Here is a 72,089-nt window from a genome sequence, read left to right on the forward strand (position 1 = left end):
CTTTAGATAAAGTAGTCAAAGCAGGTTTCCCCATGAGGTGACAATTAAGCTAAGTCTTAAAGGATAAGGCGTGCTCTTGGTTGAGTGAATAAATGAATGAAGCAGTGTGACTTTGGGTTAATTACTTCCCCTCACCCGAAAAAGCTGGAGACTGGTCTCAATTCCTTTTAAGAACCATGATATTATCAGGGCTCATCATGATGGAGGCAGAAAATGGGGAAACCAGGGCCATGGTCAAGGGGAAGTGAGGGAGGAGCTAAGGTGGGAGAAGGAGAGGAGGGAATGTGGCAGACAGCTGGTCAGGCAAGAGTTGTAAACATTTCTAGAAGGCGTTCACAGGCACAGTAAGAGAGGACCCGCCTCCGCTAGTTACTGGTACGAGAGACAACCCCAAAGCAGGGCCTGAGTCACCCCTGCATGTTTCTCCTTGGGAACCATCGGGGAGAGACTATCTCCCACTCCAGGACTCTTGCTCTGGAGAAAGACTTTGTCTTTCCGGCCCCGTTCTTGCCTGAAAAGAGTAGGAGGAGATGGTGTTTGTTAGCAGCCGGCAGAGATCGAATGAAAATAAAACCCAGATGACTCAAATAGAACCAGGCAGGCAGGAACATTGATTAGACACATGTGACAGTACAGGACCCAGGTGCCTCCAGTTCTAGACCTTAGAAAATTAGGGTTCGATGCACAACCATTCTGGGACTCCAACTGCAGCTGCTGGTCTTCCATCAAATCAGAGGTTTGTGCAGGAGTAAAAAGACCTTTATTTCTTCACCAAATCCCCAAATTCCTTTGGAGGCAACACACATCCTCTAATCAAATTAGCCAGGTTTGAGTGGAAATTGTTTTAATAACTCTTTGTGCTTTGTTTTCTCCACAACCACATTCCTTTCTGCTACCTCCCAAACAGAATTTTGAAAAAAATTATGATTATTCTATTACAGTTTTGAATACTTATGAGGTATTGTCCAGTAGAATGTGGACTCCATAGGATGGAGATTTTTATTTGCTTCATTTCCCAGTGCCTTTCACAGTGCCTGGCACATACTCAATAGTTCTCGATCGATTAAATTAATTCATGTGTGAGGCTCTATGCTAAGAACTTCATATGCATTTTCTTTCATTCGGATTCCTATTTTACAGATGAGGAAACTGAGGATCCGAAAAGTTGAATTTGCTCAAGGTCATACTCAAAAAACTGTAATATTTTGAAGGGCAGAGCTCAGAAAATAGCAGGCATTGCTTATTGCTATAGAGAGCTTATTCATACAGAGCCATTTCTCATTCCTCTTCCCTTCAGGATGGTGACAAGCTGCCCCTCTGTATCCAGAGCCCAGGCAGGGTGCCAGAGCTGAGATGTACTTTCCTTTCAGAAAAGAAGGTACATTTCACATTGAGGAAAGCTCAGCTCAGGAACTTGGGGCCTATGAGCACCTGGGGAGAGAATAGCTCAGACATCGAAGGCCTCCTGCCCACATACGCTGCCCAGGGACATCTACAGTACTGGGGTAATTCAGATGGGGAGTTTACTCAGCAGCTCCATCCAACATATATCCCACCCCCAGCCCTGGTTCCCGAAAGCTTCTAGCTCAGAGGGAAAATGGCAGAAGTGCAGAAGATGGTTCAAACCCCAATGGCGAGGAACGTTGACTTCATTCGTCCCCGAATGGAGAGTCTGACAGTTGCCAAAGGTTAACAATGGACCTCATAATAGAATCAAGACAAAATGGCTTTGCTACTTAATTACAAAACTTCATCCAGGGCTCTCTGTGCTTCACCACAAACTAAACTTTGAGAGCAGAGACCCATTTGCTGCTCCTACCACAGGGCTATGCAACAGCCCAATGGGACAAGCAGAACCTATGAAATCAGCACTGCTTGCTAGCCCACATGACTTGGGGCAAGGTTCTTAGCCTCTCTGGGCTTATTTCCTTATCTGTAAAATGGGACTAAAATGATGCCTTTGTTATAGAGGGGATCACTTTTATTACTAGTAATCTACCTAAGATGCTTATTACTAGCCTGACATCTGCATAAAATGGACACCATATGATGATTATTGACTAATCCTGTTCCCAACCCTCCAATTAACCCAAGGTTAAGAGACTAGCCTGAAGACACCCAGCAAATGAGAAGCAGAACAGTAGGAGCCCAAGTCTTCTGAAGCCCTGCTGTTCCCAAGTTCCTGGATGCTCTGCCCTTCAAAGGCTGATGCCATTCCAGAAACTCCCTGTACTGACATGTCATTAGTTCAACAAATATTTATTGAAGGTCTACAATACGTCAGATGCCGCTCCAGTTTGGGGATATAGCAATAAATAAGACAGCCAAAGGCACTGCATTAGGGAGCTTACGTTATAGTTGGGAAAACTGGCAAAAAAATCACTAAGCAACAAACTTAAACTTTTAAATAGTCTTCTGAAGGAAATAGATGCATATTATAAATATGTACATGGGCCCTTGTATTTATATTGCTAAGATGCTGAAAGCATCAGTATAGGGCAAACATGAGAAAGCTTGGATTTTGCTATCTGTCAGACCTGGGTTTGAATTCAAGCTCCATGTGACCTTGGTCTGGTGTCAATCTTTCTGCCCCTCCTAACTTCAGCAGTAAACAGGAATTGTGACTTTTCAAGTTGCTGAGAATCTATATAATAAAAACCTAAGCGGCCATTAAGGCAGAACATCCAGAACAACTGGTCGCTATGATGCACATTGACCACCAGGGGGCAGATGCTCAGTGCAGGAGTTGCCCCCTGGTGGTCAGTGTGCTCCCACAGCACCAGAAGCGGGGCTCATGGCTGGCAAGGCAGCAGTGGTGGCGGGAGCCTCTCCCGCCTCCACAGCAGCACCAAAGGAGCAGCGAGCAAAACAGTAAGGAGCAGCAAGTAGGAGGGCAGTAAGGAGCGAGGAGTCCCAGACTGCGAAAGGGATGTCCGACTGCCAGCTTAGGCCTGATCCCTGCGGGGAGCGGGCCTAAGCCAGCAGGTGACATCCCCTGAGGCGTCCTGGACTGTGAGAGAAATATCTGACTGCTGGAGGGGGGAAGGAGGGATCAGACCTAAGCTGGCAGGCAGACATCCTCCAAGGGGCAAGTCAGGCTGAGGGGACCCCCCCTGCACAATTTTGTGCAGCAGGCCTCTAGTTAAGATATAATAGAACAGCCCTGACTGGTGTGATCATCATCCCATGCACCAGTCACCAGTTCGATTCCTGGTCAGAGCATGTACACAGGTTGTGGGTTTGAACCCTGGTCAAGGTGCATATGGGAGGCAACCAAGGTTCCTCTCTCTCCCTAAAATCAATTTAAATAAAAGCTATAATGGAACATACAAAATCTCAATGTTTACTATTTTTCACTTCAGGCTGGAAGCCTTACTAAGGCCAGGTGGAACTGTAACCTTGTTCTGTGTTCTTTTTGAGTGTTTGCTGGGAAGCAGGTATATGGGAATGAGGAGTTATCTGGAGAAATTTTGAAAAGGAAAAAAACAAATTTAGCAGGGAAAGCAAATCTCTCCCTGCCATTTGATAATCAATTGATGTAATTTTTTTCCTCTCAGTACACCTTTACTGGAGAAATGTCCTTGGTCAATTACCATCACTCAGGATTTAATGCAGTCTGATTAGAATTACAAGTTACCTCTATAACCAAGTAATCTCCAAAACTGGACATAAAAATATTAGAACTTTTGTTTATATTTACTTTTTGATCAATTGCTCTTTAATTCTATTCTTGTTATGATTACACAATATATGGATACAGTAGTACAGGTATAGAATTTATAAACAGTTGGGAGTAGGCATGATCAAAATTTGACAAGTGTGTGCATCTATAAAAGGTACAAGGCCACATGGAGGCTAAGGAAGGAGAATTAGGGTTAGCCCTCAATGTATTTGCCTAATGTAAACTAAATGAGTGGGTATTTTAGCAGGTGCCACTATGCTAAGCAGCAGGGTGAAGGAAAGGACCTAGTTCCTAAATCCCAAGTTAGTGTTCATTTCTCTACAAGTTTCTGGGGCAAAAGTGGAAGTAGAAATTAAATACATATTGCAACCTAAAAAGCCAACCTTTGTGGTGAGCCTTTAAGCAGCCCATATCATTAACCTGAAAAATATGCACGAGGCCAATCTTTAGCAGCTTCACCCTCTCCGAACAGGACACCTCCTCCGTGTAGTGCCTTTGCACTCCCTCACTTGTGGGGAATGTTTTTATTTCCCACTACATTACATACAGTCCATTCTTAAGACAGATGTGTCTGTCCTTCCTCTCCCCAACTCACACACATCACCACCACACGTTCCAGCTTCTTTCAAACCACTCATTTCACCTCCAAGGTGACACCATCTGGAACCAAAAATGAAGCGGCAAAATGTTGAAAATAAAAATAAAGCGGACTTTATTTAGAAGATAAAGGTGGTGGTATCAGTTTTGGTTAATAAAGTTGGGCTCAAGTGTTTTAACAGGTCTTCAATGCCATCACAGACTGGCATGCCAAGGGCATTCTAAATGCCAATTACAGATTGAAGTTGTTTCGAAAACCAAGATGCTATCAAAAGCTGATGGAGTTTGGATTTCTCTTAAAGTCAGACTAACACACTTCTTAAATATGAGTGACTAGATTACTTGGTTCTGAAAGTGAAACACTACACTGAGCAATTCCCCTCCCTTTCTCCGCAAGTCCCTAAGGCAGCATCACAGTTGCCTCTTGACAGCCAACATTTCAACAGAGGGGAGCTGAGGGGAACTGGAAAAATGAAAAGCAAAATTAATAAATGTAATTGTAATTGATATAGGCAGCTGCCACTGTGGCAAACCAAAGCCTAGTCCGATGTCCATTTTCTTCACATTTGCACTGACATCTTCCCAAGCAGACGGTAACTACATTCTTGAAGGAATGTGCCAAGACGAGGGAGGGGGAGGCCCAGACAAGAGTGGATAGAATGTATTTTGCATCCAGTTGCCTTAGGTGGTACAATCGATTAAGGACAAATACCCAGACTATGGAATACCCACTAGCCAAAGGTAACTAGATTAAATGCATAACCAGTGCAGAGTAACTGCGAGGCACCAAGACCACAATCCAACCAGCCCATTTTCCTCCTCCCCATCACTGAATGGATCTGGGAGAAAGCTTTAATAACAGCACTTGCCAACTGCTTCCCTGGGACAAAATGACAAAACACACCAAGGCTTCGTTTTCATTATGGTTCTGGGTGTACTTTATTCTCCTGCTGTCTAGCTAAGCAGCCCACACAGGACAGAAATGGGTAGCACTGAGGAATGATCATTTTTTTCTCCCCAATATTCCTGCCGCATCCCTAAGCCTTGACCAAACCCTGTCTACCAGGAATGGTTAGTATACCCTCTCCCTCAAGGAACAACTAAAATTTACACAAGGCATTAGAGGGCCAGGTCTCTTCTTAGGGCTTAAGAGCTGGTGCACTCTATTCACAATGGAGCGTCTTTTCTTCAAATACCTGGATTTATTTTTTGTACACTGGTTCATAGATCGGCACTTGACTTTGAACCTGGCACCAAAAGGCACAATATCTGATACCCTGTACAAGAGCTATTAGAGATGCTGCCATATGGATGGGCAAAACCGAGCCAAACCCACATATGAACGAAAGGCTTGGACAGGAAGGGGAAAATGTCAGAGAAATACATAAGCCCCTATTTTTTGCTAGAATGAAAATGGAAGTGGGGATTTAAGGTCTTGTTTTTCAATCCTCCAAATACTAGGAAGCATTTAAAAATCTTCCTTGGTCTTTTTGAAAGCAGCATATTCGAAATGCCGGCAAAAACTCCTCTAATAACTGCAAAACCAGAAGAGGATCAAAGCTCACCCACATCCCTTATTGCTGAAAGATTCTAAAACCCAAATTCAGGGTGCCCTGTTCCCTGTGTAAAGGGAACATAATTAAGTCTGATTTATGGTTATCACAGCACATCACACTTTTAAAAAAATATTAAAGCGTGTGACCAGGGGAATGTTTGACACCATTTTATTAATCTTCAACTTCAGTGGAAAAATATAACCTTTTTCAAGTGCCACTTTCATCACAAGAGTTCTAGTCTAAGTATATGTATATATATACTTATATATTCTTTTGTTGTTGTTGGTTAGTTGGTTTTGAAGTGCAGCAAGAGACCAATACCGCATTGCAGTCAATCAAATAAGAGAACAGAAGGCCAAGCAGTTTCCAAATGGTTATTTTATCAGATTGTTTGAACATTAAATTTATCCTTGTTTGCAATCCAAAATAGTTACCTGAAGTTTGCTATGTGTGTGTGTGTGTTTACTTTATTGTGTATTTGTTTTCTAAACTCTTTGGCACAATTTTCTGGGGGCGTTCAGACTGCCTTGATACACGTCAGAAGAGAACATTCTTTTGTGCTGCCAATCTGAGCATTTAAATTTTGTTTTTTTGGGGGGTTGTGGCTTTCTTTTGTTTTTGAAGTCTGCATTCTTTATTTGTAACAATTGTATTTTTATTTTTTCTATATCATCTAACTCCAGAGTTTTCTTTTTCTCCCCCCTCCCCCCAATTCTACATTCACAGTTGAACCATATTATTAGGAAAGGCGCCTTGATGAGATAGATCAGAATGGGAGCTCTGAACATTCGTCAGTGTTTTCCCTAGAAGATAATTAAAAAACAAAACAAAACAAAAAATGAAACCTAAAGAGCATCCCCTCCCCCCCTTTTTTTACATCTCTTGTGCTGCATCAGTAGACAGAACTTGTTAGTTTTATGAAATGCAATGTCTAACCCCTTTTTTTCCGGGAAAAAGAAACTGCAATGACTTGAAGTTGAGAATGTGGATACCGCCTCACTCACACACACTCATTCTCAGACTGTAAAGAATCCCTCGCCCTCCTTTTAGCCGGCACATACTGTACCGTATGGCAAAGGTACACCAAAGGTGGGCTCGAGACCCAGGCTCCATCTTTCTTATCAGTAGCAAAGGCCAGACTGCCTTTTACAACAAAGCACCACAGCTGAACCCAGTTTCTCCTCCTCCACCTCCTCCTCCTCCTCTCGCAAACTAGTCATTCCACTCACTCAACACCGGCCAAAATACAGAAAAGCTAGTTCTAGCCTCTCCTGGGAAGAGACAGCTTTCTTTGTAAGTAAGTAAATCCATCGGTTATTCTCTCTTCCAAGATGGCCGACGTTATGGTTTTCTACGAAGTCAGTGCTTACTTAGCTCACTAACAGCACTGCTGTTGGTGGCTGCGGCTGCTGCTGTGGCAGGATTTTCAATGTGGTGTGTTTTCAAGCCTCACTCACTCATCCTTTCATTCCCAAACATTCAGCATCCGTGCACACTCCTCACTTCCGGGTTTTTCAAAAGATTGGAGATTTCCAGTGGGGGTCTCAGGTTATCATCCCAATGGTAACAAGATCTAAAAATAGATGGAAAAAAGGTCAATCTTTGAGATCACATACAGCTGGTAGAGCCAAACACCTCTGATTCCTACAATTAAGTGCTCAGAGGCCAGAATGGAATTTGTCAACTTTTTAAGGACTATTTTTCTTGCCTTCCTATGTGCCATTTATTGGCACATCCGAAGGTGGAAGGGAAAGTAAAAAGATAAAATTCAAAATAGCCAATTTAACTGAGATCTGTAAAGTAAAATAACTGAGTATGTGAGAGAAAAATAAATTAAAACTACATTGCCAAGCAGGGGTCAGACAACTCTGACTTGGATATCTTCTATAGAGCTAAGCGCTAAGCAATGTCTAAAAGCACAGCAGCCAAGAAAGAAAAGGGCATAGGGAAGGGAATAGAGCGTAGAAAAAAGAATTAGGGGAAGTGCCATTATTGAGGACTTCATTACGGCCAAAATGTGGGCACTTCAGTGAATTCTAGTTATAAAAGTTCTGTTCTTCATCACCATGAGGAATCAAATATTTGGCTCAAGGAAAGATTGAGGTTGTCTGACCCTTCCACTAGTACAAAGCTTAGGAACAAAGGCCCAGCTCAGACGCGCTTATATGGGAAACAGTACAAAACAAAATACCAAATGAAAGGAAGTCTTTGTCAGAACAATCTAAATAAACGCTCCTCCTCCCCAAGAAAGTACAAGAAAGAGGGCAGTAAAGACAAGCTCTTACCAAGCTTGGTTCTTCAGTTTCCTCAGTTCTTTTGTTGCCCATGTAGCAAGGGTTTTTGCTTTGTTAGTCTTCGATCTCCGTCCTTCAGTTAACAGTTCATGGATCATTGGCCTAGCTTCTACTAATTTCAGGACATCCTTCCCAAATGCTGTACATAAGTCCCTATGCAAAATAAACACACCGGAAAATGAGCTCCTGGCCTGATGTATTGAGCTCAGTAATTATTTGTTGAGCCTCCGAAACCAGTGCTAAGGTAGCTATGGGTTTCTTCTATCATTTACTTTTTTAAACTGAAAGAAATCTTATAAATAGGTAAGTCTAACATCTGTCCTCAAAAGATGAAAAAATGAGGTCTAAAGAGGTAGAATGACTTACCAAAGTCAATCATCCCACCGCTATTTCATGGTAAAATCAGAACTAGAACCCAAGTCTTTGAGCTTCTCAAAACCAATGTTCTTTCTTTAAATGATGGTTCAGAAACCCTCAATTTGTTGACGATCAGAATATGGGATGGACAAAGATCTAATGCTGCTTTTATACCTAGTTCACTTCATAAGGAGTTTAGTGGGAAGAAATGAGAAATCTGGAGGCTCTGAAATGAAGCTAGTAGAGCTAATGTCTTAAATGAATTACTACTTGTGAGAACTCAAAACATGACACCATGGGTTCTATGAAAGAAATCTCCTCTGTACCAAAGTGGATAATTACCCTCTAGTCTACCCGCCTCCCCCAATTTTTTTTTAACATGTCCTCTCACTTTCCACCAGAAGCTAAACTCAGCTATTAGAAGCCAGGTATAACCTACCCTATCAGTCCAGCAGCACAAGCTACTACTCCGTCTGTGTGATCCTCATCCCCAGCAATGTGGTCAATGAAAGACAGAATAAATTCTACTCTGGGTTGTACGAGCATCACATCCGCTATAAAAGAAAGAGATGGTCTGATGAACTTGTCCCATATCTGGCAGGGCTATACCCCATTTCAAAATTTCCAAATACTCTAATAACCCCATCAGGCAGGTGTCAGGCTAGAGAACTAGTTGAATATAATTATACCAAATTATTCTTTCTCAGATTAACATGCCATTTCTCAAGTCAACAGAAAAAGCAGATATTCCTCTTCTATTAAGCTGATATAATACAGCAAAAACAAAGCCCATGATATCGAAGGGGTAAAAGACAAAAATCCCCCAATCACTCAATTCAGTTGCACAAGGAGGGTGTGTGTATCAACAACTGCCACTCAGGTTGGTGCAGATGCAATAGCCTTGCTGTATCCCATCCCTTGCAACGCTCAAGGAATGAGATAATGTAGCAAAGAAGGAGCAAAATAATAAAAGTCTGTATCTCCCCGCCGCCCCCCTCACCAAAGCTCCTCTCTTTATAAGGGCACTGTTCCTCCTTCTCCCCTTCCTTAAGCAATAGGTACTAGTCTACAAGTAAGCTACAGAATGAAAGACACAGCCCATCTGACTAAGTGCACCCTGGACTGTGTAAGTTTGGTTGTATACTCAACGGTGAACGTTCTCCTGGTCTCCCTTTAATCCCTGGACAATTCCGGTATAGGCTTCCAAGCAGCTTTCCCTTAGTTCATTCAAATAATCCACCATGTCATAGTCTGACTGTAAGACACAAAGGAAAGAATTTCCATCATCTTGATCATTTTTAGTTATAGTATGTTTGTCAAAGTTCTACTCCTCTAATCAGGGCTGGACTGAAAGATAGCTTTAAGCTTACCTTGTCCACCTGGGCCTGGGAAGCCTGCTGAAGAGTATTCAATACAACCTCTAGGTATTTCTTAAACTCTCCACCAATAGCAAGGGCAATATCACCAAACACTGACAGAATCTGTGGCTTCACAGACCTGTGGACATTTTCATTCTGACAAGGAAAAATAACCAGAAAAAGCAAATTATTAAAAGTCACAATTTGTTCTACCCAAGACAAAAACTCTAAAAAAAAAAAAAAGAAGCAACTTAATATGCTGGGTGTATACACACAACTTAACAATGGTTAGCTCTGGATAAAGGGATTCTATATTTACTTTTCCTTGGCGTTGTACTGGTTTTCCTCCCCAAGTTCCATGCTTTCCTTTAATTTTATAATCTGACTTTAGAATTGTCTTGTGAAAATGAGTAATTCCCTTCTTCATTAGCCCACAGGCACACTTTAGGGCCTGGCGGACAGCTGTGTGTGGCAGCTCACTCACTCACCCCCAAGTTTTCCAGCAGCAGCTGCATCACCTCATCGCAGAAGGGCAGGATGCTGGACTGCAGCGCACGGCACAGGTCTCCCACCAAGCCCACTGCTGCCAAGCAAACCTGCAGAGGAGCAAGGAAATGATTTCCCAACAGAAAAGACTGCCTGCAGGGAGGAGTAAAGCACTGTTTACCTAGCTGCTGGGCCTTTAACACTTGAACCTAGAGTCAAAGAAAAAAACATCCCCCCTCTCTGAGATTTATTCATTTTAATGAATATGGCAGGAAGAGAACTAAGACTATCAGAGATATCACTAAGAAAAGACAATATTCACCAGGGATGGTGATGGTGGAGGCAGCTGGCTTGGAAAAAAAAAAAAAAAGTACTGCTATTAGAGTACTACTCTATTTTAGGCAGCTAATACCCTGCTTCTCACTAACTACTTTTGTTCAGACACTCAGAGCAACAAATAAAATAGCTCAATACTTGGGTCGATACACAGGGAAGAACTACCTGCGCTACAGGAAACCGAGTTTGTACCAGAATGACTATTAGGTATAAATGAGAATATAAATGTATTATAACTGATCTTTGAATGATGTGGAGGTTGGGGTTCCAACCCAGGTACAGCCCAAAATCCACATATAACTTTTTCACAACACTGGAGCGTGCTGCAATGGCAACAGAAGGTGGCTATGAAGTAATTACAGTAATAGTTCTGTTGTAGTTAATGTCATACAATTATGATTTAACACTGCCTCTTTATTTCTGTTTACATTTCTCTTGACTGTCGCCATGTATGTTTGTGTATATAACTTTTGATAAAGTTTAACTCTTTATATTTATAACAGACATAATTTTGTGATAGTAAATGATAAAATAAACTAGTATCTACATGTATTTTATGCATTCATGACACAACTAATTTTCTTTTAATTTTTCAACATTTCTAGGATATGTGATCCATGTCTGCAAGTTTTTTCAAACTGTTGCAAATCTCCAAAAAAAAATTTCCAACGTATTAAAATGTCTGCATACAAGTAGGCCTGAGCAGTGCAAAGGTCAACTATATTTTAAAATGTATAGCCTACCTGGTACTCAGCATAGTTTTTCAATCCAATGCCCAGGAAGGGTTTAAAGGCCTCCATGTACTTTAGGAATTCACCACCCAACACTGTAAAGAAACAAACTATTACCACCACAGGGTATCACGGAAGTGAGCAAAAATAACCATGCTAGCAGTCCCAAACTCACCAGGTTGGGTGAGTTCATTACCGACTATCATTAAGACATTAAGGCTGCCTCAGACAAACCAAATTTTAACTGCTAGAAGGGCCTAACTCCATGCCACATGGCCAGAGTAGGATTTCACTCTGGCTCAAACAACCAAGTGGTAGGGCCTCCTAGGAATGTCAAGGTTAATTTGAATTGGCTAAGCTAGCAATACTGCCTCTTGTCTGCCTCTTCATCTGATTATAACATGTCCTCTTGGAAGCCAGCTTACAACTGGGTCCCTATGCAATTCCATTAAGGACTTACTTAAGCCAGTCAGGACAAGCGGACTGGGATGCATATCCAAATCAGCCACTCCAGGAGCCAAAATGAACCGCTGTGCTCCGTTAGAGTGGTCCCATGATGCCAGACCAGCTAGACACATGCTCTTTAAGCTAGAAATAGTTCTGGTTCTCAGGGGAGTGGTTCTCAGGTATAGGCATCGCCGGAAGAAGCATTCCAGGTTTCTAAACTGCTCTTTAATGTATTTTTAATGACCATTCAAAGAGTCTTAAGTCTGATGTGGCGTCTCCTAAGTCATGTAACAATCAGAAATTCCAAGAATTCACTCATTGTTTTGTTCCCTCCCATACCAGGCACTATGATGTGTCAACCCGAGTCCAAAGCATTACAACCCAAACCAAGAGGTAACAAGTTCCAGGAAAGAAAATAGAAACCTTTGCTTCCTCTATCCTTGATAGGAGCCAAACCTCAATAATCAAATAGACTTTCAGGGAGAAAAGAAACCCGACACACATTAGGTAGATAACAGTCCCCCCCCCCCCCCCCCCCAGGTTGCCAATCTGATTTGCAAACTGGCTCCCCATTTACTTCAAGGAGATTAAGTGGCAAGGCAGTCATGCACAATTTTACAATCACATTCAATTTAACTTGAACTGACTCATGCCGCAGTAAATGAGAAAACAGAGCTATGCTTTCCACAGTAAAAAATTCTTCCTGGCATCGTAGCTCTTGCATTCTAAAAACATTCCCTGCCTGATGTCTGCTCACTGACCTTCCACTAGTGTGCTAACTGCCATTAGGGCATCCTCTTGAACTCCCCCTGACCCAGCCGTGCTTTGGAACATCCTTAACAGGGAAGCCATGACGACATCAGAGATCTGCAAAGCATCTTGATGTTGCACTTTCCGGAGAACATTCTGTGAAATGAACAAGAGTTCAGGATCTGTTGATTCCAAACCCTCCAATCAGAACACTATACTTAAAAAAAAGAAACACAATTAAGTCCCTTGAAATTTTTTCTTAAAAAAGCCAAATATACTGCCCTAGCTGGCATGGTTCAATAGTTAGAGCGTCAGCCTGCATACCAGAGGGTTGTAGGTTCACTCCCTGCCCATAGGTGGGGCACGTGTGGGAGACAGCCAGTCAAATATGTAGATGTGTTCCCACCCCCCACCCCCCCCCCTTTCTTCCCACTCTCTCTGAAAAAGCAATGTAAAAAATATCCTCTGGTCAGGATAAATATAAAAGGCCAAATACACCTTTTATGCTCAAATGTTTTGACAGTGCAAATCACTTGCAAAGTACATTCTAATATCCCTTCTATTTCCCAATTCAGAACACACACAATGATCTTCCATGGTGCATAAAACCAACTCTTTATGTCTGACAAACCCATCAGCAGCTTCCATATTCCAGTCTTATTACTTCTGCTTTAAAGAACATATCATATATACTGAGTGGCCAGATTATTATGACCGGCCAGATTATTATGAACACCCCATCAGTACAATGAAGTGAATTAGTTATGCAAATAATAATAATAATAAAACCTTGAGAGTATTTGCTTAGGAAGTTTTTAATATTCAGTATTTTTGGAAGTGTCAAATGAAGTACTGATGGGGTGGTCATAATAATCTGGCCAGTTGTAATAATCTGGCCACTCAGTGTAGTTCTTATTCATAAAACAACAACCCTTCATAGATCCTAATGGTCAAGATAAGGTCAAGAAACAGTCTTGATAAAATGAAGCCAACCTGCCTTTTCCTAATTTAATATTCCGTCAACTTCCCACCTTAACCTTTAATTTGTTTCAACTAATGTTACTAAATAGTTCCTGTGCTTGTCTGATGAATAAGGAAACGCCTCTTAACAGTCATGCTTTAAGTCTGGCCCAGCCAGCGTGGCTCAGTGATTGAGCATCAACCTATGAACCAGGTCACGGTTCGATTACCAGTCAGGGCACAGGCCTGGGTTACAGGCTCAAACCCCAGTGCGGGGCATACAGGAAGCAGCCGATCAGTGGAGTAAGAGAGGTAAGGTTACCTAGTAAGCATCACTCAGTACTAAAATCTAGTGCCCATCTAAGCACTGGGCAGGTTCCAGGGTTTTCCTGTTCTTTAGTAAAAAAACCTCAGCCACTGCATGACTTGTCATGAGGAGTGACATTTGAATTATCCCGGCTTTTCAGAAAACGGCTACTGTCAACACTAAGTATTAACTCAAGGTCTGATGGTAGAGAATCAAGGCTTTATTTTTAGCTGGGTGAATTACAGCTGGGAACCAAATCTACCGGGCTACACTGGGACAACCAATGAAAACCAAAGACTAAAAGTTGCCTTGACGCTAAACAGCTGTAAAGAAGCATTCTTATCAGTCTGTTGAGATTTTTGCTTTCAGGTATATCCTGTTCAACTCAAATAAACTCAAATTCAAACAAATAAGAAACGCTGTATAGCAGGGAGGACCATCATAGACGGAGCAGTTTTCTTCCCGACAGTGTGCAGAAGACAAATGCCTTCTTGATGGGGACAGACAAGAAAATGAAAAACTTTTCTGCCAATCCTTCAGAGAAGTTTCCCATAAGCATCACCTGTACCATTTCAGAGTTCAGGGTGCACATAACCCTGTCATCCTGGGATATAATTCTCTTCCCTGGAGAGTGTAATACGGCACCATCATACCTGAAGAGTTGCGCAGAGTAAAGACTGAAGGTCATTGAACTGGATCCTATCCGATGTGCTCTGGATATGTGACTACAAGGAAAAGAAGATCATCACGCTCAGAATAGACACTTTTTAAAGAAGCTCTAAAGTCCCTCAATGTTTCCATTTTTGCTGGGTTTGCCAGGATCATTAACTAAGCTTTACTGATGCTAATGTAGGAAAGTAAATAAAATGTAACCCATGTGCCCTGGGGTCAGTAACTCAGTTGTTTAAAGCAGCTGTCTCCAACCGGTGGTCGGCGGAAAAGGTTGGCAACTGCTGAGTTAGAGCATTCTCCCGATACTCCAAGGTTGTGGGATTGATTCCAGGTCAGGGCACTTAGAAGAAGGAACCAATGAATACATAAGTGGAACAATAATTTGATGTTTCTTTCTCTCTCCCACAAATCAATCAATAAAAACAAACAAACAACAAAAAACACCCCACACACATTTATGAGTAAACTGTGACAAGCAATGCAAACTTTAAATTCCAGCACTTCTTTGCATAAGCATTATATCTTTCTGAGAAAATATATACTTAACCCCGAAAGAAAGAACAGCCTTGAAAGCAAAGCTGTGTTAGAAGTACTGCACCCTTTCTGCCAACAGCCAGGAACGCCCTAAGTCTCACCTCCATCTGAAGTACTTGTTGAAGTCGCTCCATGATGACTAGAGTAGTTTTCTGAACTGCAGGGTAACAATCCTTGGCACTGTTTTTCACAATTTCCATCAGAGATTCATATGCAGAACTCCTCAGATTATTCTGGTGTCCATCAGGTCTGCAAGCAAAAACCAGCAAAAATCGTAAAGTCCCAATTGAGAAAGAACAGAGAAATTGGTATAAGGTAAACATTGTTTCATCAAAAATAAGAAATCAGGCCCTGGCTGCTGTGGCCCAGACGGTTGAGCGTCCTCCAGTGTACCAAAAGGTCACCGGTTCAATTCCCAGTCAGGGCACATACCTAGGTTACGGGTTCGATTCCTAGTCAGGGTGCGTGTGGGAGGTGGCCAATCAATGTTTCTCACACAGATGTTTGTTACTCTCTCTCCTTTCCCTCTCTAAAATCAGTAAAAATATATCTAAAAAATTAATAACATTTTGTTGTATTTCAACTATTAAAGAACTCAGAAACTGATATGGTGGCATACCTATTTGAGTGTGGCAACAAAATACAGCCAGGAAATAAATTTTCAACCTTTGAGCCAATGACTGTGTTCATTATGGTCTCCAGACCTGGTTAAACTATTGAATGGCCTTTTGGGAAATAGGCTATAATTATAAGAAAAAGTTAGATAAAAATGATGAAGAACCTATGTGGACAATTAAAGGGGTTGCCTGAGTAGCTAAGAAAAAGGCATCTAAAATTTCCTCATTAATCTATGAGATGCCTTTATATATAATTTTGAACAGAGAAGTGGAAATAAACAAGGTAAGCCTGAAGAACTTATACATAGCCCACTTCCTTAATGGTTTCTTTTCCTTTTTATTCTCTCTCTTATTTAAACAAATAATCTACTATAGGATTCTTCTAATTCCTCCTATTATTATGTTTCTATGATGAGGTCAGACAACCCCCCACACAGAAGGCAGGGGTTGAATGCAAAGACACCTAATAAGAAGTTACCTGTCCGTGGTCTCCAGGAGCTTCTGAACTATTAGTTCAAAAGAAGAAGACAAGCAATAGGTAGCTGGTTCTTCCTGATCATCGGCTACGTCTGCAGCTTCATAAGCAGCTTCAGCCAGACTAGAGAAAGCCTTCAAACCAAAGAGAGTTAATACTGGTCCTGAAAAGAACCCTACCCCAGAATCACCTCATTTTCCCTTAAGATACTTTGGGCAGTGTTCCTCTCCAACTATCTTAGAATATATCAATGCTAGTGAATTCTCAACTCTTTCAGTCAAGGTCATCTCAAAACGATGTTTTATAGGGATCCTTAAAATTAAATGTTTACTTATTTATATCTGTTTGTGCGGCCCAAAACTCTAAGCAGCAGAGTACTTTCATCTACCACAAATGCCTGCCACTTCTACTTCTAATCATAGAAAGGCTTTTAGCACCCCCATTTCCTTATTTGAACTTCCTCCCCCACACCCCCAAATGTCCCTAGTGAACTACATTCAGCCCATATTGACTCAGCACTTACACCGCCTACCTTCCTTTCCTCTTGTCCCCTTCTCAGCAATTGTACTTTTCGTAGCTAGCAACTCTCTACTTTAATCTAAATTTCTTCTCCCCAAGCAACTGAAGAAAGAAAATGGAGTCCAGATAGTTTTCCCACTGGGTTAGCATGACTGTTTTAAATGGTTGAGGAACTGAACCAGTCACCATGAGTCAACAGCTCCTACTGGCTAATGCAGTTGACATCTCCCCCACATTTAATTGAAGAAATTAGAAAGGAGATGCTATTCAGAAAAAGCCTTCCAGGGAGGCAGACCCATTTCTCTCCCACACCTCGTATTTCCTTGCCAATGGTTTAGCCAAGACCCTTATCTCACCAGGAAAAATCCCCTTACCCAGCACACATTCGAAGCCACTCTGGGTTCAGCACTGAGGCCCTCGATCAGACACTGCAGCAGGGGAGTCAAGTAGACGTCATTGATGGCAGCTTCAGGGAGCAGTTCACAAATTCTGCCCACAGTCCACGCTGTTGTATCTCGAACAACTACACTGGGGTCTTTCATTAATTCTATTAGGGTGGGCATAGCCTGAAAATACAATAGTTATTAGCAAGGCAAAACAAAGATTAAAACTCATGTTGACTAATACCTCAGAAGAGGAAATTCTAATGGTTAGGTTTTAACTCAAAGCATCAAGATGGTTTTGTCATTTTAAAGACACGCTTGTCAAATATCCATAATATAATAAATAAAAGTAAGTAAAGGGAAAAGTCCTCCTCTCTACACCAAATTCCAGTATACAGTTTTCTTCAGGGTTTGGTGTGACTTTTCAGCAACAGTCCTTACTAAATTACTTAGGTTGAGATCCTAGGAAGCAGCTATGATGGCTATATTTGACTATATACTGAAAGGTTCAGTTCTCTACATATTAAACTCAATTATAATGGACTTCTATCATCTTAAATAGCAAAGTAAGTACAATATTTCCCTAAGAATTTTCATTACATAAATGTCATTTTGTCCCAGGGACAAAATAGTCACATCATTAAAAATTACAAAGAAATGTTTATGATACAGTATTAAGAGAAAAAAACAAGTTAAAAGATTATTTGCACAGTAAGATCTCCATCCTGTTGCACATATTATATTCATACTGAAAATAAATATCAGGAGTTAGAATGTTATCCCTAGGCAAGGGAATTAGAGATGACTTGTTCATTTTGGCCTTTTCTGCATTTTTCAAGTCATGTCTTTTGTAAAAAAAAAAAAAAAAAAAAAAGTTAAATATATTTTTTGAACATTCACAAAGAAATATGTTTTACCCTTCATTGGCAGCAAATAGCTATCTAGAAATAACTTTTGTGGGTGACTATTTACAGCTTTGTTTTTTAAAATAAAGCCACACTTTCAAGCAAATAATTTAAACAAATAATAAACATCTCATTTCCCACCCCAAAACTTCCTCAGCTTCACCTGTATAACTAGTGGTTTGAGCTGATTGGGCTCTGGTCCTTCCAAGATACAGCCAAAAGCCATCACTGCTGCATCCCGGTACCGCCAATCAGGGTTCTTGATGTGTTCTTTAATGAAGGGGAGGACGTGGGGGACAATGTCATCTTCACAGCAGGTGGCCAGAAGCATTATGCACACCCCCGCTGCTTTGCAGGGATTCCAGTCGTCGTCATCATCATTTTCATCCTGGAGAAAGAATGTAGCACTAGTTAAGGTTTTGCTTTAAAAAAAAAAAAAAAAGAGGAAAGAAAATCACTTTCATTCACAAGGTACTCTGGCTATTCCCAAATGTCATTAGAACTTAAGCTACGTGGATGAAAATAAAACAAAACCTTTATATTTTACTAAAGGCCTGGTGCACAGATTCATGCACTGGTGGGGTCCCTAGGCCTGGCGTGTGGGATCAGGCCGAAACTGGCTCTCCAACATCCCCCGAAGAGTCCTGGATTGCGAGAGGGTGGTTCTCGGGTGCCGCATCCTGGAATCGTGCTCCCTCTTCTCTGGTTCCTGATGTATCACCTGAGAATCTCAGCTGCCAAGTCACTGCAGCTCAGCAGCTCCTGTGTTGAGCATCTGACCCCTGGTGGTCAGTGTGTGTCATAGCTACCGGTCAGCCAGTCACTTAGGCTTTTGTATATATACTAGAGGCCCGGTGCACAAAAATTTATGCACTCGGGGAGGAGGGGGGTCCCTCAGCCCGGCCTGTGCCCTCTCGCAGTCTGGGACCCCTCGGGAGATAACCACCTGCTGGCTTAGGCCTGCTCCCGGGTGGGAGAGGGCAGGCCCAATCCCTAGGTGCAGCCCCTGGTCGGGCTCAGAGCAGGGCTGATTGGGGAGTTGGGGCGCCGCCCCCGTCATGCACAGAGCAGGGCAGATCGGGAGGTTTCGATGCCACCCTCAGTCACGCTCAGGGTAGGGCCGATTGGGGGGTTGCGGCACCACCCACTGTCATGCACAGAGCAGGGCTGATCAGGGGGTTGAGGAGCTCCCCCCGTCACTCACAGAGTAGGGCCGATAGGGGAGTTGGGGGACCGCCCCCTGTCACACACAGAGCAGGACGGATCAGGGGGTTGGGGCGCTGCACCCTGACACACTCAGGGCAGGGCCGATGGGGAGGTTATGGCTCTACCCCGTCACACACAGAGCAGGGCCCGTGGGGGGGGGGGGGGGTTGGGGCGCCGCCACTGTCACACTCAGGGCAGGGCCGATGGGGAGGTTATGGCTCTACCCCGTCACACACAGAGCAGGGCCCGTGGGAGGGGGATGGGGTGTTGGTATGCCGCCCTCTATCACCCACAGAGCAGGGCCCGTGGGGATGGGGGGATGGAGGTTGGGGAGTTCCCCCCCTATCAGGCACAGAGCAGGGCTGATCAGGGGGTTGGGGCGCCTTCCCCTGTCGTGAACAGAGCAGGGCGGATAGGGAGGTTGTGGCCCTGCCCCGTCACACACAGAGCCGCAGGGCGATCAGGGGGTTTGGGCGTTGCCCCCTGTCATGCTGATCCCGGTGCTGGGAGGCAAATTACCCTTTTACTATATAGGATAGAGGCCTGGTGCACGGGTGGGGGCTGGCTGGTTTGCCCTGAAGGGTGTCCTGGATCAGGGTGGGGGTCCCCACTGGGGTGCCTGGCCAGCCTGGATGAGGGGATGATGGCTGTTTGCAGCTGGTCACACACCCTTCAGGGTGTGGGTCCCCATTGGGGTGCCTGGCCAGTCTGGGTGAGGGGCTGAGGGCTGTTTTCAGGCTGGCGGGTGACTGACGCTCCCAACCGCTCCTTTTTTTCTTTTTCTTTTTTATTCTGGGCCAGCTTTAGCTCTGAAGCTTGGCTCCAGCTCTTAGGCCTCGGCTGCTGAAAGCAGGTAGCTGATTTGTTTGGGTTCTATAATCGAAACACTGTTTCAACTCCAGCTCTGAGATCCTGGCTGGCTGAAAGCAGGTTTCTGGGGTTTTGTTTAGCTTCTATATTTGTAACAATGTTTCAAACTGCAAGCTCAGAGGCTGGCAACGGCAGGCGGAAACGTTGGAGTCCTCCGTCACTGAAGCAAGCAAGCCTCATGTTCGCTTCAAGCTGCCTGGCTGCCAGCCGCCATCTTGGCTGGCAGTTAATTTGCATACCACCCTGATTAGCCAATGGGAAGGGTAGCGGACATACAGCTAATTACCATGTTTCTCTTTTATTAGACAGGACTAGAGGCCTGGTGCACGAAAATCGTGCACAGGCAGGGTCCCTAGGCTTGACTGGCGATCAGGGCCAATCTGAGGGGCAACCGGTGGGGTGATCAGGGGGCCCCTGCTGGCACCCACCTTGGCTGGCCTGGCACTGCCTGCTCACTGCAACGGCCCCCCCCCCCGCCTCAGCCCCCTGACACCTGCCTTGGCTGGCCTGGGGGACTGCGGGCAGCTCCTGTGTTGAGCATCTGTCCCCTGGTGGTTAGCACACATTATAGTGACCAATTGTTCTGTTTGGTCGATTTGCATATTAGGCTTTTATTATATAGGATATATAGCTGCCCCCTGGTGGTCAGTGTGTGTCATAGCTACCGGTCAGCCAGTCGCTTAGGCTTTTATATATATAGATTCTTTTTCACAAAGATTCATCACAGCACCGTCTTTGTGAAATAAGATCCAGGTGGAGGGAAGAGCCACTGGAGTATTACAGAATGAGATGGACAAACTTCAACTACATGTAACAAGAAGAATGATCTCAGACTTACAGAGTAAAAGGCAGAACAAAAATGTATATGATTCTAGTTATATACATATTTTAAGGTGCCTATGCAGTTTCAGATAATTACATACCTAAATAATGATTTGTTCCCAAACCATAAAAGTACAACCAAAATATACAAAAGCAAAAATACTAAGGTCAAAAGATAAAAAACAGCAACTGTAAAACTGAGAGATGAGATAAAGTTTTAAGGGAACACCTAGTCCATTTCAAACCAGACACTTTTCTACATATCTTTTGAGATTGAAAGAGTCATGTACTTCCCCAAAACAAATTATATTCTTGTGTACAAAGACATTTTGCTGGAAGTTATAGCACTGCTGCCTCAGAGAACTAGCACTGCCAGCTCTTTGGTAACATTTTACATGCACCAGCAGAGATGAGGCAATAGAAACAATTTTTCCAAACACCTCACCAAGGAAAACTATAAGGCATAAATTCAAAAGGGAATGATTGCAACCAAGATACACTTCATATAAAAAAATTTCTATATTTACTCAGATCCATTTCTTCATGAAGTCTTTTTTTTTTATTGCTTAAAGTATTACAAAGGGTATTACATATGTGTCCATCCCCCCCCCCCCCGCCCTAGACAGTCCCCTAGCCTCCCCTACATGAAGTCTTATTACTTGTATTTGAGTGGCTTAAAACTTGCACCTCTATCTTCCCAACCTTTCTTTACCATAACATTTGTAGCTCAAGTCTCTTCTGCTAGTTTGAACAACGTAGCACTCAGGAAATCAGAGCAGTATGTGGTTCATTCCTGCTCAAAACTGCAAAGTTCTCCTTTACAAACAACTCAGAGCCTAAAGGATCTTATAGATCCAGCTCAGCAGTTCCCGAGTCATCTATATCAGAATATCAACTAGTTGAAGAGTTGCTGAATTCTTTCTTGGAAACTGTTCCACAGCAAACCAACCCATAACAAGGTTTCATCACTTACCTGGCTAGAATTGGAAGGTAACTCACCTGTTTAGTTAGTGTCTGTGTGAGGATTGGAACCAGGTACTGTAGTGCTCCCTTGGCATAAAACTTGCTGGTGTGCTCAGGGGGCCGTCCTTGTTCTGCTGCCTGAGAACAAACATAGAGCAAATTCTGGATGGCAACAAACAAGCTATGATACTAAGGCATACAATGAGCACTGCCCAGGGATCTGTACAGAAATACATGGAACAAATGGTAACATTTGTTCTGATCTTTGAAGGCATTTATTTTTTGGTCTACTTTAATGAGATTCTTTTAGGCCTTAAAGGACCAAGGCAATCTTAAGAATTATGCTCTTGCCCTAACCTGTTTGGCTCAGTGGATAGAGCGTCGGCCTGCAGACTGAAGGGTCCCAGGTTCGATTCCGGCCAAAGGCATGTACCTTGGTTGCGGGCACATACCCAGTGGGAAGTGTGCAGGAGACAGCTGATCGATGTTTCCCTCTCTCATCGATGTTTCTAACTCTCTATCCCTCTCCCTTCCTCTCTGTAAAAAATCAATAAAATATATATATATTTTAAAAAAGATGGGAAACAAAGATTCCAAGTGCAGAACTAACCCCTTTTTCCGTATCTAATTTCTTCATTGAAGTTAATAAACTATTGATTTCTACATCCCATACTTGGATTAGGACTTCCAAAAGGAAGTACTTTAGCACCAGATGTCACTTTGCTGAACTGTGATTGCCTGCTGCCCCCTTGTGGTCACAGTACTAAAATGAGTATTTATAATAAATCATGCCAGGCTGATTGGGAAAAACATGAGATGCCACATGATTGATCCGTCTCCCTCATAAGCGGCTTTGGCTAGCAGAAAGACAGTTGTACAAATGGAGATACCCACTAAGTCCAGTCAGAATAAAGCTTTCCCAGAGGAGAACAATCATATCCACAAAGGAGATAAATCCCCAAAGCCCAGTCAGAGTAACATCTCTCCCCTCTAAACCAACTGTCTTGTCTCCCAGGCTCACCTCTGAAGCCTCAATGGCCAAATCCATTTCCTCATCACAGACATTGGACCAGAATTCTATCCCTTGTAGGGCCACTTCATCAATATCACTTTTCATTGCTTCAATTGTGATCTTAAGAGAAAAAACATGGCAACGCAGGCCCCACATAAGTGCTGGTTCAAGTTAGACCCCCTCCTCTAACCACACAGACATTCAAGTTTCAAAAATGTAGATTTATAAAAGCTGTCTGAAGTGAAAGGTAGAAAAAGAACAGATTTTTAAAAATATACTTTTTACCAGCAGAAACAGCCAAGCTTTCTTGGCACACTACTAATGAACATAAACATAACACTGGAACTCAAGAAATTTGCTTGATTTAATAATTGCAAGTAAAAAATTATAGAAATGCCAAAAAAAACCCCCAAAAAACAACCAAATAAGAACGATGGGCTCTGCAATTAGCTACATGCTCAAACACATAAAATAGAAATACTTACTGCAAAAAGAGCAGGACCCATGTATGTCTCCATGTACTGATAATACAAGGACATTATTTTCACCAGATTCTGTAAGGCAGCCACTCGAACCTTTTACAAAGAGCAGATTAAATGGTTTACCATTTAGTTTAGTTAAAAAGGCAATTAGACAAAAGTAACTACTTCACTCAAATGGGTCAATAACCTAAAGGGTCAAGCTAGGTACATTTGGGTTATCATTCCTCCATGTAAGCCGTATCAGGACAAAACTCACAAATACCACTTAGACTAGATCAGTGGTTCTCAACCTTCTGGCCCTTTAAATACAGTTCCTCATGTTGTGACCCAACCATAAAATTATTTTCGTTGCTACTTCATAACTGTAATGTTGCTACTGTTATGAATCATAATGTAAATATCTGATATGCAGGATGGTCTTAAGGCGACCCCTGTGAAAGGGTCATTTGACTGCCAAAGGGGTCGCGACCCACAGGTTGAGAACCGCTGGACTAGATGTTACTTCAAGGGTCAAGATTAGGTTACAGAAATAGCAAAGCTGTTTCAATGGCTACACTGGAAAACAATCAATTAAAAAATTACTGCAATTAAGCAGCAAGGCGGATCAAAAACTGTTTCTCCCCTAAACCCTTTTCAAGATGTCAGCTTCTAATATGTTAACTTTCCAAGTCCTATTCTTTCCTTTTCTTTAATGTTGAAGAAAAATTCTTATTGGTCAAACCTTATTTCTGAAGTCACCTGATTCTCAACATTTCAAACTACAATGCTAGAGTTGGCATTTACTAGGAAAGAAGACAAGACAGATAATTCAATGACCACATACTTACCCTCGTATCTGGACACTGTGTGGCTTCACAAACCACCTGCATAATAAAGTGCCTTTCGGACTGCAGAAATAAAAGGGAGTTAGAAGAGTATAAACCATATATATGAAAATTGATAGGCTATTATTTCAAGAAAAACCTTACTCCCTCCGGACCCCACACAATCCTGGACCAATCAAGCAGCTTTACCTTGACACAGTAATAGCACTGTGAAGGCTATAGAGTTTGCTCCCAGTGTCTACTATATGACCTCCCTCAAAGGAAGTCCCACCCTAGCTGGTTTGGCTCAGTGGTTGGAAGGGTTTCTGGTTCGATTCCTGGTCAAGGGCATTTACCTGGATTGCAGGTTCGATCCATGATGTGTGCAGGAGGCAACCATTGATCTCGCATTGATGTTACCCCCACCCCCTCCATTCCACCCTCTAAAAAAAATTCCTTGGGCCGAAACCGGTTTGGCTCAGTGGATAGAGCGTTGGCCTGCGGACTGAAAGGTCCCAGGTTCGATTCCGGTCAGGGGCATGTACCTGGGTTGCGGGCACATCCCCAGTGGAAGATGTGCAGGAGGCAGCTGATCGATGTTTCTCTCTCGTCGATGTTCCTGACTCTCTATCTCTCTCCCTTCCTCTCTGTAGAAAATCAATAAAATATATTTTAAAAAAAAATTTCTTGGGTGAGGATTAATAAAAACAAATAACGCAGCTACAGTAGGAAAATCTGTTTCTTTTTATTTAAAAATTAAGAGAATTCAAAACATCTGCTTTATTTCAGAGACAAAACTGGTTTCCTGAAAGGTGGCAAATCCACATCAAATGTGGCAACATATAGGAGAATAGAATAATGAACTTTGCTATTGTCCTAAACCTTCTGAAATCTAAAAGGAAAATCCCTATTTTCTAAGCAATTAGAATTTCAGTTTGCTTTGGCCTTCTTTAGACCTCCCTTCTTTGTCCACTATAAGGCCAAGTAATGGCAAAAAGCCCAGCTAAAAGTGCCAAAATATATACAAAAATACTTTTAGACCATATGATCTAGCAATTCCACTTCTGGATGTACATATAAAAGAACTGAAAGCAGGGTCTCAGAGATATATATACACATACACCCATGTTGAGAGCAGCATTATTCTCCATAGAAGGTGGAAGAAAGCAACCCAAATGTCTAGTGACAGATAAATGGATAAACAAAATGTGGTATACATACAATGGAATATTTCTTTGTTTTTATTGATTTTTAGAAAGGAAAGGAGAGGGAGAACAGACAGCTAGAAACATCGATGTGATGTTGAGAGCAGAAATCAATTGGCTGCCTCCTGCAGGCCCCTACTGAGGATCGAGCCAGAAACCCAGGCATGTGCCCTGACTGGGAATCAAACCAGCGACCTCTTGGTTCATGGGTCAACACTTCTGACACATGCTACACCATGCATGAACCCAAGACATTATACTAAGTGAAATAAAAGTCACAAAAAGACAAATCAAATACTATATGACCCACTTATATAAGCTATCTAGAATAATCACAAAAACAGAAAGTAGAAAGTTAAGTAATCATAGAAACAGAAAGTAGAAAGAGTGTTGCCAGGAATGGGGAAGGGGAAAACAGGCGTTGTTTAACGGATATAGTTTCAATTGCAAGATGAAAAAGTTCTGGAAATTGGTTGCAAAACAATGTGAATATACTTAACACTACTGAATTGTACACTTAAATATGGGTAAGATGGTAAATGTTATGTTATTGTCTATTTTAACACAATTAAAAATAAGTAAATAATGAAAAAATACTTTCAGGCAAAATAAACTTTGTTTATATATTAAATTTCAAAAGCACCTTCCTCAGGAGGTATGAAACGGCCCAATTTATTTTCTTTTTTAATCTTCACCCAAGGATGTTTTTTAAAAATTGATTTTATAGAGAAGAAGGGAAGGAGAGAAACACCAATGAGAAACATCGACTGCATCACACACTAAGTGCCCCAACCTGGAACTGAACCCACCACCTTTTTGGTGCACAGGAGGATGCTCCAACCAAGCCACAGTGGTCAGAACCGAAAAGCCCTAATTAAGGGGGGTGAGGGTGGGGATTCCCGGGTACACTTTGTACTGAAAAAAAGGAAAAACCTAAGCTTAGAAATCCTTTAGGTCACATTATTCCCAAAGCCTGATGAAAAATGGCAAACACCTATTCCATGGCCACCTCTCACAAATGTTAACTAGAAATGAATGCCTCTATCAACCCTAGACCTGGGAATCAACCTTGGAACCATTCTCATTCAAGAACTGCCTATTGTCATGTAAAAATTAACAACCTTGTTGCCCAAACAGTGGAGTCCCACCCCAGCCTACTACTTCCCCATGTAATCCTTGTCCTACCCCATATTAGGAGCTGTTTATGGGGGGCTACAGAGCAGATTTTTGTGGATGACCTGCTGCTTTCCCATACTGCCGGCAGTACTGGAATAAACACTCATATATGATTTTAAAAACAAAACAGTTCTTTCTAAATCATAAACTTAAAAAACTTTCATTTAACTCTCTCCCTTCTCACCCGTTGAACTTACCTCTTTGTCAAAGTTAGCTTTGGTGAACTCCAATGAGTTCAGGAGTGCGTTAGTAGCTGCTAGCTTCACATTATTACTAGGCTCTTCTTTCCTCATCCCCTGAATTATGGCAGTCAGAATCTCATTGGATTTATCTTGTAGCTGCTCTGGGTCCTGAAACGAGGAGAAGCACAGTAAATATAATAATGAACTCATAACTAATCTGCCGACTTTTTAAGTGTAAAATCCACTTGAGTGAGGATAATGACTTTCTCTGATCTCTCGGCACACATTTCCATTTAGGGACAAAATATCCCAGCAGCCGGTAGTCCTAAATTGATCCGAAGCAAGTTGAACTTATCAACTTCATCTCTGACTTCTTAGCATGATTCTGGACATGAGGTAATTTCCATTCCCCCATTCTGTGCAAATGGTAATGGCAGTGTGATCCCTCCCCCTACCCCCAGGTCACCTCTCCCAACTGAAGTATAGCTTCAGAACATCCGAGGGTCAAGAATCAATACCTAGGCACACATCTAGGGAGTCTAAGCCCATGTCAAGTGCTAGGAGCTGCTTTGCTTCAAGTCTGTGTATCAAAGCAGACACTCCCCAAAAACACATACAAACCTCAGCCACCAAGGGTGGTAACTTCAGCAGCACCAACAGTCCTAGGAAGGCTGCATTTAATCTACTGTGCTGTGGCTCCAATGACTACACCAATTACAAGAACTGGCAAACCGTTTCTATAAACAGTCAATGAAAATGTAACAGCACCCATGGTACACTGAGGATCCTGAGAAAGGATCAGATCAGGATGCTCCAAGATAAAGAATATCCTTAAAAGTCCAGAATCTATGTCTCTCCAAACACATGGAGTTTTTGACCCTCAAGTCTCTTAATTTTAGGACATGATTAACAATGTGAGGATATGTTAATTTAGGAGTCTAAATTAACAAATAAAGCAGTTCTACTTTCAAAACACTTTGCAGTAGCTTGGTTTTCTTTATAATATTGTAAAGATCATCCTAATATATGCACGTAACAACTAGATGAAATCATAGTTATGTACGTTAGATAACATGAGGCAGCACTTACGATATCTTGGCAAATGTAACCAATAGCTTCCAATGTCGACTCTTTCATGTGCTCTGTGCTGTTGGGATTTGTGACATTGGCCACCAGCTGAGGAATGAGTTCTGGCCACTGGTTCACTGGGATCTCTGCACAGGCAATGCCAGCCACACACTGCGAGGCTGAACTAGGCCGGTAGGTTTCTGTGCCCAAAGTCTGCAAAACCTGCAAGCACACACATACACCAAAAAAACAAGATGAAAGGTATTAATTTCTAATCTAATACTATTTAAACACCTCATATCCATCTCTGAGTTTTCTATAACACAAAAAAGTAGAAAATGGCATATACAGTGTAAGTCAGTTGTCGGAAAAAGAAAGAAGAAAAAAAAAGTCAATCTCAATACCAATCCCAGCACAATCAACATTGCCTCAGACCTCAGAAAAACAACAACAAAAAAACTGACCCCTACTTCCAAATGGAATTCTCCTAAGCCAGACAACTCATTTCAATGGTTCAATGCAGTAGGAAAAAAAGCAGCACTGAGAAAAGAGATAGCATTAAAAGGCGAAAGAGATGACAAAATTAGTCTTCTATGTTCCTTGCTGGTATAATGGAAGGATGCTCACAGCTTTGTTTTGTGTAAAGGGTGGGAATTTAGGATGAAGGTAACTAACTCTGGGGCACTAAAGTGGATCTGATTCCTAATCTAACCTGATTCAAGGAAGAGATTTTCCCACTCATGAAATGTGGAACACACCTTCTGTCTTCTAGTCACTGATAATTTAGCACCCTGGATGACTTTCATAGTAACATCATTAAATGCAGACATAAAGTTACTGATGTTACCAATACCTAAGAACCAATCCTTATTTAACTTCCAGTCTGAAAGGATTTGATCTGTTTCCCCCCAAAAACAAAGAACTGTTCTCTCCACCAACAGGTACTAAGTACTAGTCAGATATGCCAATTAAAATGAAATCCACTTATCATTAAACATATCTTGTTTGAAATGGTATTCATACAAGCATTTATGTAATGGGTAAAGGCACATGTACAGACAAAGGCTGAAGCCACAATGGATCCAGGGTTAATTATTACCATGATCAACTTATTTAGTCAATGAACTAAGAATCACCAGTCCACTCAAAAGGCAAACAGTTAACTGTTCCTGGCATGAACACAGGACAAAGAGTAGCTGCCAATTATTCAGGCCAACTCTGCTGACTGGGTCAGGTCACCTAGTATCCTGCTTTGTGGCTAATAATAATGAACTCCCCCCATCTTCCCCCTCATACAGTATGCTCCCAACAGCTTACAGTATACTCCCAACAGCTCTACCCAATAAACAAACAGTTCTGATTCTAAATAAAGGTTTTGCTCTCTAGGGCTACTAAAGCTAGAGTGCACTGTAACAGAACTAACTGTATGTCAAAAGTCTAAGGGAAAGTCCAGCCGGATAGCTGAGTTGATTAGAGTGTCATCCCAATATGCCAAGGTTTTGGTTCGATCCCTGGTCAGGTCACATACAAGAATCAACCAATGGCCAAAACCGGTTTGGCTCAGTGAATAGAGCGTCGGCCTGCGGACTGAAAGGTCCCGGGTTCGATTCCGGTCAAGGGCATGTACCTGAGTTGCGGGCACATCCCCAGTAGGAGATGTGCAGGAGGCAGCTGATCGATGTTTCTCTCTCATCGATGTTTCTAACTCTCTATCTCTCTCCCTTCCTCTCTATAAAAAATCAATAAAATATATTTAAAAAAAATAAACAAGGAATTTAAAAAAAAAAAAAAGAATCAACCAATGAATGCATAAATAAGTGGAACAACAAAAATTGGTGTTTCTCTCTCTCTCTAAAATAAATAAGAGAGTAGGAGGGGTAAAGATGAATTGTCCAAAATGGTAGGGGTTGAACAGTCATTAACCCAAGTCTGACCAAGAGCTCCAGTCCAGGGTGCCTTTCTACTATTATACTGCACCATCTCCTAGAACAGCGGTCGCCAACCTTTCGGACTTCACGGACCATCCGTGGTTCGTGGACCACCGGTTGGCGACCGCTGTCCTAGAACATAAGTAGAGAGTACTGAACCCCATCTATCTTTACCTTTTCTCCTTTTAAATTGCTTCAAGAATTGCTATTACTTCAGGTGATTTAGAGGCTACAAACATCCAACTCTGGAGTACTAAAAGTTATGTTTTAAAAAAACTAGAGGTGACCCTAATGATAATAGGCAATAACCTGAAATAAGAAAAATAAGAAACTAGTTCTCAATTGTGTCCAAGACCCAGATTTCAAAAAATAACCACCAGTATTGAGAAAGCATTAATGACAAAAATGTGCTTCTTCCTTTTTTTTTTTTACTTCAGAGGAAGGGAGAGGGAGAGAGAGAAACATCAATGATGAGAGAGAATCATTGATCAGCTGCCTCCTCCATGCCCCCTACTGGGGATCCAGCCCAGAAACCTGGGCATGTGCCCTGACCAGGAATGGAAATGTGACCTTCTGGTTCATAGGTCAACACTCAACCACACTCAACCAGTGAGCCACACTGGCTGGGCAATAACTGCTATTTTTTCTTCTTCATGCACAAGGGCTCAACAAGTTCTTACTCAAATTTCAGAAAAACTTTTGAGTCAAGAGTGATGTGACAAAAAAATAAGTCAGGCCCTAGCCAGTTTGACTCAGTGGATAGAGCGTCGGCCGACACACTAAAGGGTGCCAGGTTTGATTCTGATCAAGGGCACATGCCCAAGTTGTGGGCTTGATCCCCAGTAGGGGGCAGCGCCAATCAATGATTCTCATTGATGTTTCTCTCACTTTCTCTCTGAAATCAATAAAAATTTATTTTAAAAATAACAAATACATCAGTTACAGTTCTAGTTATGTCTTTTCTCAATTTGGGCGCTACAGTATAGGAATCAAGATTTGCAGTGATTACCCTGACCGGTTTGGCTCAGTGGATAGAGTGTCATCCTGCAGACTGAAGAGCCCCAGGTTCGATTCCGGTCAAGGGCATGTATCTTGGTTGTGGGCACATCCCCAGTAGGGGGTGTGCAGGAGGCAGTTGATCGATGTTTCTCTCTCATCGATATTTCTAACTCTCTATCCCTCTCCCTTCCTCTCTGTAAAAAATCAATAAAATATATATTTTTTAAAAAGTTTTGCAGTGATTGATGAAATAAACATTTATATCAAACTGCTGAAGGGTGGATTAAAATGTTACTACATAAGCAGACCCAATGTGCATAAAAATAGTTCTATATATTTTAAAGACTATACAAAATAAGTTGCCTTTCATAACTTAATTCCTTGTCATGGATATATCCATGCCAGACTGGAGAAAGACATATATAACGAGGAAGAGAACTTACTGCAAAAAGGGGCGTTAATTTACCTAATGCTGATACCTAGAACCAAGAAATGGCAAATATGACGTGCATAACCATACCTGCTCAAGTACACACACAAGAATCCCCCACTAGTTTTCCCTCAAATACCAAGGACCAATGATGCGTGACTTACTCACACTGTGCCTTATATATGTAGGACAGACAGTAAAAAAAAAAAAGCTCCGTTATTTTTTTTTTTTAAAGCGAAACACATCTGTCCATATATTCCAAATCTTTTGCTACATCTAAAAATATGAATTTCTAATACAACAATAAAAAGGTCACAAGAAGCCCTTGCTGGTTTGGCTCAGTGGATAGAGCGTTGGCCTCTGGACTCAGGGGTCCTGGGTTCGATTCCGATCAAGGGCACATGCCTGGGTTTCAGGCTCGATCCCCAGTAAGGGGTGTGCTGGAGGAAGCCAATCAATGATTCTCTCTCATCATTGATGTTTCTATCTCTCTCCCCCTCTCCCTTCCTCTCTGAAATCAATAAAAATATATATTAAAAAAAAAAAAAAGCCACAAGAACTCCATGATGCAGAATAACAAGGGACATTCAATTTTCCACAAAATCCATCAGCCTACTCTAAATGCCTTGATCAAAAGCCCGGTGTTTCTAAAGGAAGTTTTTCATAATTTGCTAAATATTTGATCAAAGCACCATTAATGTCAATCTTGTTTCATAAATTCTCTGGGCTTCAATGGCCCAAGAGATGATTTAATTCACCTGACTCCACAGAGTAGCATGCCTAAGCCACCGAACACCGAGAACTATCTACGGCAGAATTTCAGCAAGAGCTGGGTGCTGGCTGACCAGAAGAACCACTTGGGAAGACAGGTTAAAAAATATCCCTGAGTCTCACACTCCAAATCAAAATTTCTGGAGGGAGCTTGAAAACATACTAACAAATTCCTTAAGTGCTTTGGCTAATCCAAGTTTGGGAACCATCAATTTGTATACTACAATTCTCCAGAGAGTCTACAAATTCTGGCATCTAACTAAAGTTTCCCAAACTGCTGCAGTCTACCTCAGTTATCTTAAAAGAATTCCAGTCCATTAATGGGAACGGACAAGCTGAAATGAGACAAATCAAATACAATTTTTATCCTCAAGTGAAGTTTAGGTACCAGAAACCTATTATACCATCAACTCTATCCCATGCAAATGATAAAAGAACTGACAAGAGATTTTTCTTGTTCCCTATGCTACATAACCAAAAAGAGACAAAAGTTACTTACATAATTCTTGACTTCCCGTCGAGCATTAGCATCAATTGCAAGCCACCTCTGCTGATATTGTGCCTTGATATCTGGATCTTTAGATGTCAAAGAGTTCTTGATTTGTAGACCTGCTGCAACTCTGGCAACTTGACTGTTTCCTGGATTTGCTAGCACTCTGGACAGTTCCACAAGGAAAGTGGGCTGTTAAGAAAGATGCACTGGTGAATGAATATATCTCTTGGGAATTCTGTCAATTGAGGATAGTTTATGAAGCATCAAAACACTGGGGAAAACGTAAATTTTTTAGGACATATCATAATGCCTCAGAAAACTCCAAAATATCTACTTCAAGACTCCTGTAAAAATGTTACATTAAGGAAGTCATCCATCTACTCACGCAGCCTCAGCATTTAACAAGTTACAGATTTTCCTATTAACATCATTCTTAGTGCCCAAATCTTCACATTAGATCCCCCAGAATTAAAGCAAGTTTGACAATTTCGTAGCCAGAAAAAAAAATTTTTTTTAATGTACCTACAACAGTGCCTGTTACTCAATACTTATTTGTTGAATAAATGAATATGTTATGACAGGGTAAAAAGTAAAAATTTTTTCTAACTTAAAAAAACAACAACCACCTTAGTCCAAATGGAATGACTCTCACGAGTGGCTTTTGATCTCATAGAAGCAAGTAATCTTGTATGAGTGTGTATTACTTATAAACCTAAAACAGGCTTAGGAAACAAGCCCTCTATTTTAGTTGAGTGTTCGTCAAGTGGGGAACAATGATGGGGGGGAAATGACAAATACTTAGAAATTGTCATGGTAAATCTGTCAAAGCAAATGACTTTATATTTAATAGCCAACAGTTAAAACACTAAAGGCTCCTATACACTTTGGACTTGAGCTGTCCACTAAACATAGTGGATTCCCAAAAAGCACAATCTTTTCTAACACAGAACCCCAAAACTACTCCCTTTGTTTTTTTAAAAAATGTAACACACAGTCCTTTACCCTGCAAAAAGCTCTGTCCAAAAGCTTTTCTTTCCCTGAGAAGTTAACAGGAAAAACCAAAAGCAGAGCGTTCCTTACCACCAACAAGTTCTGCAATCACAGAAGACAACTCCTTAAATTATTTTATTAACTACATGCAACTAAATAATGCTAGGAATTACATAAGAGGCTTCTTGCAAATTAGCAAAAGCAGGAACAGGAATATACTCCGCATGGAAATACTATCAATCTATACCAGTGGAAAAAAATCTTTTCTATGGAAAGTTAAGGATAAAAAAGTAGTAATGAAACCTATCACATAAAAGGGCAAAAAAAAAAAAAAAAAATCACTCAAGAGCAGTTTGTATAAAATAGGCCTTTTCACTATTTTCTCCTTACATGATCTGTCTAACTAATCCAAATAAATACATTTGGTTAGCGTTATTACCTATTACCTTTCAAAGATGTCAAGTATGAGACACCTTCCCCTTTGCTCTCCATTCCAACAGGAGAGAGACACCAAAGAGAAACACCACCGGCACGGGCTATTTCAACCCACCCACCCCACGTTTTTATGCAGAAGTCCAGACTCTAGGGGACTTATCTTCATTTTTCCTGTACCCCTTAAATGTGAAGTTATGAAAAACGAGGAACTTTCCTCTGATTTCATCTGGAAGCAGGCCCCATCTTAAGGGTGAGCCTCAGCCTGCTGTCTGGATACACATTCTGTACTCATCGAATTAATTAAAAAACAAAAACAAAAACAAAAACTGGGAAAGGAATAATCAGGCAGGTAGGGCAGAAATATTGCCCGGAAAGGGTCAAGAGGCATTCGGGTGCCAGACCGGTCTCTGAGGACACACACCACGGGAGAGAGGAAAGGGGAGAGCTCGGAGAAGTAGGTGCAGAGAAGCACCGGGGCCACGGGGCAGCAGGAAGCCGGCCCGGGTCAGAACTGGGCGGGCAGCTGGGCCCGGAGCCTCCACATGGCCCCTAGGCCCGGCTCCCCCACCCCCACCCTTGCTGAACACGCAGCGCGGCGCAACCGAACTTCGCTTCCCTCCCTCTTTCTCCCTCCCGCTGCACCGCCGCCCTCAGGCCGCGCGGCGATTGGCCAGCAGTCACCCCGGCGCGCCGCGCCATTGGCCAGGCGCCGGGGTCCGGGGCGGGACACACCCACCGGCTTCCCGATGGCGGGGTTAGGTTGGACCGGGTGGGGGAGGGAGGGGGACGGGATGGGGCGGGGTGGGTTCCCGAGGCCTGGGCCTCCGGGAGGGCGGGAAGGCCCGCACGCAGGGGATGAGGAGACAGAGAGACGGGGGCCGGCGGGATGGCACGCACCAGGTTTTCCACGGCCGCACGCTCCAGGAACTTCTGCGCCGCTTCCAGTTCCAGCCGATCTGGGGGGAAGGAAAGTGGGAAAGGGGACAGGGTCAGAGGGGCTAGGGCTCCCCTTCCCCCCACCCAATCACCTCAGCCCGACCCCCGGCCCCCGCGTCCTACCAGGAGACACGGTCTTCTCGAGGATGGTGATCAGCTCCATGGCGGAGGTGGCAGCGGCTACTCCTCCTAAGACGACGGTCCGGCCTCTGGGGCGGCGGCTCTAACTGGGGATGGGGGTTGGGGGTCGGGTGGGAAGGGAGGGTGGGGTGGGGAGCGGGGGTCACCACCAGCCCATTCACCGGCTCCCTCTGGTTAGTCGCCCTGGCTCCCTTCCTTCCTCCTTTCGGCCTTTCCTCCCTTCCAATTTACTGCTGGCGGCGGCGGCGGCGGCAGCTGCTCCTCTGGCGGCGGGGGAGGGACCCCGGGGGCAGCTCAGAGCGCGGCTGGTGCTCGGGTGGCGGAGGGAGAAAGAAGGAAGGGAGGCAGTCAGTGAACGGCGGCTCGCAGGGAGCGAGATGGAGGGAGGGAGGAAGGCGGAGGGATATTCGGGCCGGACCTCGCCGCGGCGGCACCGCGCTCCGCGTCGATTGGCTGCTGCCGTGGCCATGCGGAGCCCCCTATTGGCCAGGCCGTCTGCGTTGTAGGGCCGCCCGGCATCCATTCGCCCGCTGCTTTCAAGTCCCGGGTTGGTTGGGCGGGCAGCGGAATGGGGTGCGTGGATTGGCCGAGCGCAGGAGCGAGTTGGGTGCTGATTGGGCGGGCTTGGTAAAGGCCTCGGTCTCAGACCGGCTGAGCGCTGAGAGGAGAGGGGACCTCAGGCAAGACTCCGGGCCCGCATGATTGGCTGGGGTACTAGACGTTGATAGGCCAGGGCGCCCGGGAGAATTGGGGAGAAGAGTTCGGGGTCGGGGCCTCGGAAAGGCGGGAGGTGCCCCGCCGCTTCAGGAGCCCGGCGCGGGGCAGGATGGGACGCCCCCGAGAAGGGGCGGAGCCGTGTCCGGGCTGCGGTTGGGGAAGCGCCGTCCCTCGGAGGGGCGTGTTGAGGGTTTCGCGGGCTTGAGCGGGGGGTTGGGGGCGGGGGGTGGAAGCGTTAAAGGCTTGCACCGCGCCCACAGGAAGCTGCTTTAATGGCTGGGCCTCCTTGGCAGCGGGCTCGCGGCAGGGCAGGACCTTGAAGACCACGCGGTTCAACTTCCAGTTTGCAGATGTGGAAACGGAAGCCCAGAGAGGGTATGCCACCGGTGCAAGGTTGCACAGCTGGTTAGTGGCCTGCTCGGGACTGGACGCCCGCGCTCCGGACTGCCCTTGGCCTTGCACTCAGCTTCCCCCTTCGAGGAGGTGAATACTGATCATCACTTCCCTTAGACCTATTTATAGGGTTTGAAGCCGGTGCTGTTACAAGCTCTAACTCACATGGGGTGGGTATTCGAATTCCTCTTAGATCTCCACCCACATGTACCAGGTACTTAAAGGAATAGAAATGTCTCATCCTGTGAAGGTGCAGAAAGAATCGTGTACAGGTGTAAAGCATCGTGGTTCTTAGCCTTTTTTTTTTGTTTTGTTTTGTTTTGTTTTGTTCTAAGCTCTGGAAGGAACTAATAATGAAAGCCTTCCTTAGTAAAATGCACATAAAGGAAATGTGCAGTTGTTTTTTTACTTCCCCTGATATTGTTACATGGGCTGCACGTGAAGAATTGTCTGAATTGTTACATTTTCACTATATTGCTTTAGGGTTAATTGGATGCAGGCAGTTTATAGAACTCTTGATCATGAGCTTGAACTTGTGGAATACATTGCCCTACTCTGGCCATACTGAGGAAAGTAGGAGGAACTCTGTCCTCACTGAGGTTCCATCTCATAGTTAGGAAAGGTGGGCCAGCGACCTTTAATCAGGAAAAGAGGAAGAGAAGTTCTTTCTCGGCTAGAGATAATCATTGCCCTTCTGAAGCAGAACTGGACCACCTTCCTCACCCCGTGCTGTGACTAGTTGATTTCCGATGGCTTAGCAGTTCTAACCGCAGCCTTTTGCTTCCATCTGTTAGCTGAGGAAGGACTACCCTGTGTGTGTAACTTTGTTAGTAATCAGTGAAGGTTTAGGGAGGTGACGCCCATGAAAATCTTTGAATTGGCCTTATGTAGATTACCCAGACGCCAAGGGATCCACAATTTTGTCTCCAAGACAACTTTCTCCTGCACCCCTCGCCGCGGTTTGCCGAGCCACCTCCTCTGCTCAACATCAGTTGTGTTAATACCAGTGAAGGCAAATGGATTTTTAAAGTCGCTGGAATAATACGCTGGGGAGATAAATGTTTTGCAGCAAAGTTCCAGTCAAACATAAGATCCGAGAGAAATAATTTTAGTCCAGTTGAAGTTACTGATGCTGCTATAGATGTTAAGTGCTAAGAACACAGCCTGGCATGTTACATATGTTACATACACATTGGCTATTATCTATTTAGCATATATTTTGGACTAAGCAAGTAGTGCTTGGTCCCTGGCTGATTCGAGAAGCTAATCTCACAAATAAATGTCAAAGTGACAGGTACCAAGGAATGCTATAGTCAGAGGACTCAAGAAAAACTTAGCTGAGAAAGGGAAGAGAGTTATTCAGGTGGAGCAGAAAGGAACAGTATGTACAAAGGCCGAGGTAGGAGAGTGCTCAGAGATTATAAGGAACTGCAAGAAGGCGGGGCCCCTAAAGCAGAACAAGGGGTTGAGATAAAGCAAGGGTGTTGAATGGGGAAAAGGCCGAGTGAAACCTCGCATGCCACTGAAGTGATTTTGTCTATGTCCTGAGAGCAAAGAGCAGCTGTTGAAAGGTTTTAAGAAGGATAGTGGTTGCCCTAGCGGCCCAGTGGTCGGCATACTGCGGCTCGCGAGCCACATGCGTCTCTTTGGCCCCTTGAGTGTGGCTCTTCCACAAAATACCGACTTCTGGGCATGGGCCACGAAGTTTCAATCGCACTGTACGTGCGCGCCCGCACGTGGTATTTTGTGGAAGAGCCACACTCAAGGGGCCAAAGAGCCGCATGTGGCTTGCGAGCCACAGTTTGCCAACCACGGCCCTAGCCGGTTTGGCTCAGTCGATAGGACGTCGGCCTATGGACTGAAGGGTCCCAGGTTTGATTCCTGTCAAGGGCTTATGTAGGGGCGTGCAGGAGGCAGCCAATCAATGATTCTCATCATTGATGTTTCTATCTCTCCCTCTCCCTCCCTGAAATCAATAAAAATGTATTTTAAAAAAAGGATAGTGGTTGTAATATGAAGAATAGCCTGGAAAGGGGGAAGAGTAGATGCAGGGAGACCATTTAGGAGTCCATTGTAATAATCCAGATCAGAAATGATTCTTGTAGAAAGGAGAAGGGTAGGAAGAATAGTGGAAATAGATATCAGAGTTAATTGAACTCGGTGACTGGAAGAAGAGGGAAGTGCACTGGTACCTATTAGGATGCTATTTGCAGTATCTCCCAAGTGGAAGGAATCAGAGACCATTGTTTAGCAGAGTGAGGAGAGGTACGTAGGAGGCTTCAAGTTGTATTTCTTTTTCTTTTTTAAAAAATATATTTTTATTAATTTCAGGGAGGAAGGGAGAGGGAGATAGAAACATCAATGATGAGGGAATCATTGATCGGCTTCCTCCTTCACGCCCCGTACTAAGGATTGAGCCCACAACCCAGGCCTGTGCCCTGATGGGGAATCAAACCGTGACCTCCTGGTTCATAGATTGACACTCAACCACTGAGCCACACCAGATAGGCTCAAATTTCATCTCTTAACCTCTCTATGGAGTACATGGATTTTGATTTGTTATTCTCTAACTTTTTGAATCTCAGGAATATTCATGTCTGGTGAACAAAAAACTATGAAATTAAGAAAGAGAAAAACTGAGTTTCACTCTTTTTTTTTTTTAAATATATTCTATTGATTTTTTACAGAGAGGAAGGGAGAAGGATAGAGAGTTAGAAACATCGATAAGAGAGAAACATTGATCAGCTGCCTCCTGCACACCCCCAACTGGGGATGTGCTCACAACCAAGGTACATGCCCTTGACCGGAATCGAACCCGGGACCCTTCAGTCCGCAGGCCGACGCTCTATCCACTGAGCCAAACCAGTTTGGGCCTGAGTTTCACTCTAACTCTGCTACTTCCTGCTGTATGATCCTGAGCAAGTTCCTTAACCTTTTGGGTCTGGATCTGTGAAACGGGTTGCCTGAGCAAAACCGGGAGCCTCTCTGAGGTGCTTGGTGCAAGTGTCTTGTGCCAGGAGGTGCTCCCAGAATGTTCAGCAAGTGAATTGGTGATCAGCTGTGTTTTCCCTCCCAGGGTGATGTCCACGACCCCGCCCCTCCAGTGGGGAAGACTAAACCTGAGGCTGTTTCTTCCTGAGCAAGGCTGACCTCCTTGGCCTCATTTGTGATTAGGGAGAATGGGAGGTGACTATGACATTTGGAGGACTGAGTGCAAGAGAGAACATTCACAGAATGCTCTTCGTCTTCAACTCCCATAAGCAGAAAGACCATTACTGTAAAAGAATTCTCTAGTTTTCCCTGTCTCTTCCCTTTGCTCACTAGGCTCTAGCCTTTCTGTTCCTTGGACACTCCATGATTTGTGAGTCCGAGGACATTGGGATTTGCTGTTTCTCCCATTATCTCTATCTCAGATTCAGATGTCACTTTGTAAGGCCTTTCCTGACCAACCTAGCTAAGGTAATTCCCACAGCTACTCCATGACAGGACCCTATTTGATTATCTGCAGAGCATCTCTCAATACTTGACATTATCTTTTTTTTTTTTTGCTGTCTCCCCATAGCCGAATGCAAGTTCCATGAGAGCAAGGATCTTGCCTGTGTTATTTGGTGCTTAAAATTGTGCCTCACACATAGTAGGTGCTCACAGATTTGTTAAATGGAAGAAGTGTCTGTAACTAAGCTTGCAGCATGTCCTCGTGACCGGTGAGAGGTGACCGTCTAGCTTTGTTGAAGGCACTTTATAACTTTGCCTTCTTTCCCAGTGTTCCACTTGTACCTGTGGTCCGGTCTGTCCAGCAGATCATATCCCCTGCCTGGAGTTTCCTCCTTGTCCTCTGTCTTCAAGAATGGACTCTAGCCGAAACCGGCTTGGCTCAGTGGATAGAGCGTCGGCTTGCGGACTGAAAGGTCCCAGGTTCGATTCCGGTCAAGGGCATGTACCTGGGTTGTGGGCACATCCCCAGTAGGAGATGTGCAGGAGGCAGCTGATCGATGTTTCTAACTCTCTATCTCTCTCCCTTCCTCTCTGTAAAAAATCAATAAAATATATTTAAAAAAAAAAAAAAAAAGAATGGACTCTTGCCTGGCCAGTGTGGCTCAGTGGTTGAGTGTCAACCTATGAATCAGGTGGTCAGGGTTCGATTTCCAGTCAGGGCACATGCCCGGGTTGTGGGCTGGATCCCCAGGGGGAGGGTTGTGCAGAAGGCAGCCAATCAGTGATTCTCTCTCATCATTGATATTTCTATCTCTCCCTTTCCCTTTCTCTCTCTGAAATCAATAAAAAAATTTTTTTAGAGTACTCTTGTTAATTTGCTCGTTCAACTACAATAACTTATTATTTCCCTCACCCTCTAGGGCATTTCAAATATGACATGGGAATGATCAATAAACAGGTAGTTATTACTTGATCAGAAGAAAATGTTTAATTATTATTATTATTTTTTAATCCAGGAAAAGGGATAGGGAGAATGTTTGAAGAAGGATGTAAGGGCCAGGACCCTGCAGCACCGGCACAACCAAAACTCTATGAACGATTTTCTGAACTCAGGTGATGATTCTTTATATTGTATCCTCCCCAAAGCAGAAAGGGACTCAGTATGGGAGCACAGATAGAAGGAAGGGTGGAATAATGTCAGAGCATAGAGATAAAAGCTTCCTGAATTCTAAGCTAGCAGGGCCTCTGAGAGAGGTGAGGGAGGTGGAGCAAATTATTTAATGAGTCTTACTCCTGCCCCTCCCGTGTTTACCAAAGAGCTTGGAGACAGACCAGGCACCCTGAGCCACTTTCTCCTTTCATTAATTCAGTCCTCTTTTATCCTCTCTCTTTGTTCTTTTTATGATTATCAAAGTAATACATGCTTCTCACTGGCAAAGTTTTGAAAAGCATCAAGAGTTAAGCAGAAATCACCTGTAATGCCAAATTATATCCACCATTAAAGTAATTGGTATATTTTTCCCAACAAAGTTCAAATTTAAATGAAAACCAAGGTATTTACCTTGTAACATTTTTGTCATCCCTCCTCAAAATGTACTTTTAAGAATTTTAAATTGGTTCAACTCTATCCGGTTGCATTAAGAAATAGGATGAACTAAACATTTGAACTGGCTCTGGAAGGCATTTCACACAGAGCAATGCAGAAAAAAACCTTTTAACTTTGGCTTAACCTTTTTTTAAAAAAGTGCCAATAGAATAAAGTAAAATGGGAAAGTTATTGAAGTATGCCCACTGGGTCACCAAACCTAAAGCTCCCGAAGGCCTGTTTTCCTGGCCAGGTATAGCAGGGAATCCTCTGTTCAGGCCAGGGCTCTTCTCTATTTCAGTTCTTTTTTTCTTTATTTAACTGAATACGTAGTCAGTTTCCATTATCTGCTTTGTCATTTTGGGGAAAACCCAGCTCTTCTTGTATGTCTCCATTATTCTCACACCTTCGACACTCACAACACCTCTGACACCAGAATGTGTGGGGTTTTCCCCCATCAAACAATTCTCTGACCCCAGGTGGGTGTCCAAATTGTACTCAATTCTGACACTACCTGGAAATAGCCTCAGATTCCACAGGTTAAGGGCTCAGTCCCCTGAGACTGCCCCCCACTTCAGATGCGCATCACAAGTAGTGGGCCCCCAGGTTACCCACAACCTCTGTCTGACTTGCCTACAAATGAGATGTCCCTCTGACCCCTTCCTTGGGTTCTGCTACAGCAGCTCACAGAACTCAGGGAAGCAGTTACCTACATCTACCAGGTTATTAAAGCTATAAAAGATGCAGATGAACAGCCAGGTGAAGAGTTACTGAGGGTGAGATCTGGGATGGCCCCTAGCACAGGAGCTTCTGTCCCTGCGAAGTTGGGGTGCACCGTCCTCCCAGCTCATGGCTGTGTTCATCCACGGGAAGCTCCCCGAATCCCTGCTATTGGAATTTTTATGGGCGCTTCCTCTTGTAGGCACGAGCAGTTATTAACTCATTTTCCAGGCCCTCTCCGCTCTCTAGAGAAGTTGGATGCGGCAGGCCGAAAATTTCAGCTTCTAACTATGGCTCGGTCTTGCTGGTGACCAGCCCACATCCACTACCCCCCCGAAGTCGCCTCAGAACAGAACATGCCCCTCGTGCTCTTGTTGTATGGAATGTACAAGGGTTTTAGGAGCCTGTGTCAGCGATGGAGTCAAAGCCCAAATATTAGCCCTCACCTGTTTGGCTCAGCGGGTAGAGTGTCAGCTTGCAGACTGAAGGGTCCCGGGTTCAATTCCAGGCAAGGGCACATGCCCAAGCTGTGGGCTCGGTCCCCAGTAGGGGGCATGCAGGAGGCAGCCAATCAATGATTTTCTCTCATTGATATTTTTCTCTTTCTTCCTCTCTGAAATTTAAAAACAAAACAAACAAAAAAACACACCAAATGTTACATCGGGAGAGGCTCCTAGTGTTCTTACCACTTAGGAAGCTACGGGTTTTAGGAGCTCTGTGCTAGGAACTGGGGACAGACACTAATATATATTTTTTTCTGTTATTTCACATCTGTGTGCACACACATCTTTTATCCCCATAGACTATAACTCAGGGTTTCTCAACCTGGGTGCTATTGATATTTTGGACCAAATAATTTGTTTTTGGGGCCTGTCTTGTACATTGCAGGATTCTTTTTAGCAACATCCCTGGCTTCTACCCACTAGATGCCAGTAGCAAACCCCTCTCCTGACAAAAAAAAATGTCTCCAGATCACCCTGGCTGGTGGAGGTCAGTGGTAAAGCATCAGCCCAAGCACAGGAGGGTCTCAGGTTTGATTTTCAATCAAGGCGCGTGTGGGAGGCAGCCAATCAGTGTGTCTCTCCCATTGATGTTTTTCTCTGTCCCACTCTCTCTCAAGATCAATGGAAAAAATATCCTCCAGTGAGGATTAATCAAAAAAAGAAGCAGATGAGAACCACTGCAATAGCTCCTTGAAGTCAGAGGCCTTATCTTATAAATTCTGTGTCCCCTAAAATGCATAGCACATAGGGAGCATTTTTGTTGTCTAAACAGTATCATTGCCTCATGAAAATCATTGCTATTATTTGTAAAGCTCACACTCTTTGTACTGTTCTAAGCTCTTTACATTTATTAACTCATTTAATCCTCACAACAACTCTATGAGGTACTATTTTTGTGCCCTTTTTAGAGTCAAGAAGCTAAAGTTCAAAGAGGTTAGGTTAGTTGCGCCAGTCACCTCACTGGGGAGTAACACTGGGATTTGAACCCTAACCAGGCAGTCCAGCTGCAGAATCTGGGCTCAACCATCTTGCTACTTTTAAATACAAAGAACAGAACTCAATTTGTAAAATAAGTCAGACATTCTCCATTGGTCTACAGAATCTGCATAGGCAAACACATGGTAAAAAATGAAATTTCCTTTTTGACAGAATAGAGCAAAGCATTTTGCAAAAATCTCCTGAATTGTTTCAGTGGATGCATCATAGTCTGTAAAACTAACATAACCAGTCCTTTATTGGGCATTTTGGTTGTTGCTATCTGAAACATTATAATCAATTGTTCATTGCATATAAATTATACTTCAAAAAATGTATCAAACATGTAAGGATACAGTTTGATACATTTTGACAAATGTATAAACCCATGCTACCACCAACAATCAAGATGTAGAACAGAACATCTTAATCACTTTTGTTCCTTTCTGGAGTGGTGTACTAAAGCTGGCTAGTGTCCTGGTACCAGCTGGGAGAATCAGTTATGTACATTTCTCAAATCTGCATTTAGTGACATCACATTAGTAGCTCAAAATTGGCCAAGGTGGGAGTATTTACACCACAGAAATTGATCAAGTGTCACAAACCAGGGCTCCCCCCCCCCTTTTTTTGACTCGTATAGTCTGCCTGCATCCCCTGCCCCAGGCCTTCACCATTCTATTGCTTGTGTAAAAAAAATTTTTAATATATTTTTATTGATTTCTGAAAGGAAGGGAGAGGGAGAGAAACATCAATGATGAGAGAGAATCATTGATTGGCTGCCTCCTGCATGCCCTCTATTGGGGATGGAGCCCCCAACCCGGGCATGTGCCCTTGACTGGAATTGAACCCAGGACCCTTCAAAGTCCGCAGGCTGATGCTCTAGCTACTGAGCCAAACTAGCTAGGGCTAAAAAAATTTTTTTAAATAAAATATGATAACCATTAACTTCAAAGGGTTGGAAGATAAAATTAAATATCCTAAAAAAAAAGCACCCTGAAAAATAGGCATTAAAATATTTTTTAAAGCTAGAGGTAGCCTAGGAGGTCTAACATTTAACTAAGGAGAGTTCTAGAGAAATAGAAAATTGAAGGGAAGACCATCATTGAAGGAATGATTCAAGAAATAATCTCAGACCCAGCCACAGCCACGGTGGCTCAGTGGTTGAACATTGACCTATGAACCAGGAGGTCATGGTTTGATTCCCGGTCAAGGCACATTGCCCTGATTGTGGGCTTGATCCCAGTTGGGGGCGAGGGGTGTATGCACAGGAATGATTCTCTCTCATCGTTGATGTTTCTATCCCTCTCCCTTCCTCTTTGAAATCAATAAAAACATTTGAAAAAAAGAAATCATCTCCAGAGTGAGAGGCCCACATGATGGATGAAAAACAAATAAATTTCAGATCAGTGAGTACATAGAGGAAAGTTACTAAAAATCTTCCAGAAAGAAAACACAGGTCACATAAAAAAGAGCAAAGGTCAGAGTGGTACCATGCTCCTCAGCCATACTGGAAGACAGTGGAGGAATGCTTTCAAATTATTACCTATAATTTTAGGAATTAGCCAAATTGTGAATTCACTAAAGTAAGCACATTTTCAGATGTATGAATTTTTTTTTTTTTTAAGTATATGAAATCTTGAAAATTTTACTTCCTACCCATCTGTCCTTTCTCAGGAAACTACTGGAGGATGTGGTGCACCAAAACGAGAGAATAAACTAAGAAACAGGAAGACATGTGGTCCTAGAAACAGGATATTCAACATAGGTGAGAAATGAAGAGAATCCCCAAGATTCTGTCACCCTAGGATTTCCAAAGGGAAATCCTAGGGTGACAGACGGCCTGGCTTAGAGAGTGATCAGTCAGGATTGGGGCAGGAGGACAGAAGGCACCAGAATGGATGTCCCCAAGAAATAAAATGAGATGAATAGAGGAAAAATGTACACTTTTGGTGATAGTGGAGAATAAATTCATTATAGGGACATGGAAAACTAAACAAATAAAAACCAATTTGTTATTAATAATTCTAAAATATTGATTTTTTAATAAACTGAAAAAGAAAGAAAGCTTAATTATAGAAGACTAAATAACTTGGCGGTGCATGGTCTTTATGGAGGCGTAATTGTGTAAACAGTATATGGATGGATCTCCCCTAATCCCAGCATCCTGGGCTTGCTCCTTGCAGTCTGCATTCCAGCCAGCAGGGGCTGGCTCCCTGTTCTAACTATTCTGGGTTTCTTTTGGTTAAACAGGAATTGATTTAATTACATTCTATTGGAAAATTAATACATTAAGAAATTGTTGAATTAAAATATCAATAACAAAAGTGGGTCTAAGCAAAAGGCTGTGGACAAAACTACACACACACACTTTGTCCCCCCATTTTTGTACTAAACACCCGTAAAAGATCGTCTGGAGCTTTAAACTTCTGTCTGCTAACTAATATGAGAACTTTGATTTACCCAAACTATATATACCCAACCTTCGTCCTCTTATGGGGAAGTTAAGTTGTGCATATTTGAATCCAGCATATGTTAGATTGACCCTTACCACATTATATTGCAAGTGTTTTGTGTTTTATTTTTTTTCTAGTTCCGTTTTCTTTTTATTCACTAGCCTGTTCTCAGTTCAAGAGCAAGTTCTTGTTTTTTCCCTCTGCAAGGTTCTGGCACCTAACACAGACAGACCTTGGCTCAGCTCTCCTCTCCTCTCTCCTCTCCTCTCCTCTCCTCTCCTCTCCTCTCCTCTCCTCTCCTCTCTCCCTTTCTTCCTCCCTCCCTCCCTCCCTCCCTCCCTCCCTCCTTCCCTCCCTCCCTTCCTTCCTTCCTTCCTTCTTCCCTCCCTTCCTCCTTTCCTCCCTCCCTCCCTCCCTCCCTCCCTCCCTCCCTCCCTTCCTTCCTTCTTCCCTCCCTTCCTCCTTTCCTCCCTCCCTCCCTCCCTCCCTCCCTCCCTTCCTTCCTTCCTTCCTTCTTCCCTCCCTTCCTCCTTTCCTCCCTCCCTCCCTCCCTCCCTCCCTCCCTTCCTTCCTTCTTCCCTCCCTTCCTCCTTTCCTCCCTCCCTCCCTCCCTCCCTCCCTCCCTCCCTCCCTTCCTTCCTTCCTTCCTTCCTTCCTTCCTTCCTTTCATCTAAGATTTACTGAGTAACCACAGAAACCACAATTTGAGATGATGACCCCATCTGGTATTTGCAGGGCACTCAGTTACTCACCCAGCACAGTCACATATGTCTGCCTGACGCTGACAGTGGTGTTTTTATCGCCTCTTCCACCCTCCCATTTTGCAAAGAGGACCTGAGTTCCTAAGAGTGCCTTGCCCAAGGTCACACAGGTCAGTGTTGGAGCAGTATTCAGGCCCTCTTACACCCAATAATGCACATATACATTTGTATTTTTATGTACTTATGTTTGTATACATGAAATATATTTTAATCCTCACCTGAGGATATGTTTTTATTGATTGTAGAGAGAGAGAAAGGGGGAGAAAGAAAGAGAGAAACATTGATGTGAGAGAGAAACATCAATCAGTTGCCTCCTATATCCACCCACCTGGGGATTGAACCTGAAACCTAGGTATGTGCCCTGACCAGGAATTGAACCCACACCTTTTGGTGTATGGACAATGCTCCAACCAACTGAGCCACCTGGCCAGGGCACATTTTTATGTCTTAAGTTATTTTTTAAAATAATTTTTATTTTTAAATTACAGTTGACATACAATATATTAGCTTCAGGTGTACAACTCAGTGAATAGAAACCCACATAACTTATGATACTTAATAAATCCAATACCCATCCGGCACCATACATAGCCATTACCATATTATTGACTATTTCAGAACTTTTTCATTTTTCAAAATTGAAAACTCTATATATTAACCAACAACTCCCTGCCCGGCCTGTGTGGCTCAGTGGTTGAGTGTCGACCCATGAACCAAGAGGTCACCAGTTCTATTCTCAGCCAGGGCACGTGTGGGGGTTGTGGGCTTGGTCCCCAGTGGGGGACATGCAAGAGGCAGCCAATCAATGTTTCTGTTCTCTATCCTTCTCCCTTCCTCTCTCTCTCTAAAATAAATAATTTAAAAAAAACCTCCCCATTTCTCCCTCACCCCAGCCTCCAGCAACCTCCATTCTACTTCTGTGTCTATAAATTTGAATAGTCTAGGTACCGTATATAAGATAAATCAAAGAGTATGTCTTTTTGTGATTGCCTTATTTCACTGAGCATAAATGTCCTCAACATTCATTCATGTTGTAGCATGTGTCAGAATTTCCTTCCATTTTAAGGCTGAATAATAGTCCATTGTACATATGTACCACATTTTGTTTATCCATTCATTTGTCAACGGACACAGGTTGCTTCCACCTTTTGACTATTGTGAATAATAGTGCTGTGAGTAGGATCCTTGAGATCCTGCTTTCAATTCCTTTGGGTATATACCCACAAGTGGGATTTAAATTCTCCATCTAATTCTAAAAATGAGCCCCTGTTGGAGTGGTTGAATTGGTTGAGCATTGGGCACCGAAAGATTGCCAGTTCAATTCCTGGTCAGGGCACATGCCTGAGTTGTTGGTTTGATCCCCAGTCCGGGAGCATATGGAAGGCAACCAGTCGATTGATGTTTCTCTCTCCCTTCGTCTCTCTAAGCATGTCCTCGGGTGAGGATTTAAAAAATAATAATTCTAAAAATGATTTGAGGCCACTATCCCGGCACCTTCATCGATATTTTAAATGTTTGGAATCTTGAATTACTGAATAAAGGGGCCAGAAGGGAACAGAGGCGACAATGGAAAGAAAGGAGTAACCTAACAGAAGTCTTCGCTGGAATAAATCTTCACCTTTTCCCTTGAGGAGTAGCTGCAAATAGACTTAGATCCATCAGAGAAGGACTGAGTGGCCTTGTTTTCTCAGCTACACAGAGGTCTCCTGACGTCCCAAAGTTACATTCAAACAGAGTAAGCCCTGTCCATGTGGGAAGGTCACAGAGGAGGGGACACAGTAGTCATAAGATTTGGTCTACATGGTAAAGGAAACAAATTCAAGATACTCCAGGCCGGTCACATGAACTTGACAAAGGATCCATCCAGGCAGAGTAGTGACTGTGGCATAATACGCTGGTCACCTCCAGACATTTTTTTTTTTAATTTAAATTTTTTATTGTTTAAAGTATTACATAAGCCTCCTTTCCCCCCCATTGACCTCTCCCCGGCCACCCCCACCCACTACCTCCAGACATTTTTAAAAGCCAGATCTGATTTTCCTAAAGTTGGAAACCTGGATTTTTCTGTGAAATATCTTGATTTTAAAAAACTGGATTTAAATTTTCAAAAAGATTTTAACAGCAATGCATAGATTTAAAAAAATAAAAGCAAGTTTGTAACGTCTGGTGTGCAGCAATGTGAAGTATTTGTGGTCGTCAGTGACCTCTGGGGAGGAGGCGTGCCTGGCTTGTTTGACCAGAGCTGGGAAGAGGGTTGTGGTGATGCCGTGCAATCACATGCCTACACCTGCCAAAACTCTGCCCTTCTGTACTCAGGTAATGTTTAATGCGTTGCAGGCAGAGTGGAAGTGGCCAAAATGAACCAAGTTCTCCTTGGTAGTATCGCAATGCTGGTCCAATCTTTCATCCATTCTGAGATTTGGTTGAGCCTACTTCACAGAATCATTGTAAGATTAAACTGTCACATATTTGTAAAGGTCTTGCATTTTTCCTAAAAAAATGTAATGCAGGTGCGAACCGGGATAACTGTTTTTCCACCCACAGTTCAGAGGAGTGTAATGTGTTTGGAATGATGGCAGCTTCTACAAACGCTGACGTCGCAGAGATGCTGGGCCTAAGCTCTGGCTGGAAGGAATCAAGAGGAAAGAATGTCTCAGTGGTTCTGCTGGCGGGGGCAGGAGGGGCTCGAGGAGGAGGCAGAACACTGATCTTTTCTGGAAGTGGTGTTGGAAGTCAGTGTGGATTGAGAAATACACATGGCCATACATGGTGTGAGGCTGCTCCAAACAGCTGGGCTCACCCCTCGGCTTCATGAACTTCACACTGGAAGTTTCGACTGAAGCAAACTTCTGACCTTTCCATCAGCTCCCTTGAGTAAGTCAGGGTTTTATAGACTTCCATATTCCCATGTAGGAGATCTGAACTACGACTTCCATTACTTAAGAAGGCAGCATAGTTTATAATTACTGCTAATATTATAATGTTAGTAGTATTGCTATCATTGTTTTAAATTATTGACTTTTAGAGAGAGAAGAAGGGAGAGGGAGAGAAACATTGGTGTGAGAGCACAACATGGGTGCTGCCTCCTGCACACCCCCTACTGGGGACCTAGGCCGCAACCCAGCCGGGTGCCCTTGGCCTCAAATCAAATGAACAAACTTCCTGGTACATAGGACAACGCCCAACCAACTGAACCACACTGTCCAGGGCCCTGTCATCTTTTAAAGATTACAAAGACCTTTCACTTGTGTTCTTGTTTTGTTTCCTGATAATCCTATGAGATAGCTATTATGCTCACTTTACAGATGAGGAAACTGATCGTTTCCTATTGTCCTTGAGCTAATGTTTAGATTCTTTCACATGGCCTACGTTCCTCCCCAGTCTGACCCTTGCCTATTCTCCAGATCCCTCTCCACTTCCCCAAGACTGGTCTGTGTTCCAGCTATTCTGGATTTCTTTTGGTTCCTTAAATAGGGCAGGTTCTTCCCAGCCACAGGCCATTGCACATGCCATTTCTTCTGCCTAGACCACCTCCCCATCCCCTCTGGCTAGCAACCACCAACCTTTCAGGTCTTCACTTAGCATTTCTTCATGGGAGCCTTTCCTGCATATTCAGGCTACATTGGACTCCCTACTAATATCCTCTTGTACCACCCTGCTGGTCCCATTGCAGACCCATCACACTGAAAACTACCTACTCAGTATTTCTTGTTCCTGCTAGATTGTAAGCTTCACCATCAGGGACCAAATCTGCCTTATTTAAAAAAACAATTTTATTGATTTCAGAGAGGAAGGGAGAAGCGGGGAGAGAGAGAAACATCAATGATGAGAGAGGATCACTGATCTGCTGCCTCCTGCATGCCCCACACTGGGGATCAAGACCACAAACCAGGCATATGCCCTGACCGGGAATTGAACCGTGACCTTCTGGTTCACAGGTCAATGCTCAACCACTGAGCCATGCCGGCTGGGCCAAATCTGCCTTGCTAGTTTCAGTACCTAATACAATATCCTGTTGCTCTGAAAGCTGTTGTAACCACCGTCTGCTGTCTGGATTCCGTAACCATGGAACGTGCCCTCAAGATAATGCTGAGGAGCTTTTCAGACAAGCTCCTCCTGATAAGTCAGTAAGCAAATCCTTCCATTAGTGACCAAAATGCACGCCTCCCACAGCAGACTGCGGGGTTAGAACACAGTGCAGCTGTGTTTCATTTGATAACGACCAGAAAAGGCTGGTGTGCTCACCTCTTCTGTTGTGTCTGTGAGGCTCACATAGCAATGAGAACCTTTGTCCAGCATCCTATATGGGGTCAAGTCCCAGATGACAGGAACATTTAAACTGTCCATACTATTTCTACCTTGGTGCACACTTGGTTTGGGTCATGTACTGATGGCTGGCACATTGATTTTTTTTTTTTTTTTTGAAGCAGTGAGGTTCAGTCATCAAATTAATGGTGCAAGTGCAGGAGTGGAAGTAACACAGTTGCTCAGGCTCGCACGGCAGGCGTTCAGCAGGTAAGTGGGGCCCAGGGGGAGGAATTGGTGGCCTCGTTTCAACAAGTGCAGCGAGCTGAAGTCCCTGCAGGTTGCAATCTGTGAAAAGGGGTACTTTTTTTTTTTCTCCTTCGAGCCAGTTACATCTCTTCTCACCGAAGTCTTTGTGAAAATCCATCACCATATAACTTCCTAAATCCAGTTAATGATGATAATAACCCAAATCTGTAGCTAAACACTCGGGCAACACCGTATATGGTTGTAAATGTTCCAAATAGAGTCTCAGTTCACATCTCTGTGAGGAAAGAACATCGAGTGGTTTCATTACACGAATCACTGCAACTGAGCCGGGAGCTTCAGGCCACATTCCTCGAATGTGTGCACTCCCCAAAACAGGCATTTCACACCAGGCAGCAGTGACCAGTCAGGCTGGACAACTTTCATCAACCAATGATTCTAAACAAGACATGCGTCTCAAGGAATACATCTGCCAACTGTCACGTGGCTCTCCAGTCATCTTTGGGAGTAGCTTCATGACAGAGCCCCGCACATGTAGCTTCATGAGGCAAAGCTGAAATGTGTTGTGCTGGTTACAAAGGGGAATAAGCAAAGAGGCCACAGCCTATCTTCATTATTAAAATAATTGAATGCATAAACTGAGTATAAAAATGTAACGGGAAGATCATGCCCCAAACTTATCGGTTAACCATGCCTGTCTTTGGGAGGTGGCTTTATAAGAAGGGATAGTTACTTTCTATGTTTGTGTTTTTCCTTCAAAATTTGGAAAATGAATGTGAATTGCACTTGTGAACAGAAATAAAATTTAAAGTAGATCGGAGTTAGTGATAGTGTTCTTAGATGAGTAGCAAATTACAGTGAGGTTGGTAGAGAAAACATGTAACAATTTTCTATTATACACAAAAAAATACACTTGAACAGGGTGGTCCAATAGAACTTCAGTGATGGATATGACCTGTATCTGTGCTGCCTAATATACCATAGTAGCCACTGGCCATATGTGGCTCCCGAGTATTTGAAATGTGGCTAGTGCAACTAAGGAACTTGTTAAAGTTTAATTTAAACTTAAATAGGTGCATATGGCTATAATATATATACTGTATTTGGACACACAGGTCTAAAACCTTTCATTTGCTGGGAATAAGAAACAAGAGTGTCAACAGGGGCAGGGAGAGAAGACCAGATTTGAAAGCCAAGAGATTTACATGAATTATGTACTACTTTGTTGTCTATCCAGTGGAGATGGTCTGTGTACTCTGTTACTGTTTTAGGAACGAAGTGAAAGGAGACACTTCTTTTTTAAAAAAATATATATGTATTTATTGATTTAAGAGAGGAAGGGAGAGGGAGGAAGAAATAGACACATCAATGATGAGAGAGAATCATTGATTGGCTGCCTTCTGCATGGCCCCTACTGGGGATCAAGCCCACAACCCGGGCATGTGCCCTTGGCCAGAATCGAACCCGGGACTTTCAGTCTGCAGGCCGACACTCTATCCACTGAGCCAAACCAGCTAGGGCAGGAGACACTTCTTTACACTTATAAAGGCAACAGCATTAACTTCATCTTCAACACCCCTTTACATCTTCCTAACATTCAAGTGCTCCATTGATAAAAGAGGGAACTGACCTATTAGAAAAGCAATAATCTTATTCATCTAAAAAATTTTAAATGTTTTATACTTTTTATAAACTGTTTCTCTCCTCTCCATTATCTTGTATTCAATGTTCTTGTTTTGAGACTTCTCACATCAAACCATCAGCCGTTCAGTATGTGGTTTTCTTCTCCTTAACTTTTTTAGAATATCCATAATATTATCCTATCTAATTAAATGAGAAACATGGTAATTAGCATACGACCGCTACCCTTCCCATTGGCTAATCAGGGCAATATGCAAATTAACTGCCAGCCAAGATGGCGGCCTGCAGCCAGGCAGCTTGAAACTATCATGAGGCTTGCTTGCTTCAGTGATGGAGGACTCCAATGTTCCCCGCCTGCCGCTGCAGGCCTCTGAGCTGCAACTCTAAGCAACTATGTAACAAATATAGAAGCTAAACAAAACCCCAGAAACCTGCTTTAGTCCGCCGGGCTTCAGCCAGCAGGATCGCAACATTGTAAGCTAAGGCCAGAAACCTACTTTCAGCAGCGGAGGCCTAAGAGCTGGAGCCAAGCCTCAAAGCTAAAGCTGGCCCAGAATAAAAAGAAAAAAGAAAAAAAGGAGCGGTTGGGAGCTTCAGTCACCCGCCAGCCTGAAAACAGCCCTCAGCCCCTCACCCAGACTGGCCAGGCACCCCAGTGGGGACCCACACCCTGAAGGGTGTGTGACCAGCTGCAAACAGCCATCATCCCCTCATCCAGGCTGGCCAGGCACCCCAGTGGGGACCCCCGCCCTGATCCAGGACACCCTTCAGTGCAAACCAGCCGGCACCCACCCGTGCACCAGGCCTCTACCCTATATAGTAAAAGGGTAATATGCCTCCCAGCACCGGGATCAGTGGAGCTGCGAGGCCTTCCGGCACTGGGATCAGCATGACAGGGGGCAGCGCCCAAACCCCCTGATCGCCCTGCGGCTCTGTGTGTGACAGGGGGCGGGGCCACAACCTCCCTGTCCACCCTGCTCTGTTCGTGATGGGGGAAGGCGCCCCAACCCCCTGATCAGCCCTGCTCTGTGCCTGATAGGGGGGAGCTCCCCAACCCCCTGATCGCCCTGCGGCTCTGTGTGTGACAGGGTGCGGCGCCCCAACCCTCCCCCCCCCCCCATGGGCCCTGCTCTGTGTGTGACGGGGTAGAGCCATAACTTCCCCATTGGCCCTGCCCTGAGTGTGAGAGTGGCGGTGCCCCAACCCCCTGATGGGCCCTGCTCTGTGGGTGATAGAGGGCGGCGCCCCAACCCCCTGATGGGCCCTGCTCTGTGAGTGACGGGGTGGCGCCGCAACCTCCCCATCTACCCTGCCTTGAGTGTGACAGGGGGCGGTGCCCCAACCCCCCAATCCACCCTACCCTGAGCGTGACTGAGGGTGGCACCCCAACCTCCCGATCGCCCTGCTCTGTGCATGACAGGGGGCGGTGCCCCAACTCCCCAATTGGCCCTGCTCTGAGCCCCACCAGGGGCTGCACCTAGGGATTGGGCCTGCCCTCTGCCACCCGGGAGCAGGCCTAAGCCAGCAGGTCGTTATCTCCCGAGGGGTCCCAGACTGGGGGAGGGCACAGGCCGGGCTGAGGGACCCCCCTCCCCCCCCGAGTGCACAAATTTTTGTGCACCAGGCCTCTAGTCATATATAATACAAGTCCCCTAATACTTAGACTGGGTTGAAATTGCAGTGTAATGCAATATACCTACACAATTTGTCAAATTGATAATAAAGGTTAAGGTTGGGCTTGGGGTGGGGAGAAGGCGGATGTCTCAAGAGGACCAACTTGGTGTAGTCGGCTAAACCATAGCAAGATTTATGATTTTTTTCTTCCCAGTTGTCATCTTAACTGGTATATAGCATGTCTGCTGTCAGCTGCTGGCAACTTTCTCAAGAAAGCCCAGATTATGGTAGTAAGCTATATTTCTTTCCCTGTTGCTAATTTCACCCCAGTGTTGGAACCAGGAGTCCAATAATGAAAGCTACAGCTGACAGATACCAGCAATAGAATCACAGGAGCAGTCAGAGCTTTACAAACGTCAGTAACAACCAAACTGACTTTCCTTCCTGCACTACCATCAACCAAGTTTGCCACCCAACGTTCAGGTAGAACCACCAATCCTTTGATTTGGTTTCCCAGGGAAAGCTGTTGTTTGGCTCAGTGTTTTATTAACATTAGGTTCTCCTGTCTTTTACTCTTGCATTTGAACCCAAACACCTTGACCACTTGGCATGTATCGGGGTTGGTACAAGAAGGCCTAGTCCATCTTGGTTGGGTATTTTGCACTGTCCAAAAGATAGTTTTATAAAAAACAAAACGAAAACAACTCTGAGGTCCTAAAACTAATATGTGAGAGAGGAGATTCAGTTCTCATCAGGTGCTGTTGTTCAGTCAAAAATGACGCTGTCTCTAAGCACAGATACAGCGGGATAAATGTATTACCCAGTGCTTCTTTTTATGATTTGCTGAGAAGAAAAATCACTAACCCTGCAAATGTGGCTCCAGCTCTTTCTCATAACATTCTAGGACCTTTCTGGGTAATAGAATAGAAAGGGTTTATTTAAAGCTGTAGAACTCCTCTTATAACCCCCAAGTTGCATACTACAGAAAGATACATTCTTTTTTTTATTAATATTTTTTTAATTGATTTCAGAGAGGAAGGGGGAGAGAGGGAAAGTGAGAGGAAGAGGGCGAGAGAGAGAGTGAGAAAGAGAGAGAGAAATATCAATGATGAGAATCATTGATTGGCTGCCTCCTGCACACCCCCTATTGGGGATCAAGCCTGCAACCCAGGCATGTGCCCTTGACCAGAATTGAACCCTGGACACTTCAGTAAGGGGTTCCTTACTCCCTGAAACCCATACTTAGAAATTGTAAGTTAAGTATTCACCTACTGCCCTAGCTGGTTTGGCCCAGTGGATAGAGTGTCGGCCTGCAGACTGAAGGGTCCAGGGTTCGACTCTGGTCAAGGGCACATGTCTGGGTTGCAGGCTCGATCCCCAGTAGGGGGCATGCAGGAGGCAGCTGATCAGTGATTCTCATCATTGATGTTTCTCTCTCTCTCCCTTCCTCTCTGAAATCAATAAAAATATACTTTTAAAAAATTCACTCACCATTGCCTACTGTTCCCAAAAGGCTTTATTGCTTCACAGGATGGTGGGCACATGGTCCTATATACAGATTTTGTAAATTAATAACCCACACATGTAACCTATATGTTCATGTAGACCAGTGGTTCTCAACCTTCCTAACGCCGCGACCCTTTTAATACAGTTCCTCATGTTGTGGTGACCCCCAAATTCATTGTTACAAATTGAACATAATTAAAGCATAGTGATTAATCACAAAAACAATATGTAATTATATATGTTTTCTGATGGTCTTAGGTGACCCCTGTGAAAGGGTCGTTCGACCCCCAAGGGGGTCGCGACCCACAGGTTCAGAACCGCTGATATAGACTAAGGTCACCCCAATTAAATTTTAAAAATCTGTAATAATAAAAGCATAATAATCTGATTAGACTGGATGTTCTTTGGACGAAGCTGGGACTGCGAGGGAAGCTAGGGTCCTGGGTGCCACAGGGAAGCTGGTGCCAGCAGCTGGGGGAAGGAAGGCCTACTCTCGCACTAATTTTGTGCATCAGGCCTCTAGTAAATAAATAAAATTCTCCACAGGGAGGATCAACACATTCGTCTTTCCAACGTTCTGATTTCCACTAAAGTGTAAACCAAGAAATATTAGGGAAAAGGAAAATCATTAAATATCTTAAAGCTATTGTCTGGGTAGAGTCTGACTATATGATCTAACTGTGGAAGCATGACAACTAGCTGGAAGAACACAGGTTTTGGACACTGTCAAGCTTGGGTTAACCACTGGTTCTGAATGTTATGTGCAAAATAACTACTTTGCCTATTTTTCTAAGCTTGCTTTTTTATCTGTGAAATGAGTATATTACCTATGATAGGGAGCCATTTGGAAGACTAATAATAAATTAAAACACCTGACACAAAAAAGGTTAGATCAAGACCTTTAAAAATCAGGACTCTGGTGTCCAAATCAGTCAAAATATTAGTAGAAAACAGAGAACACACTCAAACTGGATAACTTGAGGAGGGTTTAATAAAGGGACTATTTACAAAGACATGGGCAGCGTTCAGGGAAACCAACAAGCAATGATGGAATTATCCAGAGCTGGTTAAGGAGTTGTCCTTTATGTCCCTGGCTTTGAAGGGGCAGAGAGGTGCTGGAAGCTAGAGAGGGCTGCGTAACAGGGTCACGGTCTTTGGTAGAGGGACTTAGACAGCCCATGTGACCTGGCAATGAGGAAGCCAGAATAGATTTCCTGACCATCCTTTTCTCAGGCCTTCTGATCATCTGAGGGTTTACGAATTGCATCAACACAACCTGAGTGAGAGGGCAAAGGGGCTTGTTAATGCCATACACATGGGTCAACAACTCCTGGCTGAAGGGCAAATGGAAGACGTCCAGCACAACCTCTCCCCCAACACAATTCAAACTGAACTGTTACACTGTACAAAGCTTACATGTATGCTGAGACAAAAATATTTTCTTTCCAGAATTCTTTTTCTTTTTTTAGGGGAGAAAGGAAAGAGAGGGGAAAGAAAGAGAAGGGAGAAAGAGTGGGGAGAGAAGGTGGTGGGGAGGAGAGTCTTTCCAGAATTTCTGATGTAAAATTGAGTTATTTTATTAAAGCGGAATTCTTCTCAGTCTTTTGTGAACCTGTTTTGCAGCTTCCTTAAGCACATGCCTAGAGTCCACAGAACAGCCCTGAGCTTGGCTCCTGTATAAGGAAGCCTTAATAAAGGTCTCAACTCATGGATGCTGACTCTATTGAGCTCTAAGAGATTTTTGAGAATTCAGAACTAATTAAGAAGGAGTCTTAGGATTTTTCTGTTTAGGTACTATTCATTAGGAATTCAGGAACTAGATTTTCTTAGACTCAAAAAAATCCAATGGTAGTGAAACTTACAATCCTACTGAATGATAGGAAACTTTTTCGTTTCTAATCAAATAGATAAAATAAATAAATCATGACATCCGTTTCACATTGACATTTTTATTAACGCCAACTGTTGTTTAATTATTATTTTTTTAAAACAATAGCACAAAAATGTTTCAAGGAAGCAGTCTCACAATCTGATGACCTTCTGAAATACAGTTAAGCCACACCAAATATGAATTTCTGTTAATAACACAAAAATATTTTTAAGGAAAAAATAAAAGGAAAAGAGGGGAAAAAAGAAAAGAAAAATTGTAGGGACAGAGACAGGAATGAGATGTAGAGTTAAAACGCACTGGATTAGACAGGTGAGGCTTGTCAGTAGGGTGCGCTGTTGAAGCAGAGAGTGGCACACCACAGGCGTATAGTCTTTGTTGCTGCTTTTAACCAGTTACCACTAATAAATAGGCCTGCAGCAGTGACCACTGGCTTCTTACATGCCCCCAGTGACCCCGGAGAAGCCAGTGCGGATACTGTCAATAAGAGGTCTGATAGTTGGCCTACAAGACAACTAAGACCATTTTTAGCAGAATAACTCCTTCAGAAAGGCCTGGCTGAAAACCTTTTCATTTCTATAGTCTCACCTATATGCCTTTCAGGGTTCTTAAAAGTAATCTTAAAAAAGAAAGAAAAAATAATGTATATCAGTTTCTCTTATTTAATGTGGCTATAAAAGATGTTTCCTTATTATTTCGTTATCTCTAAGAAGGACACCGGGGGTGGGTGCTGGGGGTGGAACTAAGGGGAGGAAAAACCCAGACCAGGGTAAGTGTTTTTTTTTAACCTTCTTTTTCTTCTTCTTTTTTTTCTTTTTTTGCCAAGGGGTCACACAGAAGGGAAGGCAAGGAGGAAAACTACAATCCTTGGATTGGATTGAGTTATGCAGGAAAATATGTTTCCTGATCAGTCCCCATGCCAAAAAAAGCCCCCAAAATCCCCCCAAACCCACTTGGAATTATGCACAGACTCCATATTATACCAGCTATCAGCCTTTCATGTTTAACCATTCCCTGCAATGGACACTACCCTTGGCTTGCAGGGTGCTTGCAGAACCCACTTCACAAATATCCTCTTCGCCCAGAAGCCTCTAGTTTCCTTTTGGTAGGTTATAAAAACAGAACATCTGTCATTAACAGGAGAGTGTTAAATACTTTTAACCACTTGACAAGGCTTCAGGAAGTTTCACAGTTTCATTATGCTCTATTTTATTACTATCATATTTACAGTTTTATTTTTTATTCTTTTTTTTTTTTTTTTTTTTTTGCTGAATTGCTGATTTTCCTTTTTCAATAGAACTTAATTCTGGAGTGTGAGCAGGAACCAGTTAACTACATTCATTGTCCAACCCCCACTGGTTTGAAAGAAGACTCCAAATTCTTGGTATATGAATCAGCTGTTCGGTAGCTCCACCTTATCCCGGCAGCGAAGCGGCAGAACCTTAGTGGCAGCGTGCTCAGGGTTCACACTGTGGGTGGTGAGGCCTTTCGCTGAAGGAGGTACTGGTGGATGCTCTCAGCATCTCGCTTTAGCCACGCAGCATTCAGCAGGATATTTTCACAGCACTGCTGGATGGTACGCTCAGCTGAAGGAGCTGGGTGACTCTCGAAGAAAGCCTGGTATAAAACAACCCAGAATGTAGGATTATTACTAGCAATAGTAAGGGGTTCTGAAAAAACACCTGCTCATCTGTAAAGGAATCATCACCTTCACTCATGACAATTTACCACTGCCATCCCCAGACTAAAAGAAACAAGCAGCTTCTTGGACCCGGCTACAGGAATTCTCCCTTAAGTATTATATGCTTAAAACCTAATAAAAAGATAATAGTATATTTTTATTGACATCAGAGAGGAAGGGAGAGGGAGAGAGAATCATCGATTGGCTGCCTCCTACAGGATCCAGCCCGCAACCAGGCATGTGCCCTAGACAGGAATCAAACCTGGGACCCTTCAGTCCACAGGTGGACACTATCCACTGAGCCAAACCAGCTAGGGCCAACCTTTCTTTTTTAAAAAAAATATATCTTTATTTCAGAGAGGAAGGGAGAGGGAGAGAGAGAGAGAAACATCAGTGAGAGAGAACCACTGATCAGCTGCCTCCTGCACACCCCTCATTGGGGATCGAGTCCACAACCCCGGGCATGTGCCCCGACTGGGAATTGAACTGTGACCTCCTGATTCATAGGTCGATGCTCTGCTCAACCACTGAGCCATGCTGGCCGGGCCTTACAATCTTTCTTTAGATTTAGACGCACTGTCCAGTGGTTACTCTAGGCTTTGGAATCAGGCTTGAAACTTGATTCTAGACTTGATCATGTACTAGTCTATGACTAAGTAAATTAACTGCTCTAAGTCTGTCTTCTCATCTATGAGAAAATATTTACTCCAGAAGATTAAAGAGACAATGCACATAAACAGTTGTCACAGAGTACTGAAGGACTCGACACATTTTGGCTGCTTCAAATAAAGATTTGTAAGGGATGATAAAACCAAGAAACTTATACTGCTGCTATACCCTAATAATTTAATACTCCATTGACTCACATTTTTCACACAATAAAACTATTTTATTATAATTTATTTATAATTTTATTATAATTTATTATAATGCTTATTGATTCAAGATTGAATTAATTTTCTAAGAAAGTCTACCTGGTTTCACAGAAAACAAAACAACTTTTTTTATATATATATTTTATTGATTTTTTACAGAGAGGAAGGTAGAGGGACAGAGAGTTAGAAACATCGATGAGAGAGAAACATCGATCAGCTGCCTCCTGCGCACCCCCTACTGGGGATGTGCCTGCAACCAAGGTACATGCCCTTGACCGGAATCGAACCTGGGACCTTTCAGTCCGCAGGCCGATGCTCTATCCAGAGCCAAACCAGTTATGGCGACAAAACAACTCTTTAAATACCAACCAGTGAAACGATGGGGTCTTCCCCTTGAACTAGTAATCACTAAGAGAGAATGACTAATTCATCAGATTAAGTCTAGACCTTTTAGAAATCAATAACCTTATTTATATAGATGACAATGGCCCCTCCCCCAAGTCTCCTTATCATGGTTCGATTCTTAGGGCCTGAGTAAGATGCTAGACTTCCTCTTATTACAGCACCACCATTTACACAAGAGAAACCTGGGAATTATCCGCAACTCTCCCTGCCCCCAGATAGGTTCACAACAGAGAAGCCATTCAGTAAATATTGGTTGAATTAAAGATTAACAGCCCTAGCTGGTTTGGCTCAGTGGATGGAGCATCGGCCTGCGGACTGAAGGGTCCCAGGTTCGATTCCGATCAAGGGCACATGCCCGGGTTGCTGGCTTGGCCCCCAGTTGGCGGGTGTGCATGAGGCAGCCAATCAATGATTCCCTCTCATAATCTTATCATCACCCCATTTTACAGATGAGGAGACAGGCTCATAGGGGTTAAAAAACTTGCTTGATGTTGAATAGCTAACACAGAGCAGAGCAGAGTTTTACACCCAGGTCAACTGCCTCCAAGTTCCATATTCTTTCAACCCTATTTCAACTCCCTCAAAGTTGATTCCAACCCTAAATTCTTCGGGCATTAAAGAATCAACCTAAGCTGTCTTTCTCTAAGCAATAAAAGGAGATACTAACATTCATTACCCCTACATATTATGATTATAGTTTGGTTAGTGTTTTTATTTAATAGATTGAGAAGTGAAAAGTTAACAGTATTTTCCTTACCTTAACCTCTCCAGCCATTTTATCAACTGCAAATCCCTCAACTGATAGCTGAAAAACACACACACAGTGGTTTAAATAGTAAGTGCAACTAAAAGAGGCTTGGAACCAACTAAAAAACCCCATTCTATCCTCTCCCTACTTCAGTTTATTCTAGAGGGTGCAGGATGGATGATGGAGATGCCCTTTAATAAGACTAATAACTAAGGAAACTCTTAAAGAGCAAAGACCATAATCTATGGGTCTAGTGAATTATGGATGTCTCTCAATAATATCCATGATAAGCAAGCTACTCAAAATAAATATCTTCACATACCTTTATTAGTCTGGATATTAAGAATCCTCCCTGGTATCGATTATAAAGTTCTTCCCAGTTGTCCTTTATAAATTTCCAAGCAGCCTTCCTTCCATGTTTGCTGCCTCCAGCCACTCCACCAATTACTGATACAGTATCCTGTGGACGTACCTCTTCCTAAAAATAGAAAGAGAACTAAAAGTCTACTGTAACCTAAGCATCTTCTAGTACCAGAAAGAGCAAATGTTGAGGAACCCAAGTAATCGCTTGAAGATAATGTTCCCTGTTTCAGCAGTAACTGGCTCCTGAAGCTTCCAACAAAGAGGAATTTAACCTAAAGATCAGCCAAGCTGATAATAAGGCATTGAGACAGGTACAAACAGGTTGCTCAAGAAATACTTGCTAGGGCTTCTACAGGGTAAAAAAGGGAAGAGACAGGCATCTTTCCAGTTTCTTTCCTCTCCCAACTATTTTGATTCTCACCACTAGAGGGAGATATAGAGGTCAGTAACAAACTCATTCCAGTTTTCCTACGCTAAAAGGAAGTCTTACTCTATGGTTAAGGCAAATCAAGAAGACACTGGATCAAAGACACTTGCTACAGATCAGTGGGTAACAATTCCCTCTAAAAGCAGTTTTCATTGTAACTTACCGAAAGTGCAAACGTGAGGACTTTTTGAATCAATTCAGGTGAAAGAGTAGCCCCAAGGACTCTTTCAATTCGGTTTTTCTCTTCCTGCATATCTGCTTGCTTGTGAAGCTATAATGAAAAAATAAAAATATAGTTAAACCTCCCTTGAAAGTTATGCATATGCTTATATGAGCTTCTTCCCCAATATGGTGCAACTTTTGCTCTAGATTCTCACTGGCTAAGATTGCAGGGCATAAAATTAACAGAAGAATACCTTTTAAGATGTTTGGCACTAAATTTCTCATGCCATTTTTGTAAGTCATATATAAGTGCTCACTATATGAATGGCTTCTCCTCAGTTCTGAGCAGTTTACATCAAGATCTAAGGGGTAAACACTTCATGGCCAAACTCTTTACACCATAGATGTCTGACTAATGTTCTTTGTTATATGAACAAACTAGTCACTACTAGTACCACTGATCATCAATTTAATGTAGAACAGTAAAAAAATATATAAAATGCATTACTGAAAATAACATTTTAAGAATGTTTGATGACATAAACATGTTCTTGATACATTAAATGGAAAAAGGAGAAAGATAAAGCAAAATTATTCTTAATTTTTAAAAGTTTAATGTGAAGGGGGAAAAAAACCCCTGAAAATCAACCAAAATGTTAACATTAATTAATAATGGTTTCTGACCAGTGAGAATCTGCATCATGACATTTTTAGACTGCAAGAAGCAGCACAAATTGAATGCAGAATATTAAGAAAATAGAGAAGTACAAAGAAAAAAATCAAAATACTACTATACGTACATTACCAAATCAGGAATAAGATCATATTACACCTGCTATTTTTGTGATCTGATATTTTAAAATTACAGGTAAGTTTTATTTTTTCTTTCTATTTTTCTAGTGTCTACTCTCATAATTAATATACAAAATCTTCTTTCATAATCAGAAACAAAATATTATATATTTTTAAAAATTAGGGCTACAAAGGTATATGAAATACTTCTCGAAGACAACTTAATTTATAGACTCTCTTGACCGTTTTTCCCCCTAAAGATTTAACACTGACCAGTGTCTGGAGACCCCATCACAGCTCCCAGTTTCCTCTTCCTTTCCTTTGGACTCTTTTGAGCAGCAGTGTGGTAAAATAGATAGGAAGTCAGGTGATCTGGGTTCTAGTCCCAGTTTGCCTCTAACTAGCTGTGTGATCTTGACTAAGTCCTTAACCTCTCCAGGTCTCAGTTTCCCCATCTGTAAAATGAGCGGGGTGGACAGATGATTTCTAAGGTCCTTTTCAGCTCTAGTACTCAACGTCTGAACTTGGGCTTTTAGAAAGCATTTTTCCCCCCCAAGGAGAACCTGTTACACTAGTCCACTAGATGGCACCATAACACCCCATTTCAAATATACTTAGAATTAAAGTTATTTTTATCTTGCCTCATTATTCTTAAATTACCAACAAAAAACATCTCTCATCAACTGTTGTTTTTTTAATTCTTTATTATTTTTGTTGTTTTTTAAAGAGCTTTGACTCTGGGCCCTGGCTGAGTAGCTCAGTTGGTTAGAGCATCCCAGTAAACCAAGGTTGCTTGCGGGTTTGATCCCCAGTCAGGCACTAACACAAAACAACCAATGAATGCATAAATACGTGTAACAACAAATCGATGTGTTTTTTCCTCTCTTCCCCTTCCTCTCTCTAAAATCAACACATTTAAAAAAAAACACACCAACCTGATTCTGTCTTCATATGAGAGCTATTTCATAGTAAAACTGAATTATTGAGTTCCCTTGTGTTAAACAGATGCAAATTCTTGTTAAATATACATACCAGTATAAATTCTTAAAATTACGCCATGACATGAAAATGTCAATTTTCAGTCACGAAATTTTTAGAACCCCTATTTTGTCTCATACCCTTTATGGCATAGACAAAACCCATAAATATCTCATTTTATATGCAAAGAAATATATGATTTATAGTGTACAGGCTCACAGATTATTAAGAATGAGAAGGAACCTTAATGTCATTTAGTTGAAAGGTAAACCCAAAATATAATTGTACATTATTAGGAAGGAAAACCTTGCACAAGATGGGTAGTTAAAGGAGTACATTTTGAGATGGAGTTTCTTAAACAAATCAAGTTTATATTTTTCAGAACATTCTAATCATATAAATAGGATTTGTTTAAAACTAAAATACTGGAAATTAGATTTGCAATTCTGATCCATTTGGGATCAGTAAATATTCTTAATATATTACAGGTGAAGTATTAAAGCACATCACACTCCTATCCTGTTCATCCTCCTAAGTGTGGCTCTTTCAGTGCATGAGTGTTAAAGGTTTGATAGATAATTTGAGTATTTAGCACATTTTACTTGATGGTAATAAGAAGACTCAGCTCCCTCCATCTCTAATGCAACCAATATAGTCAAGTTATTTCTTAGATAAATGCATGGATAGGGACTAGAGATATCACCTGTTCCACAGTATTAGGGCTTTCAAACAGGCTACTGCCATTATAAGGACATGGGAAGTTTTGCCTATATTTTTTCTAAGCCAGAGTTTAATTATATGCTAACCACCCTAGGGAAACGACAGAAGATATGCAGTCAGGTGAATTCATTTTCTGTCTATTCATAAGAGGCAATGGCATAGTTTAAACCCTTGAGATACCTGATCAATCATCTATTTCTTTTCTAGGTACAGAAACAAACCTTTTGTTTTAAATGGGCAGAACCCCAAGTAAGTTTACATTGAAGGGGAAAATTTTAAGAACCTGACTTGTTAATCAAAATAAATGAACATTTCAGTCTTAAGATTAAGATAAACTGGTGAGTAAAAAGAAGTAAAAAATTGTTTTACTTTTTGTATCATATTGGTAGTATACATGAACAGACATTATATATTTACTAGAGGCCTGGTGCATGACATTTGTGCACTGGTATATATATATATATATATATATATATATATATATATATATATATATATATATGGGGGGGGGGTTGTCCCTCAGTCCAGCCTGCACCCTTTGGCAGTCTGGGAGCCCCTCGGGTGCAGGAAGCAGGCCTAAGCTGTCAGTCAGACATCCTTAGCACTGCTGTGGAGGTGGGAGAGGCTCCCGCTACCACCGCTGTGCTCACTAGCTGTCAGCCCAGCTTCTACGTTGAGTGTCTTCCCCTGGTGGTCAGTGCACGTCATAGCAACCGGTCGTTCTGCCATTTGGTCGATTTGCATATTACCCTTTTATTATACAGGATCCCATAGTTTCTTAATATTTGGTGTCTGCAATATGCATACCTGTATATATTTCTTTTGCCGGGATTTTTTTTGAAAAACCACATAAAGTTCATACTATCTGTGTCAATCCAAGTTCAAAAGCAGACAATGGGAGCCCTTTCCAAATTTACTCACCTTTATCATAATGTCTAAGGTAGTGCCATCACCATGCTTCAAAACAGTCAGATAGACCTACAAGAGAATATAGGAACAAAAAAGAAGACATCTAATTAAATATATCTCTTCCAGATATTCTAAAGTTAAGAAAAGACAGAAAGCAAGTAAAAAAAAATTGTGAATAGCCATGTGTTGATGTTACATACAAATTGTGGCAAGGAGCTAAGAGCCCACATGAACCAGAAAGGCAGATGGCATGTAGTAAGTAACAGCAGAGCACAACAGCTTTCTCAGGGGAATGTGCTTTGATAATCACCGTTCAGCACCACAGTGCAGACTGAGAAATTTGAAACAAATGAGAAGCTGACTACAAATCACTTAAATAGAACATATTAAAACAGGGTCAGACATGATTTGCAGGTCAGTACTTAGGTCATTTTTAGTTACTATTAAATGTTCCACACTTCAAAGAATGATGCAGTTACCTAGAAATTAAAGTAATTCATTATGAAAACCTACAGGACTCCTCAGATCGGCGGAGAGAATCTGTTTCCCTTCCACATGGTCCTTAAACCGACGACGAGCTTCTTCTAATGTTGCCTTATGTCCTGCTTTTCCTAGTTTGCCCAGGACCAAGCCCCTCAGGAGTGCATCTAGATGACCTGATTGAGAAGTAAAAGAGACAAAGAATTACTTAAAAAGCCTATTTATACAAATATGCCACCTAGACATCTTATAAATGTGTTATATCATATCTACAGTCTTGAATAACAGAATCAATAACCTTAGTACTTGAAAGAGCACTTGGTTTAAATTGATCAAATCATATGAGTGAAATGAAGTGCTAAACAGACCAGACAAGCAAATAAATTGCTAACTTTGTCTATGTTCAGAAATGCCAGCTATCTAAACTTACTAAATGTCCACTCCGTCTAGGTAATTACACAGCTAAGGATCATGTGTGAAAGAACAGGCTTAGATCATGCAATTTTAACCCAAGATTCAGGGAAAGGCCACATACAGTACTAGTGTACTGCATATAAGAAATTAAAAATTTAGATTTTAAAAATAAAATTTGACAGATTTATTACTCCAAAGGTATGCAAATGGCCAAAAAGCACATAAAAGATGCTCAATATCATTGATCATTAGGTAAATGCAAATCAAAACCACAATGAGGTACCACTTCACACCCAATAGGATGGCTAGAATAAAAAAGACAGATAATAACAAATGTTGACAAGGACATCGAGAAATTAGAATCCTCATACATTGCTGGTGGGAATGTAAAATAGTGTGGCCACTCTGAAAAACAGTCCTGCAATTACTCTACAGGTTAAACACAGAGTTACCATATGACCCAGCAATTCCACTCTTAAGTATATACCCAAAAGAAATGAAAGCATATGTCCACACAAAAACTTGTATACAAATGTTCATAGCAGCAGTCATAATAGTAAAAAAGTGGAAATAATCCAAACACCTATTAACTAATGAATAGACAAACAAAATATGGTACTGTATATCCATATAATGGAATATTATTTCAAGTATAAAAAGGAATGAAGTGATATATGAAGCATGGATGAACCTTGAAAACATGCTAAGTGAAAGAAGCTAGACACAAAAGGCCACAAATGGCATGATTTCATTTATGTAAAATGTCCAGATTAGGCAAATCCATGAGATAGAAAGCACATTAGTGGTTGCCTGAGACTGGGGTTGCCAGAGAATGGAAAATGACAGGCAATTGTTATGGAGTTTTTTATGAGTTTAAAGAAATTGCTCTGGAATTAGAGGATAGTAATGGTTGTGCAACCTTGTGAACATACTAAAAACCACTGAACTGTATACTTTGAAGGGTGCATTTTATGGTATATTGGTTATATTTTTTAAAGAATTAATACAAATCTGATGGATTTGCAACAGTACAGTGGCCAAATAAAGTTGTGGTATAGTCACACAATGAAATACTCCTAAGCAATAAAAAGGAATGAACAATCTAGATCACAGTGAGTGATAAGAACATCATACTGAGTGACAGAAGCCTGATATAAGAACAGAATATATCTATAATGATTTCATTTACATGAAGTTCTAGAAGAGACAATATTAATATAGCATTGAAGAAGTCAGAATAGTGTTTGCCTCCCAGAACAAGACTGGTCAGGGGGAAATACCACCTTTAGTTATTAGCAGATGGTAGAAAATAATTATATTTAAAGCCCTGAAGTCATCATTGTCAACATTCTCTCACAGAGGAGAGAACACACATAGAAGGCCAAATAACTTCTTTAATTCAGAAAACTGACACTGCCCTGGCCAGTCTGGCTCCATGGTTAGAGTGTCGGCCTGTGGACTGAAGGGTCTCAGGTTTGATTACAGTCAAGGGCATGTACCTTGGTTGCAGGCCTTATCCCTGCCATGGTCAAGGCGTGTGTGGGAGGCAACCAATTGATGTGTCTCTCTCATGTCAATGTTTCTCTATGTTTCTCCCCTTCCCTTCTACTCTTAAAAACAACAACAAAAAACAATGGAAAAAATATCCTCAGGTAAAGATGAACACACACACACAAAAAGAAAACTGGCACCTGTGTCTTTACAAGTTGTATATAAGATACCTGGTATTTATGATGATAATAAATAAAATAATCCAAAATTCCCTATAGCTTTTCTTGACTATAAATAGGCTTTTGGAATTCTTTATAAAAGACTTTTATTTCCACCATTTGCTTATGCACAAATCATATTTACACATAATCAAATCAATGAGTATACATAATATAACCACCACTGTTTTTATGTTAGTGACCCATGTAACTTCACAACTAGGCTTAAAAGACCCAAGTCTTAATTTCTGGCTAGCTGAATACATAATAACATCTAGCAGATACCAAGATGAGGCTACTGCCATTGTTAACCACAGATAAGTAAAAAAGAAACAATTTCCGGTCAATTATTTCTCCATTCAGTACATCCATTACCTTCTCCAGGTTTGGGGTCCCAGCCCAGTCTCTCCCCTATAGGTGAAAAGACATCTTTCACAAACTCCTGGATTTCCTCATAGAAGTCTGTGTGGGACAAGAGAGTTGAGAGAATCCCCAGGTTACAGCTCAGGTCGCTCCATACAGTATAATTGGGCTCATTCACAAAAGCCTCCATGACTTTTAGAACCTCTACAGTGCTAATGATTCCAGCTCGAGCCTGGGATAGGAAAAAACATAAATTAATCTAGTCTTCAAACAAAAACAAAACAAAAAACACAAGCATGCATTTTTGGCATTAACTACTGCTAGTTAGTCATCTCTTTGCTTTAAAGGAAATGAGACTACATAAGCTCAGAACACTAGACTTTTATAAAATAAAAATCCTATATGACAACATTCCTTATTTATTTTTTTGCTATTTAATAAAGAGCCACTTTAAAATATGCTAAAATTCTACCAGTTTGGAGAGAATGAAAAAATAATAAAGACAGAAAACAGTTAATTTCCTATTTCTATTCTATTTTAGGGGTCTTGGCTTTGTTTTTCTTTTGAAAATTTTCATACGTTTAGAAAAGTTACAAAAATAGTTGGGGCTTTGGTTTTTGACAGAGGCTCTTTCAAAACGAACTGGACCTGCAAACTGTGTCAACTTTAGCTTGTCCTTTACTCATTTCTAAAAGAACACATACTGGAAGGCACTACAAATTCAGAGTCCTTTCAGAATTAGCTAAGAGAGTTAGGAAAAAGAACTTCTGTTACAACAGCCAACTGCACAAACACACCACTCTCCTGGGACAGGTCTCTCTCAGCAATGAGATCAGCAGATGTGAGGTTTTGTGCATCAATGCTAATCTGTGTTTATACAAAGGAGGAATCCAAAACCAGTTACTGCAGAGGGGAGGGAAAACTTCAAGTCCAACTTAAAGGAACACTAGGATGAATCTGACAATTTTATTACAGTCAAAGACATCTAGAAATTATCTAACCTATGTTGGAGACATAAAAATAGCACTACTAATGCTGCTTTAAATCTTTTATGAAACAAAGCCAAATACAAATATAATTCTAAAGCTAACAGGCTATTATAGAGTTGTTAAAAAATTCTAGACTTTCCCAGCAAAGTACAACCACTACTTTAGAAAAATAGAAATCACCCTGAATCAACTAAGTATTTTTTTTAAATTACATTAGTAGGGAAATTTCTGCAAGGCTCTTACCTATTTCTATTGAAAAGAATTTCTGCGTTACAAAGGCTAGTTTAAGTACAGTTGTAAAAAGCTGACTTAGGAATAGTGAAATGGGATTTGTTTCTGGTAAATTATATAGATTCAATTTTGTCATGTTAGTTAATAATTAGTCATTTGCTCTAATCCCAAAGGCATCCAACCTTCAAGAAGAACTATATTCTTCTAATTATGTTTCAGTTAGACACTCCAAGAAAAACAAAATCCTTTAATCAACAAAATCCATCATACTACGTGAGAAAGGCTCACCAAGGAGAAGAGGTCATTCTGTAATCCAAGTCGATCCACAGGGGGCAGAGAAAGGTCACGAATGCCTGGTAATAAACTTTCCAGCATGTCCGAGCTGTACTGGGTCCGATAAAACCCAACTGTTCCCAGGTTTAACTGAAAAGATATCCAGTAGATATTATTAAATAGTTGCATTTATTTTTTAAGTCAATCTTTTGTAGGTGTGAAAGAGTTCTGGTTTTAGTATATCTGGATGAAAACAACAAGGATCATATATGCCAACAGATAGGGATTAAAATGAAACAATACATAAAGATAGAAATCAGTTGTCAGAGATGAATACAAAGGCAAAAGAAAACAAACTTGACATGGTAGAGGCCAAAGTGAGGGAGAGTAGGAATAACATGGTGGGAACAAATGATATGGATAAGTTTCTATTTCTAAACTTAGTAAATAGTTTTAAGATTATCTCTCTATATAAAAGCCTAAGTGACCAGCCGACCAGTAGCTATGATATGCACTGACAATCAGGGGGCAGACGCTCAATGCAGGAGTTGCTGAGCTGCGTTGACTTGGCAGCTGTGGTTCTTGGGTGATGCACCTGGAACCAGGGAGAAGGGAGAAGGGAGCCCGATTCTGGGGTGCATCACCTGAGAAACATCTTTGGCCCAATCCTCGCTGGCCAGGTCGAGGGACTCCACCGGTGCACAAATTCATGCACTAGGCCTCTAGTAGAAAATATTTACTATATGTAAAAATACTTGGACAGTGGAATCTCTAAGGAAGACTAATAAGCCTTTACAAACATTGATCTATTGAGCCCAGAGCCTCAAGAAAATAACAAATGTCAGGTCCTAGATTTTAAATAATTACATGGACTTAAAAAACAGTTCAGCCGAAACCGTTTGGCTCAGTGGATAGAGCGTCGGCCTGCGGACTGAGGGGTCCCGGGTTCGATTCCGGTCAAGGGCATGTACCTGGGTGGCGGGCACATCCCCAGTGGGGGGTGTGCAGGAGGCAGCTGATCGATGTTTCTCTCTCATCGATGTTTCTAACTCTCTATCTCTCTCCCTTCCTCTCTGTAAAAAAAATCAATAAAATATTTAAAAAACAAAAACAAAAACAAAACCAGTTCATATGATTTGTGAAGTGAGGTTATCACTGACTGTCATTCTCTGTAGGCTATTTGCCAACAATCAAAAATATTTGTGATAGTATTTACACACAAAATATTTTAATGATAAAATAATAAGATATAAATATTTTACTATTTATAAAGAAATAGTAAAAACATCACCTCACAATTCTAATACAACTATTATTTTGATTACCTTATCTTTTACTGTAGAAATAACACTTTTATTTACCTAATTACAATCAGTGTGCATAACTTTTTTCTCATTTATAAGAAAATGTTCATATAGCTATTTAATCTTCCAGATTATAATTTCAAATGGAAATATAGTATTCTACTGAGTATAAAAATTAAAACAGAGGGAGAAATGACACTTTTCAGAAAGCACAAAAGTCCAGCCAATGTGTGTGTGTGTGTGTGTGTGTGTGTGTGTGTGTATATATATCCCACGTTCAAAAGCTGTTAAATCACGTTGTGTACCCATATCTTCAGAGAAAAATCACTTCTACTGTTGTGGTAAACAACCTGCTTCCCTATTTATAATGGTCTGGCCTTCCAGCAACTTCAGTGCAAAATTATAGCTAATTTGTCTACAAACGTCAGGTGGTCATAATAATCTGGCCACTCGGTGTATATTTCCTATTAGGAAGCTACAATTGGGCGAAAAGTTTGCAGTAGATACTTACATTATGAAAAATATAGAACAATGAAAAACAGTATTTATCAACTGTTATTTTTATGAAATGGTTTTAAAACACCAGCTAAAGGAATTTCACGTTTCGATGACACAACTGATTATTATACATCTGATCTCACTTGACTATAGTTGTACACATACAATGACAACACGTCATTGACAT

The 72,089-nt window shown here is 42.3% G+C and overlaps 2 protein-coding genes across 3 annotated transcripts in view; both read right to left on the reverse strand.

Moving 5' to 3' along the window:
* Window positions 1–6,195: 6,195 nt before the first annotated feature.
* Window positions 6,196–35,248, reverse strand: KPNB1 (karyopherin subunit beta 1; the record flags this gene model as incomplete). Of its 2 annotated transcripts, XM_081110289.1 has the most annotated exons (22): window positions 34,861–35,248; window positions 34,699–34,757; window positions 32,383–32,565; window positions 27,777–27,977; window positions 26,703–26,855; window positions 24,149–24,208; window positions 23,325–23,414; window positions 22,849–22,959; window positions 21,864–21,965; window positions 18,130–18,354; window positions 17,053–17,244; window positions 16,163–16,293; window positions 15,169–15,316; window positions 14,515–14,586; window positions 12,606–12,750; window positions 11,410–11,492; window positions 10,333–10,440; window positions 9,857–10,000; window positions 9,636–9,741; window positions 8,926–9,040; window positions 8,121–8,282; window positions 6,196–7,408 (listed from the first exon to the last, which is right to left on the reverse strand). In XM_081110289.1, coding segments are annotated over exons 1-22 (2,631 nt in total). In that variant the 5' UTR covers window positions 34,901–35,248. The 2 variants fall into 2 exon arrangements, with proteins under 2 accessions (XP_080966415.1, XP_080966414.1); XM_081110288.1 differs by lacking the exon at window positions 6,196–7,408 and having other exon boundaries at window positions 8,117–8,282.
* Window positions 35,249–57,622: 22,374 nt separating this feature from the next.
* NPEPPS (aminopeptidase puromycin sensitive) overlaps window positions 57,623–72,089 on the reverse strand; it is a 67,504-nt gene continuing 53,037 nt past the window's right edge. The window contains exons 16-23 of the mRNA XM_081108791.1: window positions 70,116–70,250; window positions 68,620–68,839; window positions 66,155–66,297; window positions 65,654–65,710; window positions 62,244–62,351; window positions 61,613–61,768; window positions 61,300–61,347; window positions 57,623–59,198 (exon numbers count right to left, since the gene is read on the reverse strand). Coding sequence (XP_080964917.1) covers window positions 59,046–59,198; window positions 61,300–61,347; window positions 61,613–61,768; window positions 62,244–62,351; window positions 65,654–65,710; window positions 66,155–66,297; window positions 68,620–68,839; window positions 70,116–70,250 — 1,020 coding nt within the window. The 3' untranslated portion in view covers window positions 57,623–59,045. The remainder of the gene's footprint in view (window positions 59,199–61,299; window positions 61,348–61,612; window positions 61,769–62,243; window positions 62,352–65,653; window positions 65,711–66,154; window positions 66,298–68,619; window positions 68,840–70,115; window positions 70,251–72,089) is intronic.

Source organism: Myotis nattereri (assembly GCF_964212035.1).
Source record: "Myotis nattereri genome assembly, chromosome: 16".
Lineage (NCBI taxonomy): Eukaryota > Metazoa > Chordata > Mammalia > Chiroptera > Vespertilionidae > Myotis > Myotis nattereri.